The 71811-nt window shown below is 45.3% G+C and overlaps 1 protein-coding gene across 50 annotated transcripts; it reads left to right on the top strand.

The window, feature by feature from the left end:
* The first annotated feature begins 34444 nt into the window (after positions 1-34444).
* LOC103542089 (ral guanine nucleotide dissociation stimulator-like) lies at positions 34445-66141 on the top strand. Of its 50 annotated transcripts, none has more exons than XM_070597418.1 (19): positions 34445-34793; positions 36222-36292; positions 36714-37205; positions 48033-48124; positions 48324-48444; positions 55303-55390; positions 56239-56370; positions 57082-57193; positions 57758-57949; positions 59533-59623; positions 59739-59794; positions 60863-61078; positions 61445-61549; positions 62058-62159; positions 63552-63626; positions 64058-64132; positions 64715-64747; positions 65438-65522; positions 65847-66141. In XM_070597418.1, the coding sequence occupies exons 9-19, from the start codon at positions 57827-57829 to the stop codon at positions 65864-65866; spliced, it is 981 nt and encodes a 326-aa protein (XP_070453519.1). In that variant the 5' UTR covers positions 34445-34793; positions 36222-36292; positions 36714-37205; positions 48033-48124; positions 48324-48444; positions 55303-55390; positions 56239-56370; positions 57082-57193; positions 57758-57826; the 3' UTR covers positions 65867-66141. The 50 variants fall into 50 exon arrangements, 38 of the variants coding, with proteins under 38 accessions (XP_070453519.1, XP_070453511.1, XP_070453479.1 ...); XM_070597410.1 differs by having other exon boundaries at positions 62058-62164; positions 64058-64096; XM_070597401.1 differs by lacking the exon at positions 48033-48124 and adding an exon at positions 58840-58909 and having other exon boundaries at positions 34631-34793; positions 56261-56370; positions 57762-57949; positions 62058-62164; positions 64058-64096.
* The last annotated feature ends 5670 nt before the right edge of the window (positions 66142-71811 follow it).

The raw sequence follows: 71811 nt of genomic DNA, 5'->3' as shown, positions 1-71811 counted from the left end.
ATGGATGATATAAAAAAAACAATCAGAAATGAAGAACATAATACTGGAAATGAGAAATTCATTAGAGGGACTCAATAGCAGAGTAGAGGATGCAGAAGAACGGATCAGCAAGCTAGACGAAAGACTAGAGGAAATCACCCAAGCAGAACAGAAAAGAGAAAAAAGAATTAGACAAAATGAGAAGAGTCTAAGGGAACTCTGGGACAATATCAGGCATGCTAACATGCGGATTACAGGTGTCCCAAAAGGAGAAGAGAGAGAGACAAAGGGGGAGAAAATTTGTTTGAAGAAATAATAGATGAAAATTTTCCTAACCTGAGGAAGGAAACAGACATCCAAGTTCAGGAAGCACAGAGAGCTCCAAACAAGATAAGCCCAAAGAGGCCCCCACAAAGACATATTATAATTAAAATGTTCAAAATTAAAGACAAAGAGAGAATCTTAAAAGCAGCAAGAGAAAGGTCACAAGTGACATACAAAGGGAAGCCCATCAGGCTATCAGCGGACTTCTCAGCTGAGACCCTACAGGCAAGAAGAGAATGGCACGACGTATTTAAAGGGCTAAAAGGAAAAAACCTACAGCCAAGAATACTCTATCCATCAAGGATGTCATTCAGAATGGAAGGAGAGATAAAGAGCTTCCCAGACAAGCAAAAATTAAAGGAGTTCGTCACCATGAAACCAGTTCTGCAAGAAATGCTGAAGTGACTTATGTAAGTGGGAAAGGAATGACCACAAACAGAAATTTAAAAAAATTATCAAAAAAACAAAACGACAACAACAAAAAAACAGTCAATAAAATCGCTTGTAAAGGTAAAAATAAGGTAAGGTAGCAGATCAACTACCTGTAAAGATAATACAAAGGTTAAAAGACAAATGTATTAAAATCACCTATTTCAATGATAAGAGGGTAATGGATAGACACACACTAAATAAGAGACTATATATGATTTGAAAAACATAAAACATGGGAGGAGGGAAGTGAAAAAGTAGAGCTTTTAGAAAGAGGTCAAGCTAAAGAGTCTATCAACTCAATATAGACTGTTATATACACAGAATATTAAATAGGATCCTCATGGTAATTACAAATCAGAAACCTATAACAAGCAAGAAAAAAAGTAAGACAAAAGAAATCAAACATATTACTAAAGATAGCCATCAAACCACAAGGGAAGAGAGCAAGAGAAAAGGAAAACAACAGAGAAGAACTACTAAAACACCCAGAAAAAAAAGTGACAAAATGGCAATGAATACATATTTATCAATAGCTACTTTAAATATCAATGGACTAAATGCTCCAATCAAATGTCATAGGGTAGCCAATTGGATAAAATAACAAGAACCATGTATATGCTGCATACAAGAGACACACTTCAGACCTAAAGACACTCAGCAACTGAAAGTGAAAGGATGGAAAAAGATATTCCATGCAAATGGCAAAGAAGAGAAAGCGGGGGTAGCAATACTTATATCAGACAAAATAGACTTTAAAACAAAAACTATAATAAGAGACAAAGACGGGCACTACATAATGATAAAGGGAACAATCCAACAAGAAAATATAACAGTTGTAAATATCTATGCACCCAACATAGGAGCACCTAAATATATAAAGCAATTATTAACAGACATAAAAGGAGAAATAGACAGTAACACAATAATAGTAGGGGACTTTAACACTCCACTTACACCAATGGATAGATCATCCAAACAGAAGATCAATAAGGAAACACTGGCTTTAAAGGACACATTAGACCAGATGGACTTAGTAGATATATACAGAACATTCCATCCAAAACCCACAAAATACAAATTCTTTTCAAATGCCCATGGAACATTCTCCAGGACTGATCACACATTAGGCCACAAAACAAGTCTCAATAAATTTAAGAAGATCGAAATAATACTAGGCATCTTTTCTGACCACAAAGGTATGAAACTAGAAATCAACTACAGGAAGAAAACCAAAAAAGCCACAAAAATGTGGAGATTAAACTAAATGCTACTGAACAACGATTGGGTCAATGAATAAATCAAAGGAGAAATCAAAAAATTCCTGGAGACAAATCAAAATGAAAACACGACATGCCAAAATCTGTGGGATACAGCAAAAGCGGTTCTAAGAGGGAAGTTTATAGCAATTCAGGCCTATCTCAACAAAGAAGAAAAATCCCAAATAGACAATCTAAAAGCGCATCTAAAGGTACTGGAAAAAAGAACAACAAACAAAGCCCAAAATCAGCAGAAGGAAGGAAATAATAAAAATCAGAGCAGAAATAAATGAAATAGAGCCTAAAAAAACAATAGAAAAAATTAATGAAACCAAGAGCTGATTCTTTGAAAAGACAAACAAAATCGACAAACCCTTAGGTAGACACACCAAGAAAAAAAGAGAGAAGGCTCAAATAAATAAAATCAGAAAGGAAATAGCAGAGATTACAATGGACACCTCAGAAATACAAAAGATAATAAGAGAATATTACGAAAATCTATACGCCAACAAATTGGATAATCTAGAAGAAACGGATAAGTTCTTAGAAATATACAATCTTCCAAAACTGGACCCAGAAGAAGTACAGAATTTGAATAGACCAATCACCAGTACAGAAATTGAAACAGCAATCAAAAACTTCCCAAAAAATAAAAGTCCGGGACCAGATGACTTCCCTGGTGAATTCTACCAAACACCAAAGAAGACTTAATACCTATCCTTCTCAAACTCTTCCAAAAAATTGAAGAGGAGGGGAGGCTCCCTAACTCATTCTGCAAAGCCAACATTATCCTGATACCAAAAGCAGACAAGGACAACACAAAAACAGAAAATTACAGGCCAATATCACTGATGAACATTGATTCAAAAATCCTCAACAAAATACTAGCAAATCGAATACATCAATGCATTAAAAAGATCATACATCATGATCAAGTGGGTTTCATTCCAGGGATGCAGGGATGATTCAACATCTGCAAATCTATCAACGTGATACACCACATTAACAAAATGAAGAATAAAAATCACATGATCATCTCAATAGACGCAGAGAAAGCATTTGACAAGATAAAGCATCCATTTATGATAAAAACTCAAAATAAAATGGGTATAGAAGGAAAATACCTCAACATAATAAAGGCCATATATGACAAACCCACAGCAAATATCATGCTCAATGGAGAAAAACTGAAAGCTATACCTCTAAGAACAGAAACCAGACAAGGATGCCCATTGTCACCACTCTTATTTAACATATTATTGGAAGTCCTAGCCAAAGCAATCAAGCAAGAAAAAGAAATAAAAAGGATACATATTGGAAAAGAAGAAGTGAAACTGTCACTCTTTGCAGATGACATGATTTTATATCTAGAAAACCCTAAAGAATCCACTAAAAAACTTTTAGAAACAATAAAGGAATATAGTCAAGTCACAGGATACAAAATCAATGTACAAAAATCGGTTGCATTTCTATGCACTAACAATGAAGTAGCAGAAAGAGAAATTAAGAATACAATCCCATTTACAACTGCAGCAAAAAGAATAAAATACCTAGGAATAAACTTAACCAAAGAGGTGAAAAATCTGTACACCAAAAACTATAAAACATTGTTGAAAGAAATCAAAGAAGACACAAAGAAATGGAAAGATATTCTGTGCTCTTGGATTGGAAGAATTAACACTGCTAAAATGTCCATACTTCCTAAAGCAATCTATAGATTCAACACAATCCCTATCGAAAAGTTCCAACAACATTTTTCACAGAAATAGAACAAAGAATCCTAAAATTTATATGGAACAACAAAAGACACCAGATAGCCAAAGGATTCCTGAGGAAAAAGAACAAAGCTGGAAGCATCACACTCCCTGACTTCAAAATATACTACGAAGTCATAGTAACCAAAACAGTATGGTACTGGCACAGAAACAGACACACGGATCAGTGGAACAGAATCAAGAGCCCAGAAGTAAACCCACACATTTATGGACAGCTAGTATTCGACAAGGGAGCCAAGAGCATACGATGGAGAAAGGAGAGTCTCGTCAATAAATGGTGTTGAGAAAAGTGGACAGCCACGTGCCAAAGAATGAAAGTAGACCATTACCTTACACCATGCACAAAAATCAACTCAAAATGGATTAAAGACTTGAATGTAAGACCCGAATCCATGAAACTTCTAGAAGAAAACATAGGCAGTACACTCTTTGACATCGGTCTTAGCAGCATATTTTCAAGTACCATGTCTGACGGGCTAGGGAATCAAAAGAAAAAATGAACAAAAGGGACTACATCAAACTAAAAAGCTTCTGCACAGCAAAGGAAACCATCAAAAAAATGAGAAGACAACCTAACAATTGGGAGAAGATATTTGCAAACCATATATCAGAAAGGGGTTAATATCCAAAATATGCAAAGAACTCATACAGCTCAACAACAAAAAAACCAACAATCCAATTGAAAAATGGGCAAAGGATCTGACAGAGATTTCTCCAAAGAAGATATACAGATGGCCAACAGGCATATGAAAAGATGCTCAGCATCATTAGCTATGAGGGAATCGCAAATCAAAACTACAATGAGGTATCACCTCACTCTGGTCAGAATGGCTATAATTAACAAGACAGGAAACAAATGTTGGAGAGGATGTGGAGAGAAGAGAACACTTGTTCACTGCTGGTGGGAGTGCAAAATGGTGCAGCCACTATGGAAATCATTATGGAGTATCCTCAGAAAATTAAGAATTGATCTACCACATGATCCAGCTATCCCACTGCTGGGTATTTATCCAGAGAACTTGAAAATGCAAATGCATAAAGATACTTGCACCCCTATGTTCATTGCAGCGTTATACACAATAGCCAAGACTTGGAAGCAACCTAGGTGCCCATCAAGGGACGAATGGATAAAGAAGATATGGTATTTATACATGATGGAATAATATTCACCCATAAGAAATTATGAAATCCAGCCATTTGTGACAACATGGATGGACCTTGAGGGTATTGTGCTGAGTGAAATAAGTCAGAGGGAGAAAATAAAATTCCATATGATCTCACTCATAAGTAGAAGACAAAAACAATGACAAACAAACACATAGCATTGGAGATTGGATTGGTGATTACCATAGGGGAAGCAGGGAGGAGGGAGGGCAAAAGAAGTGATTAAGCTCACATGTGAGGAGATGGACTATAATTAGTATTTGAGTGGTGAACATTATGTAGTCTACACAGAATTTGAAATATATTATGATGTACATCAGAAATAAATAAATAAATAAATAAAGCAAATGGTCCATTAAAAAAAAATGGGCAGAGGATCTGAATAGACGTTTTTCCTAGGAAGACATACAGTTGGCCAATAGGTACATGAAAAGATTCACAACATCATTAATCATCAGGGAAATGAAAATCAAAATCACAATGAGACATTACCTCATTGCCTATTAGAATAGCTATTATCAAAAGACAAGAAATAATAAGTGTTGGCAAGGATGTAGAGAAATGGCAAACCTTGTGTACTGTTGGTGAGAATACAAATTGGTGCAGCAACAATGGAAAACATCAAAAAATTAAATATAGAACTATCATATGGTCCAGCAATTATACTTCTGAGTATTTATTCAAAGAAAACAAAAACACTAACTCGAAAAGATACATGCACCCCATGTTCATTGTAGCTTTATTTACAATAGCCAAGATATGAAAACAATGTAAGCACTCATTGACAGATGAATGGATAAAGAAATGTGGTGAATATACACATAATGGAATACTATTCAGCCATAAAAAATAATAAAATATTTCCATTTGCAACAACATGGATGGACACTGATGGTATTATTCTTAGTAAAGTAAGTCAGACAAAGACAAATATTGTGTGATATCACTTATGTGTGGAATATAAAACAAAACTAAACTAAATAAAAACCAACTCATAGATACAGAAAACAGAATGTTGGTTGCCAGAGGCAGGGCATGAGAAGTGGGTGAAATGGATGAAAGAGGTCAAAAGGTACACATTTCCAGTTATAAAATAAATAAGTCATGGGGACATAATGTACAGCATGGTGACTATAGTTAATAATACTGTATTGCATATTTAAAAGTTGCTAAGAGAGTACATCTTAAAAGTCCTCATCACAAGAAAAAAATATTTGTAAGTATGTATGTGATGGATGTTAATTAGACTTATTGTGTTGATCTTTTTGCAATGTATATAAATATTGAACCGTTATGTTGTACATCTAAAACTATTATAATGCTGTATGTTAATTATATCTCAATAGAAAAATAAAATAAAAAATAATTTAAAAAAAATACTAGTTTTCAAATAATGTCACCAAACAAGCTTTGGAGTGGATGTGGAGAGATTAGGACCCTAATGTATTGCTGGTGGGATGGTAAAACGGTGCAGCCATTTTGGAAAACAATTTAACGTTTCTTAAATTCAAAGATATTTACCAAATGACCTAGTAATTATACTTCCAAATAGCTATCTAACAAAAATTAAGACATTTACCCATACAAAGACTTTGATTCAAATGTTCATAGCAGGATTATTCATAACAGTAAAAAATTGGACACAACCCAAATGTCCATCAATTATTGAATGGGTAACCAAAACGCGGTATATCCTTACAATGGAATACTACTTAGCGATAAAAAGGAATGAAGTGTTAATACATGGTACAGCATCGATGAATCTTGTAAACCTTATGCTAAGTGAAAGAATAAAGTCAAAAAACGACAAATACTATATGATTCCACTTATAGGAAATATCTAGAATAGGCAAATCCATAGATACAGAAAGCGGCTTAGTGTACGAGGGTGGTGGGGATGCAGAGCAACTGCTAATGTGCATGAGGTTTCTTTCTGAGGTGATGAAAATGCTCTAAAATTAGACCACGATGATGGTTGCACCATTCTGTAAATATACTACAAACCGTTGAATTATGCACTTTAACTGGATGAACTGTGTGACATATAATTTATAATTCAATAAATATTTTAAAAATATGCTGTGTAAGTGTAGATGAAATCTTTCCTGAACAAAAATTGAGGTTCACCTACCAGGCTATCAATTCAGTCGGCAAGCTTCCCCTCTCCTTCCCCATCAGACCTGAATGCAAATGTAAACAATGAGAGACTTGTCCATATCTCCTTCACCCTAGCATTCTCTGCACCCTGAAAATTAACGAGACTGAGATATGATATGCAGTCTATAGGTTCTGATTCCACTGCTGTGACATATAGTGGATCTCAGATCAACTTACGTATTCATGTATGGGTCTATCAGTCAGAAGGCAATCCTTGATTTTACTAGAGGAGGTGGTAGCCACTTTCTGAGGACTCAGGGGTATGTAAAGTCTTCACACTCCTTCCTGTTCTCTCCCAAAATTCCTTCGTTTCTTTTGGTTAGGCATTGATTCTACTAGTTCCTGTCAAATGTGTACTAACAAAGTGTTTTGAGGATTGGATTTTGATTAACTTGGAGGGAAGATTCCGGTGGCTTGCCACAGGACCATGTTCGTTATCAACATCGCTAAAGACACAGACTCCTTATTCAATTTGTTGATTACTCAAGGATAGGAGGCACAGAAAATATATTAGATAATAGAGTTAAGTTTAAAAAGTATCTCAATAAGCTGGAACAAAGTGCTGAAACAAAAAAATAAAATTGAATAAGAGTAGATAGAAAAGTTCAATGAATCCATTTCACACGAACAGAATGAAGGAGAACTAGCATCACATTCACTAATTTAAAAGAAGCCTGTGAGTTTTACACACCAATAATTTCCATATGAATTGGATATATAGTTTATTTATAACAAGAATATTATGGTCATGGCAGCAGTAACAGAAGAACAGAAGAATTCAGATGACATTGGGAGTACTACACCCACTTCTGAATGTAATATTTTAAGGGGTGTATTATGGAGTAGTCATACAACAATCTTCAATAAATAATTGAGCTGTCATTTCAGAGAATGCTTGGTACTGGGAATACAAGAAAACAAGGTCTTTGTCCTTCTAAAGCTTAGAAGCTATCAGGGAAGGCAGGTCTGAGTCGTCACTACCAGCATGGTGAGTCTTACAGAGGGAGAGGGCAGAGCTCATGAGACCAGGTAGGGTGGACCAAGCCTAGACATCCTTTCAGAGGCAGGTAACCTGGGTGGTGAAGGGTCTGGAAACAATAAAGCACAGAGAGGTGTAGGGATGGATAATCTAGATAAGAGAGAATTGATGGGGTGTGGTTGAAATGTAGTTATGGGGATGAAGAATCAGCCTTATATTTGTTGTTCCAGAGGAAAGAATTAGGACAAATAGGGAGAAATTGCAAGCAGGCAGACTATCTGTGTGAATATTTGGGAGAATATATGACAACAGAATAGGTGGCTTCATTAAGTAGGCAGCTTGCCAACACAAAAAGTATTTAATCTGATGACCTTTGTGTTGGACTAGATCAGAAGTTGGAAATCAATTTTTGTAAAGGGCTAGAGAGTAAACATTTTAGGCTTTGTGGTCCACACAGTCTCATTGCCACTACTCAACTCTGCCATTGTATCAAGAAGAAAGCCACAGATAACAAATAAATAAATGAACAGGGATGCATTCCAATAATACTGCATTTAGGTGCCTTGAAATTTGAATTTCATATAATTTTCACAGGTCATGAAATGTAATAATATTCTTTTGATTTTTTTCCCCAACAATTCTTAGCTTACGGTTTATAAAAATATAGACAGTGGGCCAGATTTAGCCCATAGGATGTAGTTTGACAATCTGTGGACAAGATGATGTTGGAGTTTGCTTGCAGTTCTGTGGCTTCGTGTTGGGGTAAAATCTGAGGGACATGATGTGTCCTTTTGAAATCATCACCTGTTTGCCAATAATTAAAACTATAGGTGGTGTTAATTGAGATTGAAGCATAGAGAATGTTTCACAGCAACAAGCGCTGAACTGGGATTTGAGCCCAGGCAGCCTAGCCCCAGAACCATTTTTCTGATATTCTTTTAGTTAATCCATGGAACAAACCTAGAAGGTGGGCACTCTGGTTGTGCTAGGCTGGAAGTGAGGAAACTGGTGCAGAGACGTTAAGTGATCTGCCCACACTCATGAGAGGGCAAGTGCTGGGAGCAGAGTCCAATCTGACCTGGAGGCCACACTTCACCACACCCTCTGCCTGCTGTCAAGTCAGTGTAGCAGATAGGGTGAACATTGTGCAGCACATTGACTGGCAAGTCTGGGAAATGGTTGTGGGCAGAGTATCCTGTCAAATGAAGGACCATATTAATATTCACCAGTCTCACCCAAGGGTGTTGAGCAAATTAATGCCAATAAAATGCTTGAGGTCTTCAGAGGGGAACAAAAAAGTCAAGAACAAATACAATGGGGTAGTTGATTTGTATTTATTGTTGCATTTATTAAATTGTCACTTTTCTGGTCTTTGGGAGGCTTTCCGAATAAACAACAGTTTAATAGTTCAATAGTATAATAATAGTTCAATATATAAACAATAGCTTAATAGTTAATAGTAAATAATAGTTCTCAGAACTATTCATATCATCCTGAAAAACCAAGTCTAAATTCCAGGAGATGACGGTCACTGAGACTGAGAAGGTTTAGAAAGGCAAAGAATTACAACCTTTGAAATCTCTTTCCTTGCTCTATCAACTTATAATTCTGTTGTAGGAATTAGAGGACCAATTTAACCATCTCTGTTGCTTTATTTCTAAGTATTTGGAGCACAAACTCCCTGCATTTAGGAGTTCTTTTGCATTAAGGTAGGCTTCGGTCCCTTAGCAGGTACCATGTTGTAGAAAGGAGAGGACCGGACAGATGAAACAGGAGAGCTGGTTGGACTGAGGCCCCAGCCCAGAATTTAAGTAGTACACTGATTTTTGGTCCACTCTTCCAGGAGGCCTTCCCTGATTTCCAGGCTTAGTTGGATGTCTCTCCTCTGCACCTCCAAAGCACCAAACCCACCCTTATTATACTACATACGCCCTTTTGAAATTGTTGATTTTCTCATCTGGTAAACTGGACATTCCTTGAGGACAAGACTTTTTTTCACAGTCTTGTATGCCACTACTACAAAGCTGGGCAGACTGTGGGCTCCCAATAAACACTAAATAACAATAAATAATAAACTGTCCTTGGTTTGCTCATCAAGAAAACAAGAGAACAGATCAGACGTCTCTTCTGGCCTTGAGATTTGGAGAAAGATCACTCTTGTAGTTCCCAAGTAGACTGTCATACAGGTGGTTATTCTCTGGCTTGGGGGGAAAAAAGGAGAAAGTCCCAAAGGAGAAAGAAATTTACATGACTAGATCCCTCTCTTCTTATAAAATGGGCATTCTTTTCTCAACTCAGCATCCAGAGGAATCCATTTTCAAACAACAAAGCTCTTATCTCATTCCTGCTCATAACCCTCCAGTTGATTCCCCATCTTGCCCAGAGTAAAAGCCACAATATTCCTCATGACCTAGAGACACTGTACCAGCTGGCTTTTTCTCCACTCACCTCTCTGACCTCTATCTCTGGCTCATTCCAGTCCCGCCACACAAGTCCTCTTACCATGCCTCTAATTTACCATGTCACTTCCATCCTCAAGGTCTGTACTCTTGTAGTTCCCTGCTCCTGGAAATTTTCCCCTAGATATCCTGATGGATTGCTCTCTCACCTTCCTTCACATCTGCTCAAAGTCAAGTTCACAGGCAAACCTATTCTAACCACCTTACGGATAATTCACAGTCTCTCTTTCAGCATTCCCTGTCCCCTCTGCTGATTTATTTTTCTCCATAGTGCTTGCTACCTTTCATTATACCATAGAAGTACTTTTATTTTATAGGCTCTTGGCGTTGAAGCATTTGTCTGTCTTGATCACTGCTGTGCCCCAGCACCTAGCAGATTGCCAGGCATGCAGCGTGGGGCTCAATGAATGTTTGTTGGATAAATGAACACAACTAAGGCAGCACAATGAGATGGGAATGAGGCTCAGCTGCTGAGCCTCAAGCCTCGCGGCTGCTCCTGGATGGCCTTTGGGCTGTTGCTCTCATTTCATGTTCATGGCCTCTTCCAGAGCCCACATTTGCTCTGCTCTTCCAGGGCTCTTTCCCTTTTCAACCTCTGTCAACTGGTTATTCCTTTCCATAACAGTGGGAGCTCCATCTGAAGGAAAATTAAGCAGGAAGTAAAATAAAAGAAAGGGAAAATACCTTAGTAATGTCCTAATAGAAGGCAAATCTATTACCAATGGGGGAGGTGTGTGGTTGACCATTGACTTTACGCCCTGATGTGAAAAAAGGAGGTAAACATCAACTTTTCAATCCCAGATTCACAAAATCTATAGGTGAGCCAATGACAGGTAGAAAAGCAACTTTACAAATAAAACTTGAATAAGTAAGTTCAGCACCATCTCTTAGGCATAACTAGTGTTCATGGAGGCTGTCCAAACCTTAAAGTCCTTATGTCCAATGATATAACTCATCATAATAAGAAGAAAGAGGCAACAGGGTGAATAAAAAGATCCAGGCTTTGAATATAGGTGCTTGTATTTCTTCAGATGATGAAACAAAATCATAATATCTACCTTATGAATTTACTTTGGAATGAAATGTAATATTGTAAGAGTAGGATATTGTATATATGATTATCCAGTCCATAGTGGGTGTTCTATGGATGTCAGAAATATCACCACCAGCATTATAATAATCATTATTGTTATTATTATTATTTGGAATAATTGATCTACCTAGGAGGCAGTAAAGACAGAAAAGTATCATCAGGCTGAGAGACATAGGGAAGGGAGTGTTCTATAGATTAAAAGATGAATGTGAGCCAAAGACCCCAGGGTTTCCCACCCTCAACACAATTGATGTTTGAGGCTGCGCAATTCTTAGCTGTGAGGGCTGTCCTGTGCACTGTAGGATGTTTAGCAGCATCTGCGGATCTACCTGCTAGATGCCAACAGCACCACTACTTGTGATGCCCAAAAGTGTCTCCAGACATTGCCAAAGGTCCCTTGGGGGGCAAAGTTGCCCAGTGGTGAGAACTGCTGATACCTGACCAGGATATATAAGACAGAATATGGGAAAGAACAGATTTCACTTAAACTCAGCATCCATAAAGGGCAGTATATTGTTTTAGTTTAGAGCAGTGTCAGCAAACCATAGTCCTTGGGCAAAATCAGCCTATCACTTGTTTTTGTGAATAAATTTTTGTGGAAACATTAGCCATTATCATCATTTATGTATTGTCTATGGCTGTTTTCACACTACAGCGGCAGAATTGAGTAGTTTTGACAGAGACTGTGTGGTCCGTAAAAACAAAAATAGCTATTATCTAACCATCTCAAGGAACAGTCTGCCAACTGTTGGTTTACAGCATAGAATCTGGAACCAGACTGCCTGTTTTTAAATTCTGGTTCTGCTGCTTGTCACCAACATAATTTGTGACAAGGTCTTGGAACTCCTGGTACCTCAGCTTCCTCATCTCTCAAAGAGGCTAATGACAATGGTGCCAAACTCATAGAGTCGTTGTGAGGGTTGAATGAGTAAAGACACATGATGTGCTCACAACAGCCCCTGAAATGTCGTAAGCACAATATATGTATCTCATTAAAATATTCTTCCAGAAGAGGCAAAGAAAACATGATAATCTTATCTTTCAAGGGACTGATTTATGTATCTATAAAATCTGCCCAGAAAAGAATACAATTTCTTATGTCCAATAAACTCATTAGTTTCTCTCCTTAAATCTTCTCTCATTAATATATGACGTGCTAATTTCAAAGACAGAAGCAGAGAGTAAAGAATAACATGCCTTTGAAAATATGAGTTTCAGTATCCAGTGGAAAACCCAAGAGGAAAAATAAAAACTATAGCAAAATTGACATGTGCTTTATGTATTTTTCTAGCCCTTGCAGATCAAGAAATGTTGTGTTTCCTTTTTTTTGCTGTCTCTTTCCTTGTCTTACTTTTAAACTCCTTTAAAGGAAGAACTTTCGGGTAATAACATACACTTACGTGGGCCTGGATGTGCATGTATATCCCTATCACAAATCCTGCACGCTGACTAGACTTGGAGCCTCACTGTACAGGAGCAAAGGAAGTTCTTACCTGCCCTCTAGCTGTTTCTGTTTCTCCAATTACTATCTATTCCCCAAGAATCAGCATAGGCACTGTTTATTTCCTGTGACCCTTGTTATATTCTGCAGAGTACCTCTTCAAATTCCAGTAGTGACCAGAGGACTTCACCTCTCAACAAGGCACTTCCTCCCACGCTCACTGTAGCTGTTACTCAGCTGATGCTCACGTAGCTGCCTGGTTTCCCAACCAAATTTTAAATGACTTGTGGCAAGGACCTTAACTGATGTGTATCTCCTGTTGCACAATATTCAGTGAGAGAGTTCCTAGTAGACACAAACACACTAAGTAAAAATGATATTGGGTGACATAATGCATATATTTGATAAAGGACTCAAATCTAGCATATATTATAACCTAAACAAACCAATGAAAAAGTAATCCAATAGATAAATGGGTAAAAGATTTGAACACTGGCTCCACAAAGAGTTTATCCAAATGGCTAACAAACATACTCAGCCACATTAGTTATCAGGTAAATGCAAATTAAAACCTGATGTTGATATTATCACACACTCAGCAGAATGGTTAAAATAAAGAAAATAGCACAAGTACAGTAACTCTCACAAATGACTGATAGGACCACAACTTGTTACAGTAGGTTTGGAAAACCATTTGGCAGTTACCTACAAAAGCTCTGTATAAACACACCCTATGACTCAGCAATTCCACTTTTCTGTTTATTCTCCACAGAAATGCACACATACGTTAATTAAAAGGCAGATACTAGAATATTCATGGTAACTCCATTTAATAGCCAAAAGCTGGAAATCAAATAAATGTTAACCGACAGTAGAATGAATAAAGTCGCATCTATATTCTTCTAGTAAAATATGGCACGGCAATGACAGTGTGCAATACGTTCATCAATGTGGATAAATTTCACAGATATAATTTTGAAAATGGGTACAATGGACAGACAGAAAAGGGTGCTTAGTGTGCCTACCATTCACATGCAGTATGAGATCTTCTGAAACAAGCCTGTGCTGTCGGAAGTTAAGCAAGCAGCGATTCCTGGAGAAGGGGCTGTGAGGCGTCTTCTAGGGGAAGACTGCTGATGTTCTGTGTTTTTATCTAAGTGTTGATTCCACGGGTGTGTTGAATTTGTGAAAAATCATCCAAAAGTGCAATTACAATGTCTCATTTTCTATATGTAGACTATTCTCTAATGTAAAGTTAAAATTATTTTGATTGATTTAAATAGGAGTAAATTAGCAATATTCTTCTTTACTTCCAGGTAGTGTTTTCTGTTTTGTACATAGTATTTAGGTAACAAAATTCACCATTTCCTGGAGAGAGCAACCTATAATGTAAGTACAGTTGTTCTGTTCACACTGTCACAAAAACCCTTCCAAACTCCAGCACCAGTTCACCACCTCCGGCCTTTTGCTGAGCATACTGGAGTGTGCCATTCTTTACACAGAGTTCAGCACTTGAGAACTGGAAAGAACTTTATTTTACAGGCAATAAAACTGAGTCATTGGTAAGTTGCTGATCTGAGATCATGCAGTCAATTTACAGTTGAGGCAGGAATGTGGTTCCAGAACTCCTGCCTCCCAGCTGCACTCCTGCCTCCTCTCTTTGGTAGGAATTAGCAAAGGTCCCATGGGATAGGTCCACAGTTTATCCCTCCTGGGGCAGCTGATCATCCTTGGAGCACAAAAAAACATGTCATGACCTCCCTATCTTGCTCCAACTTTGAAAGAAAGATGCTCACATCACCCTCTTTCCTCAGACATCTAAACTCTCTTATTTCTCCAGAGCCTTAAAGAGAATGCTTCTTAGTCTCTGATAGATTAGTTAATAAACATTAATATCCTCAACATATATTCATTCTAGAGACATAAGCATTTTAATAGAAAAATCTCAGTATTTTTCAAGATATGTTCTCTCAAGATGTGTTATTAGTTATTACAGAAAAAAAATTTCCGTAGTTGGATATATTTGGGAAATGATGAATAAAGCAACGCTAAACATGTTCCTTAATTGCAGGCCTGTTTTGTGCCAGTTTCAGCTTATCAGTGATGATGCTCTTGGCTAGGAATGCCTGAGGCACTCACCTGAGCCTGGACTAGTGGCAAGCCCCCACAGACACTTCCTTGAGAGGAGCCAATGTTGTGACTGGAGTGGCCTGGGTGGTTCTCATTAAAATTGCAGCCCACACTTCAGCAACAACATCGGGGAACTTTGATAAAACAAGGGTTATTACTCCGAGATCCTGGAGGAGACATGGAAGACCAGGGGCCACACAGTGAGGCTGCAGATAGAGAGAGCTCATAGACCTGGCATTCTGCCTTCACTGTGGTCTGAGGGAGCGGTGCCAAGGGTTCTGAGGGTTCACTTTTTATTGCTGGATTTAAAACACAACAGCTGGAATTAAAGTGTAGGAAAGGAAACGTAGGGTCACTCAAGCAGTCAGTTATCTAGGTAGCCCAGGACTTTCTGCAAGGGGCTCTTCATGGGTAGGGCCTGGCTCTTCATTGAGTAGTGTAGCTGGCAATACGTTTGTTTGAGATGGATGTCTTTGAAGTGGATGCTTCGGGAATCAAAAGCTTACTGTCAGGCTTTTATGTTACAATCAAAAAAGCTAGTTGTCAAGCACCTAGACTACAAGGACATTTAAATCATTTGATATGCTGAAAAAGTTTGTGCATCCTAAGAGGAAGATAAAGTTTGCTGCATCCCCATAATGTATTTAACAACAGAATCATTTTTACCACTTCTTGTATGTCTATATGTGTACGTGAATCTCACCAAATACATCCCAAAAACATGTTATGAAATGTTCCTTTAACCCAAATAATTTTAAAAAGAGAATTTTATGTAATGGATAAATAATTGGGCATATTTTCAGGGGCAAATGTGTTTTTGAGAATTGCTTCTCAAATTATATGCAGAAGATTTCTATTCTACTTAAGATGAGTCTGCTTTAAAGAGGGTTATAAAGTTAAAAGTAAACACATTAAGAGCTCATAAACTTTACAATGTGCATATCAAGTATCCCGTAGAATACCAGCTCCTCAGCTCATCTGCTGAGCAAGCCATCCTAACATCGCCTACATGCTGAACATCCTTCTGTATCATTGACGAGCTGGAAACTTTATTTGGGATGATGCTTGCATTTTAGGACTATGGCTCACAGTTTTTAATTTCATGGATCAGTAAACATTCAAGAAAAATTAAAGCAAACAACATAGGGTTTTCAAAGTTTTTATTTAGCCAAGTAAGGATATTCCAACTATAATATCAATTATATGCTGTATCTGTCATTTTATAAAAGAAAAGACATTTTGACCACAAAAGAAGATATAGAATTGAAATACAAAAATAATAAATGTTTATTGCAACAAGTCAAATAATACAAAGAGGTATATATAGAAAAGCATTCCCTTCACCAGCCGCTCTCCGTATTTTACCAGTTAACCACCTTTGTCTATGCACCTAAGAATAGACAGACATATACACATGTTTATAAGATCTGCCTATTTATTTTCCAACAAAATGGATCAAGCTATTCTCATGTTTCCAACGTTTCCTCCTCCCAAGCCTCATTTAAAGTACTCTGGAGACTTTTCTACGTCCTACCAAATATTGCTGTTTTGCAATTACATTTAGACTCTGACATTTTATTTTCTAAACAATTTATACATTTTTTATACTTTTCCTCTCTTCCTGGGAAGTGTATGGGAGTGACTGTCCCCAGTGAATGTATCTAGTGTTCAATAATATTTTCTTTTTAATGCTGTCAATCTGATGGGGAAATTTAGCAATACTACTACAAATATGATATTAGGTCACTTTTATCATATAAGCTTACTTTACGCAATACACTTCTAAGCACTTTATATGTGTTCTTTGACCCAGTTCTCACAATAATTGCACAAGGTAGATATCATCATGTTCCTACGTTGGAGAGAGGAAAGCCATGGGTGAAGGGACTTGCACCAGGTTGTACAGATCCTATGTGTTGGTGCATGACACAGACAATTCTTAAACATACTTGTTGCTTTCATTTGCATTTCCCTACTATTGAGACCAAATAATATTCAATGTTTCTGGTTAATATTTATGTCCTTCTGTGAATAGGCAATTTAGTTTTGTCTTCTTTACAATGTCAAATAGTAGCAGTTATTCCTATAGTAGGATTATTAAATTTTTAACACTTTTACTGCAAATATGGTGACTTGTTAAATGAATGAATGAATTATTTATTTACTTATTTATTCATTTTTAAGATTTTATTTTTCCTTTTTCTCCCCAAAGCCCCCCAGTATATAATTGTGTACTTTTAGATGTGGGCCCTTCTAGTTGTGGCATGTGGGATGCCACCTCATCATGGCTTCATGAGTGGTGCCACGTCTGTGCCCAGGATTCCAACCGGCGAAACCCTGGGCCGCCAAAGCCAGCACGGGAACTTAACCACTCGGCCATGGGGCTGGCCCCTTAAATGAATTATTTAATTGTCCTTTTTTTCTTATTTTGCTATGGATGAGTATACAATTTGTGATGGACTTCAGTGGTCCAAAAACTGAGTTTGGGAACCACAACTGTAAGTTACATGGAGGAGAGCAAAGAAGAATATGATCAAGACACTGAAAAGTTGTGATGAGCTCACTTGCCAAAAGGACTATAAATGAGGAAAAGGGCAGTGAAATATTTAGCAGAAGTGAAGAAGACAGAAGAATTTAGAAGAATGTCACTCCTTCACTTCCATTTAACCTGGAAAGAACTTGTTTTCAATGAAAATTTTACAAACATACATCAATCATAACCCAAATATATGTATATATATGCACCTTTATGTGTGCACAATAACTGGAAAATAGGTCAGTATGCTAACAGTATGGATAGTGCAAGTATGGCTGATTTTAAGTATGTTTTTTATATGTAACAGTATAAGCTAGGCTTATAATAAGGCTCAAAAGTCAGGCAGAAAAAATTACTATTAATAGAAAGAAGGAAAATAGTGAAAAACTAGTTTAAAAAAGAAAATGTGCTTTGTAAATTGACATTTGGGAAAAAGTATAAATTAGATAGCAACAAAAGAAATATTACTTAAAATAATAAGTGGGATATGGACTTTTTGATAATACTGTCACCTCAAGTAACCCATAATCAATCTATAAATCAAAATTGGGGTGAGTTTATTATGAGCCAGCTCTGAGGACTATAGCCTGGGGGGCGTTTTCCTTATCCAAAGAAGGAAGCACATCAAAGAAGTGGGGTCTACAGAGTGGCTATATGCTATCTTGGAACAAAGATCATACATCACATATGACAGGAATATCTCTTTTACTACTTTTATCATGAGATGCTCAGCTGGCACAGCAGGTCAGTGGTCACAAGGTGAGAAAAGCAGGTCAGTGGTCACAAGATGAACATAGCAGGCTGGTAATTAATCCTTAGTTTCTAGGAAGAGATGCTTATCCTTAAGGAAATGCTGATCTGGGTGGGAGGTACATCTCTGTCTTTAAGGGCATCATTCTTGTCTTTGGGACATGGTAAATGTTTAAAGCAGATGTACAATACATGCTCAACAAGTTAGGTACTTTTGGGAAAACAAGGTCAGGCCAAATTAGTTTTGAAAAAAATGGCTTCCTCACATCTCCCAATATATCCTATTGCTTTTCATTTATTTATCAATACTTAATGCTATAAACTCTTGGAACCATAATGCCACTTCTAAAAATTTGTTCTAAGGAAATTACTCCAAAACAAAGGAAAAATACTATATGGATAAAAATACTTAAGGTAATAACATGCATAATGGCAGGAAATACGAAACAACTCAAATATATAACAACATGTTTCCTAGATGGAATTCTGGGAAGACTACGTAGCTAATGCAAAGATGCTGTTTACGTATTGTTCTGAATGTGCTCAACACGCCGGCAACAAGAGCAAAATGTGTGTGTATGAAAATGATTGGAAGATCTTTAAATATAATGATATCCATAAATGACAGTAGTTATATCAGAATAATGGGCTTTAAGATGTTTTCTCCTCTAAAATTTTGTTTGAAAATAATTTTTTAAATGTTAAAATATTAGAGAGAATAGCCATAATGTATCTATGCAACCCTAGACATTATTTTAAAAATTCATCCAGGGTGATTATTCATATATAGTCTGATCAATTAATTCTTTGCAGTATTCAAAAGATACCCAGAGAGTCTATAAAATATGAACACCTCAAACATTTAAACTATGTTGTTATTTTTAAAAATTGAAATACAGAACTTTTGTGCAATGATTATCACATGGCAGATCCGCAAGAAGACTGTTTAATTGAACTCTTTGAAATTTACTGGGTAAAATTTACTACCTGGTGGTATATTTACCATTAAGGCCATTAGTAAATACCATTTTCTGAGTTAACTATTAATTGAGATTAGTATCCCATGATTTCTTTTATCCTCAGAATGGAGTTTTAAATAGAAACTATGAGCAACTTATCCTACTCAAATCCATGTGCCATTGAGTCCTCCACCCACAAGGGATCTCACACAAGTCATTGGTCTTTCTGAAGCCTCCACTTGATGTGGCTTCTCTCTTCTGGCAGTTTTCTGTGCCATAAGAATATTCTTTTGAGTATCTATTATACCATTCTGCTTTGGCCCACAGTGGAGAGGCCAGACATTTCAAAATCCATTGTTTATTTGTTTTTCTGATATGTTAAAAAATTGTACATTATTTTAGATATGGATGACCAAAATGTTTATCTCTCTTTTGACTATAAAAATAAGACTCTTAATACTAACACCATTGATTCCTGATTGCTCTTTCAGAGCACCAAATTTATCTGAATATTTCATCTATTTACTCCTTGTGAAATAAGCCTTTTACAAGAAGGATGCCTCAGAACGCACACACACACACACACACACACAAGCATACATATAAAACCACATATAAATATGATTAGGTGTCCTAAAGAAACAATAATAATAAACAAAGAATGATTCTTATATCAGTTAAACTGTCATTTAAATAATTCACTTTAATTTCAATTAAATTTAAATTTAATTTTAATTTCATTAAAATTTTAACAATTAATTGATTTTCTATAGAAAATTATTTGTCCTTGATTCCTGGAAGGAGAAGCTACAAGTATTATGAATTGGCTACATCAGGTAATTTGAAAAGTATAGCTCACCAACTGTCTGAATAATGTCACAGTGAGAGGAAAGAACACTTATGGCCATTTCTTCTTTGCATTATACTTTTCATAGGAACAGAGAAATTCATCTCCTACACAGTAGTGAATATTGATGAAATTTTCAAAGGTAGGAGCTATCACTACTTGTGATATTAGGAAATTTCAAACACAATAAAAAATGAGAAGCACACTCCTAGAAGAATCCGCAGTTACATATTTTTCCCTCTCCATTAGAATATAAAATTATACTAGAAGAATTAAATAGAAGAAACTGATATACTAAAAGCAGAAGCCCAAGTGTTTTCAGGTGAAGGAAAGGTTTGGGGCAGCTTTGCTGGTCCTTCTCAGTCTATTACTAGATCTATGAGCTTCCCTCCTCTCTGTTAATTACTTGGAGTATATAAGATAATGGTCAAACTCATGGCTGAGAAAGAAGTTTGGGAAAAGAGAAATCACAAGTAACGATAAGTTCACCACTCATAAAACCATGACCTGAAGACTCTCTGATGAAGACTACTCTGCTTAAATTAAAATTGTAAGTAAATAGGGGCTGGACTGGTGGTGCAGTGGTTAAGTTCACACACTCTGCATCAGCAGCCCAGGATTTGCCAGTTCAGATCCCGGGTGCAGACCTATGCACCGCTTATCAAGCCATGCTGTGGCAGGCGTCCCACATATAGAGTAGAGGAAGATGGGCATGGATGTTAGCTCAGGGCCAATCTTCCACAGCAAAAACAAACGAAAGAAAGAAAGAAAGGAAAGCAAAAAGAGGAGGACTGGTGGCAGATGTTAGGTCAGAACTAATCTTCCTCAAAGAAAATAAATAAAAAATAAAAAAACACTGTAAGTAAATATATTTTCTATCTTCTTACAGTGTACCTTCAGGGAAAATCATAGTTGAAAAAAGAAAGATATCGTTAGCCTAGAGGGAAAGAAAACTCTTGTCAGTATTAACCTCAACCCAGTTACAACACACAGGTTGTATCTACAAGCAAGATAAAACTAAGTGTAACAAGGGAAAGCTGATTCTCATTCTCTTAAAATTCTTAAGGATTTAAATGTCACTCTGCAAATACTCAGCTGTGTGACCTAGGAAAGTCACTTTGCCTCTCTGCGCCTCAGCTTCCCCATATGTAAAATGCAGATAACAATGAAACCTCAGGGAGTTTTTAGTTAGGAATGAGTTAATCTGCATAAAGCTCTAGAACAGTGTCTGGCACATAGAAAGTGCTTAATGGATGTTAGCTATTTCTGAGAAACCAGACACCCAGATTTTTATGTGGAATATTTAGCTTTTAAAGCACTGACAGCAAATTAAAAAGAAAAAACACCGTGTGGACTAAAAACCCCGAACACACAGGTAGGCTGAACTTGCCCGTGGGTGCCAGTCTGCAGCTTCTGGTCTGGATGGCACTGGGCTCCTCCTGCCCTCTCAACAAGCAGGATTCTCTGATTTCCCCTGGTTTTCTTGGGAATGAGTCAGGCTCCCCTGATTCGAGTCTGGCAAGCTGCAGCACAAATCATGTTCTCTCCCTCCACACCCCCACGGGGTGGCCCATGGTGCTGGGCACGACCTTCTGAGACATCTGCCCCTTCTGGACTCTAACAGGGCAAAACCAGTGGGGCCAACTATGGGGTCGTATAAGGCTGGGTTTCCGTGCTGAGGGCTGCTGGGGACTAAAGGGGGCAGTTGTGAGAGGAAGTGTTTGCATGACACCCTCTGTGGGGGGGGCATGCAAGGGATTGACGGTGGAGAGGTGGCCTCAGGGGTCTTACTGAGGCTGCCCAGTGCAGTGAGGAGAGCTCTCAGCTGTGAGTCTCATGGCCTGGGCTCCTGTCCTGCTTCTATCTGCTCCTTCCTCTCGTGGAGCCTCAGTTTTCTCATCTATACAATGGGGCTGAGCCTCCCCCACTTCACAGGGACAAGCAGAGAAATGGCCTGACAAGGTACTGTTCAGGGGTGAGGAGCCGTGGGTTCTGTCTTTAGAGCTGAGTTTGGTGGGGGAGGGGATGGCATGCCCTGGGGGCTGTGGAACAGTAGGTGGACACTCCTGACACTGGGACGTGCCAGCAGGCCTTCTCAAGAGGCTGAGACAGTTGTGCCAGCCCAGAGGAATGGTGCAGACCTTCTTAATTTTCTTGATGTCACTGTCTTCGTCGTTGGGGGTGACAGTCTGTGTGGACTGGATGCACTCATTGTCCTTGAGCAGGCATGGGATCTGCAACAGAGACACAGGTCAGCTGCTGAGAGGGCTACCAGCTGGAAGAAGCCTCACCCTCTGGCCAGCCAACAGGCATGGCATGGTGAGCGAGCACCCTGCCACTTCCTCCCTGAGGGCCAGTGGAAGAGCAGCTCACGTCCCGTGCTCTGTGAGGTCATTGAGCCATCCAGCTACGAGTGAGTATTGGACTGGGAACTCGTCCACCTGGGTTTTGGGCAATTGGGCTCTGACTCCAGGTGACCTTGGTCAAAGTCCTTCCACTCTGGGCTTTCTGGACAGCAGGTATCCTACCTGTAATCCGGGAGCTTTGGTTAAATCTATGATTCTCCTCCCTACTCCCCAAAGCATCAGTCCCTTTATTTCTGAATTTTTATTGTAAAATATATGTAACGTTAAATTTACCATTTTAACACATTTTAAGTGTACACTTTAGTGGCATTGAGTACATTCACATGGTTGTGCCACCATCACCACCAACCACCATGCATCTCCAGAACTTTCTCATCTTCCCAAATGGAAACTCTGTCCCCATTAAACAATAACACCCAACTCTCTCCCTCCCCAGCCCCTGACAACCACCCTTTTCCTGTCTGTCTCTGTGAATCTGACTACTCTAGCTACCTTATCTAAGCAGAATCATACAGGATTTCTCCTTTTGTGACTGGCTTACTTCACTGGCATAATCATCCAGGCTGCAGCATGTGTCAGAATTTCCTTCCTTTTTCAGGCTGAGTTATATTCTACTGTATGTATATATCGTATTTTGCTATCTGTCCATCAATGGACAATGGACTTGGGCAGTCCCTTTATTTTTTCAAACAAAACCATGCTGGAACTCCAGTACGTAAACAGACAAAAGCAGGTGGCTGGGGCAAAGTCCAAACCTTTCAGAAAGGCTGGTCCATCCAACAGCCTGTGTCCGGGGCCTGGGGACCGAAGGAGCCACAGCTGGGTGTCATTAGGGCTTTCGCGGATACTCTGGTTCTCCTCCTGGGACGTGGCAGGGCTGTACTTCCCAGTCCCCTGAAGTCGGGCATGGTCACGTGACTTGCTTTGTCCAAAGAAATGTGAGGAGAGGTGTCACATGTCATTTGCCGAGTTCCCTCCCCTACCATGGGACTGGCGAATTTCCTGATGGTGGGAGCCCCGTCAGCCTGTGTCCCTGACTCTGAGTGAGAACACTGTGGAGCAGAAGCCACAAGGGACGCACAGTGTGAGTGAGAAAGCAATTTTTGTTGTTTTAAGCCGCTAAGATTTGGGGGTATTTGTAACTGCAGTGTAACCTAGCTCGTCCTGACAGATACATACAGTGACCACCAGGGGGCAAAGAGCAGTAAAGACTGTCCTGACAGATACATACAGTGACCACCAGGGGGCAAAGAGCAGTAAAGACTGAGTAAAGACAGCTGCTGTGGGAAGCAAGGCAATGTCAGGAGAGCAGAATTTGGAAGCCAGATGTGGCCAGGAGAATGGAAGCCCTTGGAAATCCTCAGGAATATGTGGAATGCAGCCTGAGGCATTTTATTTGGCTATCAGAAGAAAGATGGACCACGAGAGCTTGAGGCCATCCAGGCGACACAGTGGTGCCGGAACATGCTATCAGGCCTGTCTCCTGAGCAGGGAAAGAGTAAGTTGTGGGGCAGGCACAGGCCAAGGATGTGCAGCCAGGAGATCCAAGGTTGAGCCTGGACTCCAGCAGTGGAAGTGACCTTGGAGTGACCTTGGATCAGTCCTTTCCTCTTCTATGGACCTCAGCGTCTTTAGATCCCTCCTAGCCCTGACATTCTAAGACCCTCTGTCTTTGTCAGGGAGGTCACTCATCATTTACTCGGCTCTTCAGTGCCTCCCACCTACCGGGTAGCCTACTTCCTGGGAAATGGGCTGTGTTTCACCTTCCTGGAGCCCATGCAGAGCGAACAGGTGCCCTCTGCCCTGCAGGATGTGTATGTGTGGGGGAGAGAGAGAGAGAAAGAGACCACAGCCAGAAAGCTTTACCAAGCTGATCCTTCTCTCAAAGTTGTCTTTAAAAAGATTCATTTGGTGGGGCTGGCCAGGTGGCACAGCGGTTAAGTGCGCACATTCGGCTTCTCAGGGGCCCGGGGTTCGCTGGTTCAGATCTCAGGTGTGGATGTGGCACCACGTGGCAAGCTGTGCTGTGGTAGGCATCCCACCTATAAAGCAGAGGAAGATAGGCACTGATGTTAGCTCAGGGCCAGGCTTCCTCAGCAAAAAGAGAAGGATTGGCAGTAGATGTTAGCTCAGGGCTAATCCTCCTTGGGGGGAAAAACCATTTGGGGGGCCAGCCCAGTGACGCAGCAGTTAAGTTCACACATTCTGCTTTGGCAGCCTGGGGTTCACAGGTTCGGATCCCGGGTGCGGACCTACACACCACTTGTCAAGCCATGCTGTGGCAGACATAAAGTAGAGGAAGATGGCCACAGATGTTAGCTCAGGGCCAGTCTTCCTCACCAAAAAGAGGAGGATTAGTGGCAGATGTTAGCTCAGGGCTAATCTTCCTCAAAAAAAAAAATAAAAAATTGTTCACCCTGGAGAGTAATGCACTCATTTGGAATCACTGGGGCCTCTGCTACCACTCTGACATTGACACACACACACATACACTTTCACTCACAAATGACCAGCTCTGTGCTCCCCAGCACCTGAGGGGGCTCTGCTCTTTGCACCCATCCCTTCTCTGGCCTACCAACCCCTGAAGCCTTTTAAGGCCACATGCAACATGAGCCCATACCCTCTTAGGCCATAAAATGACTCATTTTCGACCTGGGTTCACACTACAAGCTCCGTTATAGCACCGATTGTACTCTACGACAATCAGACCCTCCAGTTTGAAACTTCCATGTCTTTACTGCCTACCACAGAGCCTGATGTCCATCCATTCATCAAGCCCTTACTGAGTACCTATTATGTGCGAGGCAGAAGGGAGAGAGTGATAAAGGACAGCCCTGCCTTCAAGAAGTTCCCAGCAGGCCGGGTTGGGAGAGACACCCAGGGAGCAGGATCGGACATGCCATGTGGAGGGAAAGCCGTGGGAGCAGGGGGCAGGGAGCACACTCTGGGATGAGAGTCCCCAGGAGGAGGCATTTGAGCTTGGTAGATTCCACAGGCAGGGAAGTGGGAGGGTCACAGGGGCATTCCAAACAGAAGCCCCAGCATGCTCAAAGGCCAAGAGTGCACATCTCATGGCCATGGGGCTCTGGCTGGAGCTCCTAGTGGGAGGCGAACAGGAGCCTGGGTAAGAGGATGAGGTAGTGGTCAACTGATCTTAGGCAGTTAGTGAATGGGTGAGTCAATGAATGAATGACACCCGGACACCCTTGATCATGAAGCCACTAACATGGAACTGGGGCCAGGCCTCTTCCCTGGTCCCTAACAGGGGCTCAGCTTGGTTTCAGGGATGTGTACAGGGCTAGGATAGATCCCAGAATGAACCAGATGGTTTAGACACAGGACAAACCCCCATCCCGGGAGCCACGTGGGAAGACGCTACAAGTAGAGTGGGAAGACTGGCAAGCAGACACACAGACCTGGCTTCCAGTCCTGGCTCTGCCACCTCCCAGCTGTGTGAGCTTGGGCAGGTGACTTGAGCAATCTGAACCTGCTTCCATGAGGATGGTTATGTGGCCTGACTAAGGAAGTTTATCTGAAGGTACCTGGTGTGGGGCCAGAGGACATGTGTGGAATCTGAAATTTTTGTTGAACCTCAAGTTCCAAGTTGACATGACCAGTAGTTCAGAGCTTGGCAACGGCACCACAAGGTGGAACTGGCAACTTCACATCTTTGAACACTCCAGGCACAGCTGGCTTCCAGGGTGTGTGATGGGCCCTACGCTCAGAAGGCCTCATGCTCAGGGCTTCGTTCTGCAGTTCCATCTTGAAGTTCTCAATCATTTCTTGCTGAATCTCTGTTTCCTAAGTGATATCTGATGGAACAATGGAGCACACCCCAGGGGCTTGGACCCCCAGCTCACACACGTTCCTCCCTCCTGCTGCCTCCCCTGGATGGGTTCTCAGCTGCTCCCTCCCCACACACTGGCACCCCACGACTCATGATCTCCTCTACCCTCTGTCTGGGTGCAAATGGATGAGTCAGCCAGGAAGATTCACATCCCACTGTAAGTCACCCTCCACCCTCTGCAGGGGCCTGGGTGTGGGTGCAGAGAAGGTGGGTCCAGTGCACACCCCGTGGTGTCTCAGAGCAGGTGAGGAGACAGTGCCAGAGCACTAGGTGGGTGACTTGGCAGGGGACTCGTGCCCACCCCTCATCTAAGTACTGAGTGTATCATGGCACGGAGGTTAGAGGAGGCTGAAGGTTGAAGATGGGGGTCGCCTGTCTGCCATGGGTGGGTGGTGGGCTGTGGTAAGGGGAGATCGACTTCCCCGATTGCCCCCAGGCCTTGCATTTTCTCCTTGCTTCAGGCCCTACAAATTATGTAGCCAACCCTGGTAGTAAGAATCTATGTTTCCATTTTCCTCTTCTCAGCCCAGAGTGCCTGGTCCTTGTGTGACGTGGCCAGATGGTTCTGAGCACTGTGGAGAGGTGAGGGGGTGAGGGGCACTCCGATCATTCCGTGGTCAGGTGGACAGCTGCTGAGGGGCGTCTAAGGGACTGAGAGCCTGCGCCTCCCAAGTTTTAACGTAAATGGAATCACCTGGGAAGTTGGGAAAGTGCAGATTCTCATTTCAGAGGTCTAGGTGGGGCCTGAGATTCTGCTTTTCTAACATGCTTTTGCTTCATGGACCACACTTTGAGTAGTGAAGTTCTAGAAGGCTTAACCTAGCAACAGCATGGCCTCCTGACCGATGCCCAGTGAGCCCCTGTAGGAGCTCTCATGACAGGCAGAGGGAGGGGATGCTGGGAGCTGAGCCAGAAGCCCACACTCTAATGACCTACCAGGGATCCTGTGGCGCTGGAGTGTTAGCTGATAATGTGGGAACAGTCAATGTGGTCATGAGTATAACTAAAACCTTGCCCATAAATATTCTCACTGAATCCTCAAAACCTTGTCAGACAAGTATAAAGGGCCTGTTTTATAGATGAAGGAATGGAGGCACAGAGATTGGGGGACGTACTCCAGGTTGTAACTGTTAAGCAGCAGAGGTAGGATTTGAACTCAGATCTGACTACAGGAACTTCCCACTCTGCCGGCATCACTAAATTTAAGTTTGGAGGCTGGCATAGCTGTGGCCGGAAGCTGGTCCCCCCCTGCCCGTCAGGTGACCCCCTGATCCTGCAGGAGCCTGAGGTGTGAGGTGCCAGCCCTGGGTCCCGGGTACCCAGCCAGCCTCCTCTGCACCCCTGGCCGGTAGTCACTCTGCCTTCAGCCGCTCAATATCAATCTCCCCATCCTTGATCTGCTGCTACAGCTGCTTGGCCACTGTCTTCTCCAGCTCCACAATCTGCAGCAGGTGCAGATACTTCTGCATCAGTGCTTTGTGCTCCCTGGCCAGGGTCTGGTAGCTGTGGACAGACATGGGGGGTAAGACACTGCCTCCTTGTCCCCCAGAGATCCAACCAGAAGTGGAGCTCCCCCACTGACCTCTAGTTCCTCTAACTGGTCCTGTTCTCTCCCCTCCCCACCCTCATCCCCCACCCCCCCACCCCCCCCACCCCCCCCACCCCCACCCCCGCCCCAGGCCTTTGCAGAGGTTGACTCGCTTGTTAGGGGCTAATGCAGCTGGTGACTTTAAGTTGAAGCCAGTGCTCATTTACCATTTTGAAAATCCTAGAGCCCTTAAGAATTAGAATTAAATTTACTCTGCCTGTGCTCTATAAATGCAACAAAGCCTAAATGACAGCACATCTGTTTACAACATGGTTTACTGAATATTTTAAGCCCACTGTTGAGACCTACTGCTCAGAAAAAAAGATTCCTTTCAAAATATTACTGCTCACTGGCAAGTGCTGTGGTTCCCATGTTGAGAATGAGGATAGTGTGCATCACCTCCCCCCATACCCGCCCCCACCAGACACAGAGGGTAGGGAAAGTCTTATGACTCACATAATAGAGGACTCCGGGGAGGGCAGGGCCAGCATCTCAAGCAGCTCTGAAATGACTTGGGAGAGCAAGGAAAGGATTCTGGCTTGGGGTTTTATTGTGGTTGGGGGTTTTAAAGAAAAAATATTCAATGACACTTGACAAAGATGTAAGGCATATTTTATTCAAGACCATTGCAATAGGTAGAGACCACTTGATGGGATTTACAGTGGAGGAGAAATGAGATTGGGCTCAACTCTGAATGCAGCATGGGCAAGTGAGAATTCACAGCCAGACAGCATGGTGGCGGTCAGGGGACGGAAAATTACTAAGAGAAATATCAAGTGTTTGGGGGGTTCTGGCTAATCTGACCTAACAGGATTCTTCCTAAAGACAGATCTGAGTGATCAGACATCACTTGAGGGATGGTGGAGGAGGAGGAGCCCGAGCAGATCTCCAGGGGCATCAGAATGGGGATGGCAAGTTCCGGATAAACTAGTTAGCAAGGTTCTTGCTAAAACCGGAGTTTACAAGGAATTACACAGACAGGCCTAGCAGAGGGTTCAGGACCCTGACTAAAGTTTGGTCAAAGCAAAAAATCTTTGCCAGGGGTGGGGCCAGGGCAAGAGTTCTGCACACAGACAGGGGCTTGTGTGGTTGGATGCGAAGCCAATGCCAGAACAGGGAGCCTCCGGACTTCCTCCTCAGCAGGTCCGGGTATGGACACGAGGGACAAGGGGGAGGGAGGCGTAAGCTGTCAACACACACCAAAAAGCGAGGGGTCTGACTGCTCCTTACAAGGACAAATGTGGGTAAGAAAAATATGCATTTGCAATGGATGTCTTTATATAAAGAAACACCAACAGGAAGCTCAAGAATGATCAAAACTGTGTATTGAGGGTGGCTAGAGTAACCGTGCTGGAGGGGACCCGGAAATGTTGGCAGTGAGTCTTCTGAAGTTAGGCTTTTCTATCTCACAGACTTATTTAAAATAAACAGAAAATTTTATATACATCATGTGTATATATAAACTATTTAATAGTTTTTCTTTAATTTTAACTTTTGTACATAGGAAACCATTCTAACATGTAATTCCTTTACCACACTAACAGTTACAAAAGAGTAAATCATACAAAAGGAAAATTTCAAATCTCTTGCTAACTAAAAGGACAAGTTGCATCCTAGTTTGTCCTTCCACTATATCTCACACAGCAGGTATTTTCAGGAATGAGTAACATATTATAATCCAATAGGGGTTTGGGGTTAGCTTCTTAAATGTAGTAGGATTTTCAAGACTTAGATAAACTTGGATTAGTTTTCTCCACATCAATTAAAATAAAAATTCCATTGTTCTTTTAAATTTTAATTTTCTCTAGGGACATGCACAAACACTGACGTAAAAATGAAAAATGTACCTGAAAACTTAAACACATTCATCTCACATCTTGAGATTCTGTTGCCTCAAAGGAACAAAAATTCTATTTAGTTCCACAGTTTTCTTGCCTAACTGACATTATATCTCTCCATCAATTTACAATTTTAAGCCCAAGAAACTCAAAATGCTATTTCTCACACAGGGAATAAAATGACAAAGTGCTAAGGGAAACTGGAGCCACAGGGCTGCACTGTCCACTCGATACACGAATCCAAAGGAAAGAAACACAAACACTGGAGTCAGCACAGATACGCAGCCTGCTTCCCACAGGACCGCAGGAAGAGCTCATTCAGAGAGTCAGACACATCCTGGACTCTCCCGGTGCAGAAAGAAGACCCGGAGTGGGTCAGTCAGTCCCTGGTGCAGGAGGCCTGGGGGACAGCTGAGCAGCCACAGGAAGGAACTCTGGGAGCTCACACGCGGTCCTCTGCCGGAGGAGTAAGAGAAGGGCTCCCCCCTCACCAGTGAGGAAGCTCTCAGCAGGATTCAGGTGAAGGCTGTAACCCAAATGAACCCCAAATGCATAAACCCTAACCCAGACACAGAACTGGCCTTCGCCGACTTTCTCAATGTGCACAAATTGCACTCTGAGGGCACCTACACTGAGATGCAAAACCGCAACCAATGTCTACACACAGGCCCAGGGGAAGCACAGGGACCACCTCAGAGAGGGCAGCAGCCCGCCCCTGTGCCTGTGCCTCCCCGCTTCCCAGGGCTCTGCAGCTTCTCTCAGCGTAAAGGCTCGTTCTATGCCGGTGTGAGCAGGGAGGACACCGACAGGCGGAGGCTCCCCAGGAAGCACGAGTGGGCCTTGAAGCCCTTCCCTGTGCAGGCTCCAGGGCGCATTACCTTAGAGACCCCGACCCCAGGCCTCTGCTCCCAATCACACGGCTTTGGACCACAGCGATCTTGTAAGTGACACAACCCAGCGTTTGAACAATCCAGCAAATTCACACAAACCACGGTTTACGTGGAAAGGAGGGAAGAAAATTGTAAAGCATTTTTCCAGTTCAATAAGAAAATCCACATATATTTATTACTTTCAGAATATAATGATATTAGTTAATTATGATTTCCATGGCAAGAAATTGTTTTACAATTAATCGTACTTAACACTTCTGTTAGAGTCTAAGCCCTGGAATTCCATTTGCAAACACCCATCCCAGAGAAAAGCACAGACCTCAGAATATCATTACACATGCGCGGGGGAGAGCAGGAAAACAAGGATTTTTAACACATTCAATGTAATACTAGAATATTCTCTTTTTCCTACCTCTTTGGAAATATTTTATACTGTCTTTCAAGCTCTATTGATTGCGTAAATTTTTATTTTTTAAAAAGCTGAGGTTCAACTAAGTGAGTAAATCTTTTCAAGGTGACAAAGCCAGGGAGGGGCGGTGCCAACAGGGTGGAACATTCAAGAAGGTTTGCAGAGAGGAACCTCCACCCAGAGGACTTCCCGTGGGATGTCTGCGCCCAGGAAGAGCCAGGGAGGGGGGCACAGGGATTTCATACAACGTATTGCAGGTGCTCATTGTCTGCTTTCCTTAGACAAAAAGTAAATCTCACAGCCAACTTAGAGAAACCAAACTCCCAACAGCTCCCCACCAAGCAGGACCTCCGCAAGTCTTCCCCAGCTGAGTTTCTGAGCTCAGGCCAGAGACTCAGCACTGTCTCCCACCCCTCCCTCCCAACCCCACCCCTCACCACCTCCAATTCGTACCCAGTCCTCCTGTCTCGACCTTCAAACACACCCAGAATTCAACCTCCTCTCCGCACCCTGACCTAAGCTTCCGAGGCCTCTGGCCCGGCGTATTACAGCAGCCTCCTAACTGGGCTCCTGGCCTCTGCCCTAGCTCCTCTGCAGTATATTCTCAACAGAGCAGCCAGAGCGAGTCTGCTAAACATATGTCTGGTCATGTTACTCCTCCTCTCAAAACCTTCCAAAGGGTCACCGTCTCATTCAGAACACATAAATGCCCAAGTCCTCACTATGACCAACAAGGCCCCACGATTGGGCCTAAGTCACCACTCTGCCTTCAGCTCCTGCTGCCGTCACGCCAACCCACTGTACCCTGGCCACATTGCACTTCTTGCCGCTCCCAAAGCAGGCTGCTTGCCTTCCTCCTGCACTGCTTTTGGGCCTTGTTCAAAACTTACCTCTGCGGTGAGGCTTTTCCTGGCCACAATTCCAGCCCCCTCAGCTGGGCCCACATCACTCTCCACAGGAGCCACACCACTGGTGTCACATCTAGAAGGTCAGCCAGGGCAGACCTTCTTTGTCTGTTTTGTTCACTTCTCTAGCCCTAGCGTCTAGAACAACGTCTCTTTACCTCCTCCTTTTTGTCTGTTTTGTTCACTTCTCTAGCCCTAGCGTCTAGAACAACGTCTCTTTATCTCCTCCTTTTTGTCTGTTTTGTTCACTTCTCTAGCCGTAGCGTCTAGAACAACGCCCGACAAAACCTTGCGCTCAATAAGAAATGTACTTTAATGAATGGATGACTATAAAAACAACCAGGAACTGCCCAACACTCCGGCAACGAAGGCCAAATCTATAAGAACTCCAGGGATCAGGGGAGGCTGGTCCATTAGTCATCCCTAAAAGGACGTATAGCATCACGTCAGAAAGAAAACTCCCCACCACGTCCTGCAAATACCATAGATTTTTTTATCAGCATCGACAGAGGCCTTCAAATACAAACACTTTTTCTACTTTAAAGCAGCCTTCAGCATCCCATTACAGATCATCACGTGGCTACACCTAACTTTAACATGATGACTTTCACATCTAAGGTAATACGACCGATATTAAACCATGTCTTCTACCTTAATCAACTCTCTTCTATGAATAGTCGTAGGCATGAGAGCAGGAATAACTTAAAAAGAAATGGATAATAATTTTATTCCTTCCCCCACCCAGTGTACCCAGCAAACAGTACAACACTGACTGATACTTTTCCTGTTTTCCTTCGCAAAAAATACATCTGCTTAAAATGGGAGTCAGGGCTGCTGTTTCCTCCAGCCATGTAACACATTTAAGTGACGAGACGCCACAAATCATTGAAATATTGGCCATACATGTCTACCTTACAGTTCCCAAAGTGAGACTCCAGTGAACTTATGTTACAGCTGCCCCGAAAAGAAAAAGGAAGCAAAAACAAGGTCATCCAGGATGACAGGCGGAATTAAAGCAGATGAAAGCCTTGCGTTACAGACGCGGGGATAGTGAAAGGCAAGTCACTCCTTACCAGAATGAAAGAACTAAAACTGCTCTGGAAGAAAGAGCCCGGGTACAAAGGCTTTCAGGGCTACTTGCACAGATCCAAAACATCTTGCCAGAAAAATATCAAGGAACTGTCCCCTTTGGAGCAGAAGCAAGACAGGACTGGCCAAGGCACCAACACCTGCCCCCCTCCCCTCCACACACTTTGTATTAGGACCCCAAGAAATTAAGACACGACGAGATGGATTCAGTTTCCATTTTCAGTCACAGAAAAAGGAGCTGGAACGATCTACTGGTCCCTGAAATAATAACAATAAAAACACGCGTGCACTGTGAGTGTTGGAGTACGCTTCTCCTCTCCACCCAGAATGTAACTTCCTAAGAGACGGAGCGCTTCCACCCAGCGGGGCAGGAAACAGCGGTTTCCGGGCCCGCCGCCCCCGGCGCCCCTCGCCCGTCGCAGCGGCCTCGGGCGTGTCGGGCCGGCCGCCGAGCGCCGCGCGCGGACTGGAAGAGCGCCGGGCGCGCAGACGCGGGACCGACACAAGCGCGCTGGCCTCCCCACGGACGCCGCCCGCTGCCCTGCTGGAGACTCCGCTCCGCCCCGCGCCCACGCCACGGCAGGCGACGCGCGGGGACGCAGGGCCCAGGCGAGCGCACGCTCCGGGGCGACCCCAAGCCCCTGCCAGCCGTCACCCGCGTCCACGTTCCCGCTCCGCCCGCGACTGAGCGCAGCGTCGCGCGGAAGGTTCATCCTACCGAGCAAACGCGGGCGGGGCCGGAAGTGCGAGCAGAAGTGCGTCGGCCGCCATCTTGGCGCACGGCGGGGCCCAGCGCGGAGGGCCGGGACTGGTCTCGGCTACCCGTCCTGCGTCGTTCCCTCCGAGGACGGCGGCAGCGACCTGTCTGGGCAGCGGAAGCAGACGCGGTTGGGCGCCCGGACTCGGGACAGGGCGCGTCAGCCCGCCTTGTGCCCGGCCCGCGGGCGCGGCCATCTTGCCGTGCGGCCGGGCTCGGCGCTCCTTGCTGCGCGACGCCGGGCGCGCTGAGGACAGAGGGATCGGCTCCCGCGTCCTGTAGCCGTGTCGCCGCGAGCCCTACTCTAGGGCGGCCGCGAACCGCTCCCAACGGCCGGGCCGCGCGGAGGAGCCGCCGTGTTCTGCCACGGGTAACCGCCGCCCGGTCAGCCCCCGCGTGGGGCCTCGCGGCCGCTCCAGCGGCACAGCCGGCGCCCGGCGGGAGGGGCAGGGTCCGCGCCGCCGGCTCTGGGGCGGGCGCCTCGGGCCACCGCGGCAACGCCCGGCCGCCGGCCCCGGCTTACGACCCGCCCCGCCTTCTCACCCCCGACCCGCGGCCCCATCTCTGCGTTGGGTCGGGTTGGGGCCGACGACGTCCAGGAACAGGTCATTCTGGGGACGCTCTTCCCTGCCTCAGTTGTCCTCTTGCGTTTCACTTGCTGTGACGTTTTGGTTCTTTCGATGGCGGGGAGCCTGCCTCGAGCTCTGGCATCAGCGGTGAGGCTGAGCGAATGCAGCTTTTTCCTCCTGGATGGCCTCGCCCCACAGGCGCTCTTTGTAGAGGGGTCCCGGCAGTCCGGGGAAAGGCGGCTCTGCGCCCGCAGGTGAGTCCCGGCGCCGCGTGTGAGAGGTCCCGGGGGGAGCGGGCGCCCTCCTCCCGGGGCCGCCCCCGCGGGCTGCGGGACGGGGCTCCCTGGCCGCTTCTTCGGGGGGCTCCCGCCCCGCATGAGGGCTGTGTCTTCCCCGCGGCCTGGCTCCCTTCGTGAGGGCTCCTGGAATTGAGCTGTTTGAGCGAGTCCTTCTCGGCGGCCTTGCCCGCCTCCTGGACGCCCCAGAACGGTGAACGGAAGAGACTGCTGGCAGGTCCTTCTCCTTCGTGCTGCAGGCTGTGATCGCAGTGAAAGTCCTGAATGGCGCTTGTTACCCGTACTCTTATGGGAAGCTTACAGGGATTTGTTCTAAGTCTTAAGTTGCTTAAGCTCTCGAGGAGCTAGTAATATGAGCTTATTCCAGGCGTCAGCCACCGAGCTTTCTTGACAGTTCCCTTCAGAGCCTGTGTCCCCAAAGTTTTGTTACTGCTTTTGAGAATGAAGCACAGCGCTGCCAAGAAAGCTGCTCTTGGTATGCGTCATGGCCAACGCGCTGTGTGTGTTAGGGGGGTTGGCTCTTTGGGTAACGTGTTCACAGCATTTTGAGTTTGGAAATCACGTTGCTTAGAACTTCCTGAAGAGGTAGGATCCACCCTGGGCCTGGTCCACAGCAGCCTCAAGGTGCTAGGTGCCCTCGGGTGGAGCAGAAAGCCCTCGGGGAGTCCGCCGCACCCTCCCCGCGAGCACAGTTGGGTGTATGTAGAGATTTTACCTTAATGAGAAGAAGGAATCATTAAGTATCTTGGTCAGTATCTTCTCCGGGCCAGTTGCTTTTTTAAAGCGAGCAGTTTTCCTCCTGGTAGTGCAGAAACACAGAACAGCTTCTGAATCTCACTTCGTCTTGGAGGTGGTCTTGCATCCTCAGCTGTGTGAGCCACAGCTGGGGCCAGCACCCTGCTGACTGTCTGGGATGCTCTGCTGGCTGACATCTGGCCTGGCTTCGCAGTAGGGGCCCAACCCTCCCCATTTTAGCACCCAAAGTCCTGCCCTGCATCCCAGGCACAGCAGGAGGATTGATCAGCCGTGAGCTTCTAGGAACTATTCCTGCGGCTTCCTGGAACCTTTCCTGTTGTCTTGATGCCATCCTGCGCTATGTGCCTGAGCATCTGTACCCCTCAGGGCATTTACCACAGCCTGGGAGGAGTTCCCCACCTTCCTTCCTTCCTCTGCACTACAGACTGTAAGCTCCTTGAGGTAGACAGGGGGTCTTTCATCTTTCTGTTCCAGTAATAACTTGCAAGTTAAGGTGTTCCTTAAATCTGTACTAAATATTTAAATGGAGAAAGTTGCTACAGGTGTAGGTGTTCGCAAAAACACTTGTTTTGCTTTTATAGTTGATCCTTTAATTCTTTTGTTCTAACTACTTTGTCATTTATCCTGCAGGCTCCCCGTAAAGGACTGAAAACACCTGATCCGGTGGTTAAAAGCTGTTCACGGGGATAACTGGACCCCCAGTAAGTATTCTTTCCTCTGTAGTGAACATTTCCCCACGGGGGCCCTGAGAGAACATGGGAGTGAAGCAGACGGGAAAGTCGCTGCCAGTTCATTGCCGTCCTTGAGTGAAAACCTGAGGGCCAAGCCAGAGTCCCGCAGGTTGAAGGGAGCCGCTCTGCAGGGTGAGACTGCACCCAGGGCCTCCCAGGAAGCCGCCGGTCAGGAGTGGGTGCAGCAATCTCTGGAAGGAACTCTAGGAGACATTGTGGCCGCCACAATGTCAGGTAGCCAGGCAGAAATAAACACGTCTGCTGTAGATGCTGGTGGTGAGACTTGACTTCCCCCACCGGGGGCTTGCTAGATAAGAGTGGCATTTCTGTGGGGGACTTCAGCCCCCAGGATTGGGGCGTGCAGATTTATCGGCTCACTTCTTTCTTACAGGTTCTTCTCCAAGCACACTCGAGGGAGGCCATCTGTCCCCACAGCGCTTGTCGAGCGAAGGAGGCTGTAGAGAGACATGGAGCCCACCCGTCTGGGGCCTGACAAGGGCTTGGCCCAGAGCCCCCAAGTTCTCATTCACAGCAATGCCTCAGAAGCCCTCCCAGAGCTCCTCTGCCCCTCCAACAGTTGTCACCCCAAAGCCAGCTGTGGAAGCTGTGCAGAGTGAGCACAGTGACACCAGCCCCATGTCCCTCAACGGGGTCATCCTGTCAGCGTTGGGGGCCTGAGGTCTCCTCGACCTGCTGCTTCTCCTGGCAGAACAAAAGCGGGGGTGCTGCCTGCGGGAGCAGGTGGAGAAGAAGAACGGCGAGCTGTTCTACCATGTGGCAGAGGGGCGGTGCCCTGACAGCCAAGTGCACATGCTGCAGAAGCTGGACGAGCTGAGGAGAGTGGGCTTCCCCTTCTTGAGCAGGCTGCTGTCCCCCAGCTGAGGTCAGTACTGGGCCCTCAGGCTCCCCCACTGCCTGCTCATCATTCGGGGGTGAGGGGTGTCCTGCTCCACAGCGGATGGCCCCTGAGCACTTGTGTGTGCAGCATGCCCCCTGCCACATCAGGAGAAGGCTCTGCCAGTAGCTGTCCCTTGTGGACAGGGAGCCCAGGTTGGAAAGCTTACTCTGCTCGCTCCAGGGTGCTCGAGAGGTATCTGTGGCTGTAGGTTTTCAGCCGGTGGGAAAGGAGCCAGTTCGGCAGCTGGGAAAGCCGGAACTGCTCAGTGGTCGGTGCCTGGATGGTTGGTTTTCCACCTGCACGGGGGAAGTCAGCTTTTAATGCATCCCTCACACAAACGTAAATCCCAAGTCAAAATCTAAATGTAAAATAAAATCAACATTGTAAACTATTAGAAAAGTTATAGGAGACTCTTATTAGAGTCATGGGGAGGTTCTTTCCATTCATGCTTTAATGCATGTCCTTGAACTGAAGTCATTTTGAACATTTTAATAATTTCTTTAAAATTTTAAACATCTGTTTGAGTAGAATACATTCTCTTTTGTAAAACTAAAACATTATTATAGGAACATATAAGCCAAGAAGTGGTGAAAATTTCCATTTCTCACCTGCCTCGCAACTTTCATTTCTTGTTGTTAGTAAAATTTGGTATGTAATCTCCTAGACTGTTTTTGTGCTTTACATAAGTATTTCTCTCCCCATATGAGTAAGTTGAATATATTTTTTCTGTGTTTGTTGGCTAGGTTTTTGCTTTTCCCTTTCTTTTACGGTTTAGTACTTGTAAACATTGGTTTCTTGATGTTTTTTCCATACTGAAGATAGTATCTTTTACTATACAGGGAAAACATTTTCCTACTACATTGATCATTTAGTCTGCATCAATGTGTGTCCTCCGGGATGTAAGTAACACTTCAGGTGGGAAACGGCTCTTGTGTGAAAGACGGTTCGGGACCTCCTTGACCCCCACGGCAACAACCATTAGTGCAACCCAAAACAAGAAACAAAACCCATGCTGCGTGTTTCCAAATGCATCCTAGTCCTGGTCAGGGTTATCTACTCTGTTCTCCTGTCACGTCAAAGCTATTTCTATAGTTTCTCATTCCTGATGGTACTGTTTGGTGCCATTGTCTTAATCAGACTGCCCAAGGTTTGTCACTGTCACAGGTCTTTCCAAACAACCAGCCCATGGCTCCATTGATCAGGTCAACACCATTGTTTCTGCCTCATGAATCTTCACTTCTTTCCACTGTCTTTGGTTTTATTGTGTCGTTGTTCTGGCTACTGGAGGGAAGTGCTCAGCTTCTTCGTGTACAGTTGATATTTCCTAGTACCTGTGGTGGAGGCTGTGTCCCTTCTCTGTCCCTTTGTCCTCACACATAGATTTGCCTCATGTTGCTCTCGTTGCTGTTCATTTCTAAAGAGTGTGTCCTTTCAGTCTGGATTCTCTCTTTAACGCAAGGTATTTAGAAGGTTGTGGACAGTTTTTCAAGTGGATAGACTGGGGGAGGGGAGCCAGTTTGTTTGTAATTCTTGTTTAATTTTATTTCCTTAAGGTCCAGTAATATGGTCACTTGTAGACATCTGCATTTTGGGTTCTTTAGAGATTTCATCGTGGCTTAGCACACAGTCCATTGTGGTGGTTTGAGAAGAGTGCGTCCTCTCCACTAGTTGCTTACATTGTTCTCCCTCAGCTGCAGCTGGATCTAGCTTTTTGTGTTCATCAGCAGATCTCTTTCCTAACTTGCTGTATCACCTGACTGGATTTCTAGAAGAGGGAAGGTCAGTCTTCCTGTGATTCTGGAGCTGCCTGTGCCTTCTTGTCTGTCCAGTTTTGCTTTATGTTTCAAGACCATGTTGTTAGGTGCATAAGTGTTCCTGACTGTTATCAACACAGAAAACCCCTTTTTGTCCCTTTAGAAGTCATCTTTATCTCATTTTCAATCTTTTCGTATCCCTTTATTTAATAGGTATATTTTAACTCAGTCTGAGAGCCTTCATCTTTTAATAGAGTGATTTAACCCATTTACGATTGTGATTATTGATAAGTTGAAATTTGGGCCTGCCGTTTTATTTAATTTTTAATTTTATAGGCTTTCGCATTGTTTCTGTTTCTATTCTTCTTGTGAATATCTTTCAGCTTTTAAGAACAACCGTTTCCGCCTTTCTTTCTGTAAATGCTTAGAGTTAATCAGTTCCTGTTTCCTACACTCCCAGCTCCTCACCTTCCACTCCCCAGCTCAAGACTGTTCTTAGTTCTATAATGTTATTTTCCCCATCAAGCAACTGTGATTGGATATAAGTATACAGTTTATGGGTTCCTTTATTCACTGCTATTTATTGTATCCAGATTTCTCCTCCTTTTTGGAAATACGTAATACTTTCTTTGGAACTCATACAACTGTAAAATGTTGAGAGGAATCGAGTTTGAGATACTCCTTAGATGCTGATGCTGGGGAGCTGGTACCTGCCTCTTAAAGCTGCATCTGTGTGTTTGCAGTGTCCGAGTGAGATCAGAGGTGTTTAAAACCGTGGAATTGAGTGAGGTTTCCTGGAGAAACTGTGTATCTGTAGAAGAGCCCAGGCCCAGCCTAGGAGCAGGCGGTGTTTGTAGAGGTGCAGCTGAAGACGGTCCAGGAAAGGAGACTGAAATGATAGAGCATGGAGTCCTGGGAGCCAGGAGGGGAAAGGGGTATGGCAGCAAGAAGGGGTTCTCAGCTGGGTCAGATAACAGCTCTGGGCAGAATGGAGAAGAGATGGCTGGACTCGGCCACATGAGATCACTGGTGACTGCAGTCTTCTTGGAGTGGTGAGAATGGAGCTGGGTCTGGAGTGGGTGAAGGAGAGCAGTGGAGGGCAGTAGGGGCAAGGCACTTTGCTTAAGAGGTTTGGCCATGAAGGGGAGTCAGGAAAGTGGACAGTAGCCAAAAGGGAGCCTGGGTCCGAGGGAGAGTTTTGTTTGTAAGGTGGAGAAGAGCTATCAGGTGTCTGTGCTCCAGTTGGGACTGGATGGAGAGGAGGAGCTTTGAGGGCCAGGGAGGAGCAAGCTGGGCCCTGAGGAGATGCGGGGCTGGGCTCTGCCGCCCAGGATGGGGCAGAGAGCAAGGGGACAGATGCTTCGCTGGTGTAAATGGCGCCTCTGCTCCTTGTTCCTGGAGTGTGAGGGGCTGGGAGTGGAGGAGGGATGCAGGAGGCATTAGGTGAGCGGCAGGGGGAGGGTGGGAGGAAGAGAGGGCACCCTGGCTTGGTCTCCAATGCCCACCCAGAGCCCTCCAGGGATCCCAGGTCACCAGCTGCTGTCTCTCTTTGATGTCTTCCTCAAAATGTCTGCTCTCTTGGTGATTCCCAGGGCTGTTATGAATTTGTTCATCAAAGAAGGAATCTTTGGGTCTATTTTTAGGGATTTTTATGTCAAAGGGGACATAAAACGTATATTATTCAGTCCATCATCTTTTGTTTTTGGATGGATTCCCTGTAACAGAGCAGCTGGACCGGGGGCCTGATGGTCCCAGGATTCAGGAGGTTTGCTCTGCGGAAAGCTGGAGCTCAGTGGCATTCTCACAGGACACGGTGCTCCGTTTCTGAGCCCACTCTAACTGTAGGTGTCTCGACATTGTAAAACCTGGGACAATTCTCTCAGGGCCTATTGTTGGCATTTCTGTGACCAGTGAGGGCCAGCATTTTTCCAGGTTCACTATCTGTCACTTGCCTACTGTGCCGTTGCCCGCCTTGCTCCCTGAGCTCTGAACCTTCCCAAGGAGATGAGGACATTCACGCTCTATCTGGTGTGATTGCACCTTCCCTCAGTGTGCCCCTTGAGTACTTGCTGCAAAAATATCTGTTTTCTTCACATTCCTTGATTCCTTGTACGTATAATCAAGATTTAATCTGGAGTTTTAAAAGCGTTTTATTGTGGACAACTTTGAACATACATAAATTAAACAGAAAAATGTAATAGACCCTCATGTCCCTATCCCATCGCTTCAACATTTATCAGTATTCTGATACTCTTGTTTCATCCATATTTCTATCCACTGCCTACCTTCCATTGATTATTTTTTAATTAACAGATTTTTTTTTAGGAAAGTTCTAGATAGAGAAATTCAAATAGTGCAGAGCATTTCTCCCTCCTCCCCCACATTTTCCCCTGTTGTTAATATCTTGCATGACCACTGGTTAGTGTGGTTCATTCCTTACAAGTGATCAACTGACATTGACACAGTGTTAGTAACTAAGTCCATAGATTACGTTAAGGTTCACTGTCTTGTACTTGGATTTTGACAAATGCATGATCTCCTGTATCCACCCTGACATTACCCTACAGAGGAGTTGGATTACCTTAAAAAGCCCTGTGCTCTGCTTCTTCATCCCTTGCCTCCCAACCCCTGGCAACCACTGATCTTTATACTGTTTCTATGGTTTTGCCTTTTCTAGAGTGTCATATAATTGGAATATGTGAAATCTATGGAATAGAGTATGTAGCTTTTTCCAGTTGGCTTCTTAGCAATATGTATTTAAGGGTCTTCTATGTATTTTTGTGGCTTGATAGCTCATTTCTTTTTTTTTTTATATTGAATTAAAATCCATATAACAAAAAATATAAATGTACCATCTTAACCATTTTTAAGTGAACACTTCAGTGACATTAAATACATTCATGTTGTTGGGCTCCATCACCACCATTCAGCCCTATAACTGTTGTAAATCTGAAACTCTATGCCTATTAAACAAGAACTCTCCCTTCTCCCCTCTGCCCTTGGCAGCCACCATTCCACTTTCCATCTCTATGATTTTGATTCCTCTAAGTTGCTCATGTAAGTGGAATCACACAGTGTTTATCTTTTTGTGACTGGCTTATTTCACTTAGCATAATGTCCTCATGGTTCATCCATGTTGTAGCATATTGCAGAATTGGCTTCCTTTTCAGGGCTGAATAATATTCCATTGTATGTATATGCTACATTTTGTGTATCCATTCATGTATCAGTGGACACTTGGATTGTTCCCACCTTTTAGCTATTGGGAACGATGCTGCTATGAACATGGGTGTACAAATATCTCTTTGAGATCCTGCTTTCAGTTCTTTTGGGTATATACCCAGAAGTGGAATTGCTGAGTCATATGGTAGTTCTGTGTTCAATTTTTTTGGGAACTTTCATACTGTTTTCCATAGCAGCTGTACCATTTTACATTCTTATCAACAGTGTACAAGGATTTCAATTTCTCAACATCCTTGCCAACATTCACGTTCTCTTTTTCTGATATGAGCCGTCTTTAATGGGTGTGAGGTGGTATCTCATTGTAATTTTGATTTGCCTTTCCCCAGTGATTAGTGGTGTTGAGCATCTTTTCATGTGCTTATAGGCCATTTCTAAGTCTTTGGAGAAATGTCTCTTCAAGTCCTTTGCCTGTTTTTGAATTGGCTTCTTTCCTTGTTTACTTTTAGGAGTTCTCTGTATATTCTGGATATCAGTCTCTTGTCAGAAATATGATTTGCAAATATTTTCTTTTCTTTGACTCTGTGGGTTGCCTTTTTACTTTATGGATAGTGCCTTTTAGTGTACCAATTTTTTAAATATTCGTTAAGTCTAATTTGTCTATTTGTTTTTCTTTTGTTACCTGTGCCTTTGGTGTCGTATCCAAGAAATCATTGCCAAGTCCTCTGTTGGGAAGATTTTGTCCTATGTTTTCTTCTAAGAGTTTTATTGTTTTCGGTCTTACATGTAGGTCCTTGATCCATTTTGAGCTAGTTTTTGTGTATGGTGTTACATGAGGGTCCAATTTGATTCTTTTGCGTGTTGATATCCAGTTTTCCCAGCACTATTTGGTGAAAAGACTGTCCTTTGTTCCTTGAATGGTCTTGACGCCTTTGTCAAAAATCATTTGACCATGTATGTGAGGGTTTATTTCTGGGCTTTCTCTTCTATCTCTGCCATTGGTCTCTATGTCTGTCCTTATGTCAATACCACACTGTGTTGATTACTGTAGGTTTGTAGTAAGTTATGAAATCAGGAAGTGTGAGTCCTTCAGTTTTGTTGTTCTTTTTCAGAATTGTTTTGGCTGTTTTGAGTCTTTTGAGATTCCATATGAATTTTAGGATGGGTTTTTCCTATTTCTACAAAAGCATCGTTAGAACTTTGATAGGGATTCCATTGAATCTGTAGATTGCTTAAGGAAGAATGGACATTTTAATTATGTTAATTCTTGCAGTCCATGAGCACAGAATATCTTTCCATTTCTTTGTGTCTTCTTCAAAGTTGTCTTAATTGTTTTAAGTCTTGTTTTGTGACCTAACATATGATCTATTCTGGAAAATATTCTCTGTGCCCTTGAGAAGAATGTGGATTCTGCTGCTGTTCACTGAAAGGTTCTGTATATGTCTGATAGATCCATTTAGTATTTAATGTTGTTCATGTCCGCTGTTTCCTATTTTTCTGTCTGGATATTCTATCGATTGTTGAAAATGGCTTATGGAAGTTTCCTGCTATTTGTAACTTACATAATTGATAAGGATCTAATATTGAGAATATATAAAGATCTCTTAGAACTCAATAATACAAAACAAAGAAGTCAATGAAAATGGGCAAACAGTTGGAATAGACATTTCTCCAGGAGATACATAGATGGCCAATAAGCACAAGATAGATGCTCAGTGTCATTAATTATTAGGGAAATGCAAATTCAAACTACAATGTGATACTATTTCACACTCGACATGAAGGCCATATTCAACATAATGGAAAAATCCCAAGTGTTGGTAAAGATGTGGAACAAGGGAAACCGTCATCAGTTACTAGTGGGAATGTAAAATGATGCAGCCACTGCAGAAAATAGCTTGGCATTTCTTAAAATCTTAAACCTAGAATTACCTTTGACCTGGGTAGTCCATGTTAGGTATGTGCAAAAGAGCATTGGAAACATATGTTCAAAGAAAAACTCAGTCATGGACATTCAAAGCAACATTATTCACCATGGTCCAAAAGTGGAACAGAACCAAATTTCTATAAAATTATGACTGCATAAACCAAATGTGGCATATTCATAGTATAGGATATTATACAGCCATAAAAAGGAATAAAGTACTACTACATACTAGGCCACGGATGAACCTTAAAAAACGTCTGCTAGACGACATGATCTTATACATAGAAAACCCCAAAGAATCCACAGAAAAACTATTAGAAATAATCAACAACTACAGCAAAGTAGCAGGGTATAAAATTAACGTGCATAAATCAGTAGCATTTCTATACACTAACAATAAACTAACAGAAAAAGAACTCAAGAACTCTATCCCATTCACAATCGCAACGAAAAGAATAAAATACCTTGGGATAAACTTAACCAAGGAAGTGAAGGATCTATACAATGAAAACTACAGGACTTTCTTGAAAGAAATAGGCGATGACATAAAGAGATGGAAAAACATTCCTTGTACATGGATTGGAAGAATAAACATAGTTAAAATGTCCATACTACCTAAAGCAATATACAGATTCAATGCTATCCCAATCAGAATCCCAAGAACATTCTTCACAGAAATTGAACAAACAATCCTAAAATTCATGTGGGGGAACAAAAGACCGCGAATTGCTAAAGCAATCCTGAGCAAGAAAAACAAAGCCGGCGGAATCACAATCCCTGATTTCAAAACATACTACAAAGCTACAGTGATCAAAACAGCATGGTACTGGTACAAAAACAGGTCCACAGATCAATGGAACAGAATTGAAAGCCCAGAGATAAAACCACACATCTGTGGACAGCTAATCTTCGACAAAGGAGCAGAGGGCCTACAATGGAGAAAAGAAAGTCTCTTCAACAAATGGTGCTGGGAAAACTGGACAGCCACATGCAAAAGATTGAAAATTGACCATTCTTTTTCACCACACACCAAAATAAACTCAAAATGGATCAAAGACCTAAAGATTAGGCCTGAGACAATAAGTCTTTTGGAAGAGAATATAGGCAGTACACTCTTTGACATCAGTTTCAAAAGAATCTTTTCGGACACTGTAACTCCTCAGTTGAGGGAAACAAGAGAAAGAATAAACAAATGGGACTTCATCAGACTAAAGAGCTTCTTCAAGGCAAGGGAAAACAGAATTGAAACAAAAAAACAGCTCACTAATTGGGAAAAAATATTTACAAGCCACTTATCCGACAAAGGGTTAATCTCCATAATATACAAAGAACTCACACTGCTTAACAACAAAAAAACAAACAACCCCATCAAAAAATGGGCAGAGGACTTGAACAGACATTTCTCTAAAGAAGATATGAATATGGCCAATAGACACATGAAAAGATGTTCATCATCGCTAATCATCAGGGAAATGCAAATCAAAACTACACTAAGATATCACCTTACCCCCGTTAGATTGGCAAAAACATCCAAAACCAAGAACGACAAATGTTGGAGAGGTTGTGGAGAAAGAGGAACCCTCATACACTGTTGGTGGGAATGCAAACTGGTACAGCCACTATGGAAAACAGTATGGAGATTTCTCAAAAAGTTAAAAATAGAAATACCCTATGACCCAGCCATCCCATTACTGGGTATCTATCCTAAGAACCTGATAACAGATATCTCAAGAGTCCGTTGCACCCCTATGTTCATCGCAGCATTATTTACAATAGCCAAGACGTGGAACCAGCCTACATGCCCAGAAACTGATGACTGGATAAAGAAGATGTGGTATATATACACAATGGAATACTACTCAGCCATAAAACAAGACGAAATTGGCCCATTCACAACAACGTGGATGGACCTCGAGGGCATTATGTTAAGCGAAATAAGTCAGTCAGAGAAAGACGATCTCTATATGACTCCACTCATAGGTGGAAATTAGTATATTGAGAAGGAGATCTGATCGGTGGTTACCAGGGAAAAGGGGTGGTGGGGGGAGGGTACGAAGGGGGAAGTGGTGTACCCACAACATGACTAACAAAAATGTACAACTGAAATCTCACAAGCTTGTAATCTATCATAACATTAATAAAAAAAAATATTAAAAAAAAAACAAAAAACGTCTGCTATTTGAAGCCATCCATGAAGGCCACAGATGGTATGATGCCATTTGAATGAAATGTCCAGAATAGGCGAATCCATAGAGAGAGAAAACAGGTGAGTTGTTTCCATTGGCTTCGGTTAGGAAAAAATAGAGTGTGACTGAGTGTAGATTTCTTTTGGAGATGTTGAAAATGTTCTGGAATTATATAGTAGTGATAGCCACATAACATTATCATTGTACCAAAAGCCACTGAATTGTATACATTAAAATACTTAAAACAATGTATTTTATGTTAAGCAGGTTTTCTTCCATAAAAATTTTGAAAATTTTAAATCTATTAGGTTATTAATTAACCTTATTTAATTTAATAGAGTGATTAATGGAGTTATTAGGGATAGGGCACATTGTAGCCAAGAGAGCAAACATCTGATTAGGGATATAGTAACAAATCCTGTAATTATACCAGCAGCAGTCTAAAATCCAATTGGTAGCCGTTGTCCCTGACTTGGAGAGACCAGCCATGAAAATAGTTTCAGTGATCCTGGGGGCCTTGTGCATCTGTTCAAAGATTTGGGTAATATTATGCAATATTTTAAGCTCTTGTGCTATCTGGTGGCAGCAGGTTTGAACTTTTGATTGTTGATGTACGTGCACCCAGTGGTCCTTGGGAGGGCACAACACCCTCCTTCCTTGGCCAGTATAGATAGTCCAGGGCCAGGCCGTTTCCTAAAACCATTTAGGCACGAGACTCATGAGATTTGCACAAGGGCTAGGATAGGGTCTTACACAGTTGTTGTCCACATTGGGTTAAGGTTGTCGATACTTCTTGGTTGGCCTCATTTACCTGATTTTGTGTGGGTAGGGCCACTGTACCTGTGCCCAGTCCAGTCAATCCCAGTAGAACTGAAACACCCAATACTAAAGGACTGGCAGTATCTCTGGGTGGGTGATAACCAGTCAGGGCAGGAAACTCAGGGCACCTGCAACCTGAGGGCTATACCTCTAGAAGCAGGCCAAGAGAGACAATGATGCATTGCAGAATATAGCCTGGGGAAAGCTACTAAGAGGGCTCGGGAAGAGAGGACCGCTCTGGGTGAGAGCCTTGTGATATCAGGCCACAGTAAAAGCCAAAAGTAGATGTTCTTAGTGTAAAATATTCGTTAGAGCTCTTGGAGGTAAAACCAGTAATTTGTGCCCATTCACTGGCTACCTGTGCCAGATGATTCCAGGTGGTACAATTAAAGATAGGTGGGCCAGGAGCTTTTGTGCATGGGCACAAAATCACCAGGGTGGCTCAAAGCCTACCCCAAAATGACCCCTCAAAAGACAGTTGGGAGAGAAATGAGTGGAGAGTTTGAAGGAAGCTTGGGGCAAAGATGTAATGTTTGATGGAGTTGGCTATAGTTGAGTCTATCAGCAGGGTAAGCACTTAAGCTGGGGGGCAGGTGATTGGGGGGCAAGGGACAGGCCCTGCAACTTCTGAGTCTCACTGCATGGGCAGCCCCCTCAGACCATTGGACGTAAATGGTGGTGGTGGTGGTGAAGCAGCTTGCTGTCACTGTGGAAAGTAGAGGGGAGGTGTGGTCGAAGAAGTCATGGTAGTGTCGGGAGTAGTTGTGTTGTGGGATTACGGTGTTGAAGGGGAAGAACTGGAGGCAGGTACAGTGGATATGCGAACTGGGGAAAGCAGGGGACCAGCAGAAGTCTCGTGTGTTAAGACAGCAGGCCCAAATGGAGCCACTTAGGCTAAGCTCAACATCAACAAACCGAGGCTTAATTAAACTTTTGGCCCTCCCAGGAATGGAATCTTAACACCAGTCCATCGGGAATCGCCTGATGAGCACTGGGTAGTCATCTGCCTGAGAGACCCCTGCCATCCCCTAAAGGAAGGTAACCAACCTTGCAGTAACCAGCCTGCTTTCTTGTCTAGTGTAACTTCCTTGTTCCTGCTCCCTTCTGCCTATAAAGGTCTTAGATTTTACAGCCCCTCAGAGCTCCTTTCTCCCTGCTAGATTGGATTGGATTGGATTGTTGAATAAAGCCAATAACATGTTTAAAATTGACTCAGTTGAATTTTGTTTTGTAACAGTTTGGTGGCAGCAGTGGGGTCCAAAGGAGGCATCTGATGGTTTCAGGGATGAGAAACAAGGCATTGGTACCCACAAAACCTTTGAGTCCTCCATCTTGTTCGCTGTTTCCGAGGACCATGGGTAAGTTCCTCTTGGATCTGAGAGGCGCTGTTTTTGTGTTGAGCTCCCGATCTAACTGGCTTCCCAGTCCAGGGTTAATGGGTCGGTCTAGACTGACAGGATGCTGTAACAAGAGCATGAGTCTTAACCCTCGTTAGTCTGCAGTGCCAGATAAAGGCTTAGTGGCTCAGCTTGAGCTGGCAGATGGTTCTACCAGGAGCCTGAGTCTCTGGCCCTTGGTTAGTCTACAGTCCCCATGTGTTAGGATCTGCTGGTTCAGTCTGTAGTTCTTGGCAGTGGAGAGGAGTGGGAGAAATGTGTGCTCCCTCCACACCCAGTCCTTGAAAACTTCCCACGTGCATTTTACATGTGTTCCCCTCTGTTGACTATCGATGAGTTCTAAGGAAATGGTGAAGGCACCACGTGGAGGAATGGTGGGTTTCTGCATGACTGCATGTAAGATTGCTGCCCCCTCAACCTGAACACCCAGCCAGCACTACTAGAAATGAAAGATGTCCCATCACCATGGATTGGAAGACTCCTTATTGTGAAGGTGTCAGCATTATCCAAAGACATCAACAAATGCAGTGCAGTCCTTATGAAAATCCCAAGGACAGTTTGCGCTGAAATAAAAAAAAACCATCTTAAAATTCTTATGGAGTCTCAAGTAAGCCAGGTACCCAAAACAGTCTTGAAAGGAGGTACTAAGTTGGAGGACTCATTCTTCTGATTTAAAACGTACTACAAATCTACAGTATTAAAACAGCATTATAATAACATAAAGACAGACATATGGACCAATGAAACAGAATTGAGAGCCCAGAAATAAACCCTCAAGTGATGTTTGACAAGGGTGCCAAGATTATTCAGTGGGGAAAAGACAGTCTTTTCAACAAGTTGTGCTGGAAAAGTAAATATCTACATACAAAGAATCAGTTTGGGCCTTTACCTAACACCATATACAAAACTTAATTCCCAGTGGATCAAAGACTTAAATGTAAGGGCTAAAATATAATACTCTTAGAAGAAAACATAAGACAAAACTTTGCAAAGTAGGGTTTGGCAGTGATTTCACGGATATGAAACCTAAGGAGCAGGTAATAAATTAAGAAAATACACTGGACTTTATGTACAATAAAAACTTTTGTGTCTCTAAAGGTATTACCAGTAGAGTAAAACACAGTCTACAGAGTGGGAGACCATATTTGCAAACCATGTATCTGACAAGGCCTTAATATTAAGAATAGACAGAGAACTCCTAAACTCAACAACAGAAAACAAACAGCCCAAGTCAAAAATGAACAAAATACCTGAATAGACATTTCCTCAAAGAAGATATGCAAATGACCAGTAAGCATATGAAAATATGCTCAACATCACTAATCGTTAGGGAAATGCAAGTCAAACACAGTGAGATACCACCTCACATTCATTAGGAATGGCATCTATCAAAAAGAGAAAAGAAAACACGTTGGCAAAGATGTGGAGAAATTGGAATCCTTGTGCACTGTGGTGGGAATATAAAATGGTTTAGTTGCTATGGAAATCAGTATGTCAGTTCCTCAAAAAAATTAAAAATAGAATTACCATAGGACCCAGCAATTCTGCTTCTGGGTATATACCCCCCAAAGAATGGAAAGCATGTTCTCAAAGACATATCTACATACCCATGTTCATGGCATCCTTATTCATAACAGGTAAAACATGGAAGCAACCCAAGTGTCTGTCCAGGGAAGAGTAGATAAGCCAAATGTGGTATATATGTACAATGGTATATTATTCATCCTTAAAAAGGAACGACATTCTGAGACATGGTACACCATGGATGAACCTTCAGAATATTATGCTAACTAAAATAAGCCACAAAATATAACCTTGTGTGATTGCACTTAAATGAGGTACCTGAAATAGCCAGATTCAGAGAGACAGAAAGTAGAATGGTGTTTGCCAGGGGTTAGGAGGAGGTGGGAATGGGAGGTTACTGATGAATGGGTATAGAGTTTCAGTTTTGCAAGATGAAAAGTGTTTTGAAGGTGGATTGTGGTGATGGTTGCACAGCCGTATTGTGTTTAATACCCTTAAAATGCACTTAATGAACTTAATGTTCTTAATGACACATAAACGCAAAAATGGTAAAGATGGTAAATCTTATGTTATGTGTATTTTACCTCAATAAAGATATATTTTACTCAGAAAGGCCAAATGCAAAGAAATGAGCAGGGGACACTTTAGTCTTGCAATGTGTACTCTTTTTGACCCTGATATTTTGTCCCAGCCGTTTTACCTGAGACAACTTTGATCAGGCCAAATGTTTTAATTCTGTGCCTAATAAAACCTTGAAATCAGAATTATACAAAACATGTAAAAGTTTGTGTTGAAATGTTTTTTGGTTTTTTTGCTGAGGAAGATTGGCCCTGAGTTAACATCTGTTGTCAGTCTTCCTCTTTTTCTGCTTGGGGAAGATTAGCCCTGAGCTAACATCTGTGTAAATCTCCCTCTATATTTTTGTATGTGGATCGCCACCACAACGTGACTGACGAGTGGTGTGGGTCTGTGCCCAGGATCCAAACACACACGCAAACCCAGGCTGCCAAAGCAGAGCACACCAAACTTAACCACTCTACCACAGGGCCAGTCCTGAAATGTATTTTTCAGAGCAAACTTAATAGGACTTTTAAAAATTATTTTAATCTTATTTTTTGTGTTAGTTTCAGGTGTACAACGTAATGATTTGATATTTTTATATATTGTAAAATGATCACCACAAAAATCCCAGTTCACAGCTATCTTCATACGTAGTTACAAATGTTTTTTCTTGCGATGAGAACTTTTAAGATTGATTCTCTTATCAACTTTGCAGTATGCAATACAGTATGAATTCCTTGATCGATTTCTTTAAAATATAGCCCTGTAAAGCAATTCTAATATATGCACTTTTATTTTTAATTCACTGAAATTATTTTTTATCAGGATCAATTATTTTTTTTTTTACATTTTTTTTTAAAGATTTTATTTTTTTCCTTTTTCTCCCCAAAGCCCCCCAGTACATAGTTTTATATTCTTCGTTGTGGGTCCTTCTAGTTGTGGCATGTGGGATGCTGCCTCAGCATGGTTTGATGAGCAGTGCCATGTCCACGCCCAGGATTCGAACCAACGAAACACTGGGCCGCCTGCAGCGGAGCGCGCGAACTTAACCACTCGGCCACGGGGCCAGCCCCAGGATCAATTATTTTTCATGCAAGTGGCTGGATTTTTTTATCCACATCACAATGTACTGACTACAAATTCTACTATTTTAAATTTTGTTAAAGGTGTCGTTATTTCTATCAAGTCAACTTTCCCAACTCAATATACATATCAAAATGCTTTCAGATGTATTTCTTGTTCCATTGATATTTAGGCAATGATAAATTTCACCATGTGCCATTTTGGCCATTATCACTTTCATGTGGATTAACTTAGCTGGTGATATTCACCTTGTAGCTTCTAAGTCTTTGGGGAGTATAATGGGGGGGAGGTTAGAGCGTTGCACTTATTTCATTTGCGGAGATTCCATTTTGACTCAGCTCTTAAGGAACATGCTGTTTCCTAAGAGGTCCTACAACCTCAGACCCAGACAACTCCATTTATGAAATAGAAAGGATTTGCTCAGATCTGCTTCCCAGGCACAGGCAGCTGGCGCCTGCACAGTGCTTCTGATCACTCTGCTGGGAACAGAAGGCAGGGACCCCATTCATATTTACTAGTTGGGAAGCAAGCCTTTCTGTTCTGTGTGTGAGTGAATGAACTACCTGAAGAGAGGGCCTGTGGTAGATGAACAGATGCCATTTGTGTGACAGTGACCTCCTCTCGTCCTCTTCAGCTAGAAGGGTAGTGTAGGAGGGAGCACTGGTCGTTTCTACTGTTTCCCTCTCCCTTCCCCTTTAGAACAGAGAACCGGCTTTCCTTCAGACAGCTGTTGAACAAACACATGAGCTGTCCTCGGGCCAGCACTTGGCCCCTTTTGTTTGCAAGAATTGGACCTGAGGCCTGGTGGACTGGCAGGTTGTCCCCCAGTGTTTGTGTGGTAGGGAGCATTATGTCTCTGCTCACCAGAGCAGCAGCCTACACTGACACCTCATCCAGTGTGGATGCGGCCTAACAACCTGCCCTGGCTGAGCACAAGCTTGGGCTGTTGCACATCTTACTCCTCACTGTACAGTTGGGAAACTGGTCTGGGCCCACAGGAGGTGGTCAGAGTCCAGAAGTTGAGAGAGAGCTCCAGCTTTCTTGACTGAGGCTCTGCCCCTTCCCTACAGGTTCCCTTTGGAATGGGAAGCCTTCAGATCCTAGAGGATTCCTGCCCGCTCTTCTCCATGTGGGGCCATTTTCCTTTCCACATTTTCACATGTGCACAGGCACACCCACTCACTGACTTCTCATGGGGACCGTGGAGGGGCAGTCAAGAAAGCAGGCACCAGGGAAGTGACAAGAGGGAGGTTGGAGGCAGCTCTCCCATGGGGTAGTAGCATCCGTTCTAGCTACATAGCCGGGGAAGAGGGATCCCTAGCATTCCTAGATCTCTATGGGTTCCAGAGCCATCCCAGGCCTGGCCTGGTGAGGATAGGACTGGAGTCCTGCAGCCCACCTCTGTGGGCACCAGGAAGTGTGATGAGGCCGCCCTCCCCTTGTGTAGACCTTGGGTACAGGAGAGAAGCCCTCAGTGAGTGTCCTCCTGTATAAAGTGGAGTACACCCAGCAGGTGACTCCGAGGGTTCCATGCCTCACAGCATGTCTGTTGGTCTGGGTTCTCCATCGATGACCCACTGTGCTCTGAGAGCCTGAGAATATGCTTTCCACCCCCTAGAGATCCTTTAGAACCGAAGAGGCTTGGGGGCTTGAGTGGATGAGTACTTGGGATAAGGCAGAAGATGCCAGAGCACTGGACACGAAGTCCAGAGTCCAGGGAGGAGACTAGTCCTTGTTGGACCCTCGGGGTCCTCATTAGGAGGTAGGGAGTCATCATTGTCCTGGCTGAGGTTAGGATTCTTCAAGAGTGAAGAGGGTGCCCTGGTGGGGGACAGAAGGAAGGGGGAAAAGGTAGGCTCCCGAGATTCCTCCTGCTCCCTGGAAGCCTACAGGTCCTGCTCCTTTACCCCTGGGACACTGGAGAGCCTCTGCCTTGAGGACACCCAAAGAAAGGTTCCTTTCTGCTTGGCAGAGTTCCTGCCTGGGCTGCTGTGCTAGTGGTGGCCACCAGGGGGCAGGCAGCCTCTTGCGTCACTGTCGCCCAGTGAGTTCTTGCTTACATCTTTTTTCAGTTGTCCAAGAAAAAAATTTTATTTGGTGATGGATGTTCACTAAACTTACTGTGGTAATCATTATATAGTATATGTATATCAAGTCATTATGCCATATACCTGAAATTTCCACGGTGCTCTCTGAGCTTTGCTTGTGCTCCTAGAGCAGCGAAGAGTCATGTTGCGGTCTTTCTGGCTGCTCCCCTGCCTCAGAAACAACTTGCACTTCTGATTACTAGTGTTCATCTCCACGATCAAAGTGGGTCAGAAGCAGGAGGAGGGGTGCAAGATCTCCCTATTGCTTCAGCCTCTGTGTGCCAAGCACATCACCTGTGCCAGGCACCCAGGTGGCCTCAGTGGCTGAAAATGACCAAGTGGTCCCTGCCTGCCAGGAGCTTACAGTCTGGAACAGAGATGGGCAACAGCCAAGACATAAGAAAGAAAAGGACAGATGCTGTAGTAAACACAGCAGGGGCCTTGCAGGAGGGCTGGGGGTCAACTGGGCAGAATGGTCTGAAAGGCCTCACTGGGGTGATATTTGCTGGGACAGGAATGAAAAGAGGGAGCCACCCCCACACCAATCTGGAGCATTGTGTCAGGGAGAAGGCGCCACTGGTGCAGAGACTCACTGGCAAAAGTGAGTTTGGCCAGAGGAGGTTAGACAGGTGATGATGTGGCTGGAGGGAACCTGGGAGGAGAGAACGGGAGATGAGGTGAAAGGTAGGGCCAGGGCCTGGGGCCTGGTAGACTGTGTTAGTTATCTTTTCCCCCTCTGACTTCATTGCCCCTAAACTTTGTGTTTTAACACTATAAATGTTTACTATCTCACAATTTTTGTGGACCAGCAGTTAGGCATGGTTTATCTGGGTGCTTCTACCTCAGTGAGTTTCCCAGGCCTCAGCTGAGGCTGGACTCAGGGAGGGTTTGCTCCAAGTTCACTCTCAGCTTTCTGGATTCAGTTTGGACTGAGAACCTAAGTTCCTTTCTGTCTGTTGGCCTGGGCTCTCCCGTCTCTCCTCTATGGGCCTCCACCCTGGGTAGCCCCAAACACTGGTGCTTGATTCCCAGTTCCTGGGATATGACACAGAGAGAGATGGAACACGAGAGAGGGAGTAAGAGGGAAGTGACAGACCTTTTGTAATTAAAATTTGAATGAGACATCCCATCACTCTGGCTGTGTTCTGTTTAGAAGCTAGTTGGTTTCTAACCTAGTGGTTACACAGAGATGTGTATACAATGGGTGGGGGTTACTGGATGCCATCGTCAAGGCTTTCCACCCGGTAGGCCAAGATGAGGCTCTTGGGTCTCATTCTAAATATACAGGAAACAATTGAATCGTTTTATGCCACAGGATGACAATATCTGAATTTCCATTCATTTCAACCCCCTCATGACACTGACCTGAAAATGAGGCCAAGTTGGACGTGACTGTTCCAATATCACGTTGCTGGAACCCAGGCCTGCTTTGAGTGGTGTTCTGTGCTATATCATATCCTTTCTTGTAATTCTTACATCTCTCAGTTTGTGACTTAACACTCGTGGCACCAGGCCACAGGGGTTATAGAAGATATTATCTTATGTATATCGATGATATCCCTAGGAAGGAGATTCCAACCTGATCCCCATTGTGGAGGTTTGGAGACTGGGGAAGACCTGAGGCACAATGACTTTCCCAGGACACAGAACTGGTAAGGAAAAGGAGGTCTGCATTTATGTGTCTCCTCAAAGCTAGGACCCTGGTTAGATTTCTAGGGAGCCGTGGCTAGGGCTGTGCTGGCTCATTGGGTACCATTCAGGAGATGACCTGGGGGAGGAGGGTGAGCAACCCCAGGGGCCAGGACAGCTCTAGGCAAGTCCGATTGAAGGAAGGGGCCCAGGTAATGGAATCTTGAAAAATGACCTCACTTCCTTGGTCATAGACCTCAGCAGATGTTAGAGCTCTGGTAACCAGGCACCCACAGCCCCCTATCCAGCTCACTTGACCGGAGGCAGTCAACGGACAAAGGTGTTTTGTTCTTGTATCCTGACTTTCAGAGGATCTGGGTTCAGAAAAGCCCACAAAGGGAGGCTTTTGCATTGTAGACATGGCTCACTTATCCCCAACGCCTCTGGCCCTTTGGCAGGAGGCACCCAAAGGTAAGGTGGAGCAGCCCAGGAAAGGCTAGTGCAGGCAGGACACAACTATGATCCCACCTGATCAGCCCCACATCCCTTGCCCCTCATTGTGTGTGTGTGTCTGTGTGAGTGTGAAGGAAGAAGGCAGGGGATAGAGGCACGTCATTCCTGGGCAGGAGCTGGTTGTTAGGGTTGGAAGTCGGGTGGGTCTGTCATTCTCTTACCCCAGGTCATGAATGGCAGCATGAGAACATGAGCTCCTCCACTCCTGGTTACGGAGCCCTCGAGGTTTCATCTCCTTCCCTCCCTGACTAGAGTTCTTTGCAGATGCCTCTCTGTGCCTGAACTGAGGAACAGAATTTCTCTTTGGAGTTGGCCCCAGTGACAGTGTGCAGGCAGCCCCTAATTCCTCCTGGCCCAGCTCCTGGGCACTGTCTTTGCAGAACTCCACTCAGGAGAGTGTCAAGAAGCCAGCGGTGGGTTCAATTCCTCCAACTCGCTAGACAAGGGGCAGGTGCACCAGGCCACCAACACCCTCCACTGCTGGTCTGAGGTGAGAGCAGAAGCAGAGGATCTCCACAGTGAGGACCTCAAAATGTCTAGGGCAGGACCAGTACACAGACTCAAATGTGGGGACTCCCCTGGGCCATGTAGGGCTTTCCCACATGAGCGTCCCACAGGCCCGATCCCAAAGAAATCTAGACCCCCCCACACATGAGTCACCCGCCATGTGGTAGAGTAGAAATACACTCTGCATATTTGTTGGAATGGTGGGGAAGGAATTTTATGTTGTCTTTGCATTTTGCTACTCGATTATTTTAACATCCCTGCCCCGGGAATTCCGTGGAGCAGTCAGCTCCACTGTCCTTACAGACCTTCTCAGAGCCTTACAAATCATCACACCTGATAGGGTGGTTTGTACCAAAAATGGGGGTGGGAGTAAGGTATTGTGTACATTTCTCTGCAACTTGTCATCTCACAGAACCCATCAAATCACTGTAGGCCCACCAGGTCAGGAGCTGTGGCCTTACTCATCTTCAGAATATCCCATTAAAGAGGTCATTTGCCACAGCCATTCAGCCTTTTGATGCTGTTGGACCTTGACAGGATTCAATTCTGTTGTCATTTCAGCAGTGCTGCAGGGAATATGTTGAGTGTGTCCTCACAAACTGTTAGTTGGCTGGGTCTGCCATAACGTAGGACCACAGACTGGGTGGAAGGCCCTTGATACCTGCTGGCCTGGTACCAAGCTCTGTCTTTGTAGAGCTCCACCCAGGACATCCTCAAGGAGCTGGTGAAGGGGTTCAAATACTCTTATCTCCCTGGACAAGGAGCAGGTGCATCAGGCCCCCAACAACAGCCAGCACTGGTCTGGGGTAAGTATGGGCACGGGGAGGTCTCCACACTCAGGACCCCAAGATGACTGGGGTAGACCCAGAACCCAGACTGGATCTGGCGACGCCCCTAGGGCCTTCCCGGGAATGTGGTTTCCCCAGAGCCTTCCCTTCCACGTCAGGAGCAGACTAAGCCTCAGGTGGTTGAGAGGGAATGTATTGCAGCCCATGCTGTGTTCAGTTCTCGGTTCTGACCTGCGTGATCTTGAGTAGCCACTCAAATTAGTAACCATTTGTTTACCAGCGTCTACAGTGGGCAAGTTTGTTGATGACTCACTGGGATAATGCTCTTAACACAGGCCATTAACACAGGGAGGAGACATTGTTTCTCAGCTGACAGAATGCCTTGAAGGTGCCAGTTGTTTATTGTTCCTCCCCAGTTCAAATTACACTTTTAAAGCCTAGAATGTTTTCCTGCATGGGCACTTATGTTCCTCATCTTCCATCGGTTCCTGAGGCGATAGGACTTTCTGGTCTGAGCTCCAGGCCCTGATCCTCCTGGTGGCTCACGGCGATGCTGCCAACTGTATGTCCCTCTTTGTCCAGTCAGTGTGAAAAGGACTCAGCCCTGTCCCCTGATCAGGCCTACGTGATGCTGACCCCAAGGCAGGCACAATGGAGAACATGGCAGAGTCCCTGGGCCAGCCTCCCAGGGAGAAGCATCTGCACTGCTCCCTTCCTGTGCACCCACCAGGCCTTCGTCACCGCCCAGCAGGTGTTGGGCCAGCTGTCCCACAGGTGAGAGCTGCCCCCTCCACAGTGCACTGCTGAGTCTCCCACCTATTGGCTGTGTGTCTGGAGAATGTCAGCATACCTCTCTGAGCTTCACTTTACTCTTCTGAAAGTGGGGTGGTCAGAAGATGAACCTCACAAGGTTGTTGTAAGAAATCGTGGGATCAGCCACAGCAGATGCTTCCCTGGTGCCTGGCTCTGCAGAGGGGCTGCGGGGTGTCCTGGACATTCTCATGTTTACAATTCTCTGTCCCCCATGTCATAGGGTTATTCTAGGAAGTCGTGGGATAAGCCATGGCAGGTGCTTCCCTGGTTCCTAGCTCTGCAGAAAGGGCTGTGGGTTGTCTGGACATTCTCATGTTTGTCAGTTCTCTCTCCCCCTTGGAGAAGCTCTCTGCCTCACTCCAAACTGTCCTTTGGCTTTCCTGAGTTTGGAAAAGCACATGGAAAGTAACCAGTTTCCCCATTTGTAAAGGAGTTTTGAAATTCCATTCAACTGGTCTTGGGCCTTGTCCTTAGAGTAGTAGCCAAATTAAGGATCTCTGAGCCAGCAGAGAAGCCGCAGGCCTACTCAGATATCTGAGAAGGTTCTGGTTGAGTTCATCTTTTCAACAATCTCTATTAAACACCTACTCCATGCAGACACTTTCCTAGACACTAAGGTTATTCAGTGAATGGAGCAGACTCAATCCTTGGGCCTCAATTCCAGTCTGAGGGTGGGGCAGTCACACTAAACATAAGCAGTCATGTCCACAGTACATTAGATGTGACGCCTCCATGGCTTCTTCTAGATATGGTTGCATCTTGCCATATTCCGTCCAGGGTGACCAACCACAGGACCATCTAAGAATGTGAGTGGTCTTTTGGTGCAGAAAGAGGGCCTCTTGTCTCCACAGAAGAGCCTGGGAGACTCTGTGGGCTGTGGCTGGGGAGGGACTGACCGGCAGAACCCTGGATCTCACACAGGTTTTGATTCCCATGGGAGGGATGAGGTCTGGGGGCTTGCCCTCCGTGAGGACATGAGTCAAAGAGAGTTTTGGGTGGGGTCCCAGTCTCCCTGGAAGCAGAGAGGAGGTGGACTGAGTGGGCCTTGAGAGACCCATCCCTTCCATAGTCCCATGTCACTCTGTGCCCTCTCCACATCCACCTCTCCTAACCACCACCACCGGGGCCCTGGATAGTAGATGTGGTGAGCCGCCTGCTCACAGATCTGCCTCCAACCTCAGTTCTGATGCTCATGTGCATGGGCGATGGGGTAGGCTCTGGCCAGGCCCTCAGGATAAGAGTGTTGGGCAGCAAATGAAATGCACACAGGCTCTGTTAGACCTGGTCGATGACCAGGCCTTCCACTGCAAGGACAGCCACAGGGTGGTTGGGTGTGGGCTGGGCCATCCTCAGGGTCCTCCACCCAGAGAAGGATGCTGTGGGAGCACAGTGTGGAAGGAAAGGCCAGGCCTCTGACTTTGCTCCACACAACTCTCCCCAGTGCCCTCTCTTTCATCCTGGGCACCTAGCTAGAACAGTACCTGCAGAATTCCTGGCGGCCCCTGCACTGTCCCTTCTTCAAGCTAAAGGGGCTGTACGTGCAGGTCACCTTTACTGACTCAGACGTGGATTGCCATCACCCTCTTCTGTTGGTCCACTTGGAGCTTCCAGAGGCCACTGAGGCAGAGCCGCAGGGTAAGGGGGACTGCAAACTGTGGGTGGGGTTCACAGGCAGTGGGATCTTTCCTGTTTGGGGAAAGACATGTAAAGTCAGTTATGTGAGTGAACCCTTCTCTTTGTCCTGCTCCAGTGCCAGCTCCAGGTCTCCAGGCAACTGCAGAACCAGAACAGTGGCCAGTTGTGGAGGTAGAGCCAGCTCCAGCTCCATTGATTTGACCGCTTCTGGCACTGGAGCCAGCATCCCCTCCATCAGCAGTGTTGGGGCTGGAGCAGGGACCAGCATCACCTCGAGCAGGGGTGGCAGCTCCTGAGCTGGAGTCACCTAGACCACCAGTTCTACTGGGAATTCCATCCCCACCTCCAAAAATAGAGACAGAGCCAGCTCCAGCCCCAGAGCCTTCCTGCCCCAGGCCTGTGGCCAGTAAGAACCTGCCAAGTGAGGAGAAGCCTAACCTCGCAGCCTTCCCTCTCACGCTGGTGGCAGAGCAGTAGATCGTGATGGATGCTGTGAGCATCAGAGCTCTCAGGGCAGGGTGGGGCAGGCCTTCCCTCTGCCATCATGGCCCCAGATCTGGTCCAGACTCCTATGATCTGGGCCCAAATCCCAGCTCCACCCGTGACCAACTGTATGATGTGGGCAACTTTTAACCCTCAAGCCTTTGCTCTCCACCTGCAGACTGTAGAGGTGGACACTAACAGGACCTGCTGCACAGAGTGGCGTGCTGTCAATGAGGTAGAAGAGGTGGAAAGCTGGGTGGGTCCTGGCCCATTCTGTGGGGGAGGGGAACTCAATGTGTGCATCCAGGTCCCTGGGTGGCCCAACCATCTGCTCAAGAGGCTCAGCACTTATTAGACACCTGATGTGTACGTAACTACAAAGGAGACATACAAAGCCCCTGGCTGTAGCTGCCATGGGGGAATGTGCATCATGGGGAGTGGGACCAGCGGGCAATCAGGATGGTGGAAGATGCCCCCTTGAGATGAGCTGGGTTGAGCCACCGTCTGGAGCTTGGAGTTAGCCAGGATGGGCTGGGTGCAAATGCCCTCTGCCTTCCCTGCCAGTGTTGGGTCCTGGGTCATCCTGTGCTGGGTGCCCTCAGTGGACAGAGAATACTGTCCAGGGACTCCCACAGGGCTCAGGCCACATCTTCAGCTTCCTAGCTCCAGCTCTGAACATCCTGCCTGGGACTTTGGGGGCTGTAGACACAGAGCTGGGGTGTGGCAGGGCCAGGTGACACTCCCCCTGTTCCCCAGGAGCTCTTCAGGAAGGTGGTGCCCTCTCAGTGCCTGGGCTCCTCCTGGTGCAAGAGGATCAAGCCCGGGAATGAGCACCTGGCACCCACCATCCAGGCCACTGTTGACCATTTCCAGAGGGTGGTCAACTTCATCACAACCACCTGCCTCAGCGACCCGAGCAGAACAGCCCGGGACAGGGCCAGGTTGGTGGAGCACTGGATCCAGGTGGCACAGGTATGCACAGGCCCAGTGCAGTCCCTCTCTGGGGCCTTGGGAACTGCCTCTTCTTTATCAGTTCTCAGGATTGAAGTGTGTGGTCCAAGCCCTTGCACAGTCCCCAGGCCTTTCCTGCCAGGGGCACCCTGACCTGGACTCCAGGTCCCAGCCTTAGGATGCTCTCTTCCTGCCTGGCTCCTTCCCTGCGTTGAACTAAAGTCCTCCTCCCTGTGAGTGTTCCTCCTTGGGTCCTAAATGTGCCCTTCTGGGCCTCCCTGAGCACGTGTCTCATCCAGGAGGGGAGATTTAAATTGAAGGAGACTGAAGCCAGAGCAAGCGGGGCCCCAGAGCCCCACTGACAGCTCATTCTCCTCCCTTTCCCAGGAGTGCAACATCCTAATGAACTTCTCACTACACACTGTCATCTCTGCTCTGCAGAAAACCTCCATAAGTCGCCTGGAGAACACATGGGGCGAAGTTTCCCAGTGGGTAGGCCTCTCTCCCTAGGGGGATCAGGGTGGGTGAGGGACCTCCCATATGTCTGCCATTGCCCCCTCAGTCACCTGGGAACTCCCAGGAGGCAACAGACCCTGGGGACAGGGCTGGGCCTCGGGGGTGGGGGACCCTGTCTCTAAGCCTCCTGGGCTCCTTAGTGCACCAGCTCTGCTTCAGGAATCGGTTTCCTTAAATGACAGGTACTGGGTTGAGCTAAATTGGAGGTTTTCAAGTGATTATAGCAACAGAACTCTACACCCAGCTGAAACTCAAACTGGTCAAAACACAGCTGCTCAATAGAAATGGAACGGAGGCCCCAGGTGGCCCAGAGGAGAGCCCCTCCCCCGTCCCAAGGAGACCGAGTGCTCACAGGAGCCCACTGAGAACACTCATCCAGGCTGTTTGAATCTCTCTGGTTTTCAGAGAAAAGGGGTTTGAACTCTGACCCCGCCCCCTGCACATTATTCCTAAATTTATCCTTCCTTCTTTCCCTCCCCTCAAGGAGAGCTCCGAAAACTTCAAGAAACTGTGTAGAAAAGACAAGTCCTTGAGCAGAGAACTGATGACCAAGGCAGAGTGGAGGCTGGAGTCTGGAAAGAGGAGGGTGAGGTGGGAAGGGGGACTGGGCAGGGTGTCGTTTTGATAGCTTCTCACTTAAACTTTCTCTGAAAATTCCAGTCTGTCTTGTCCAGATTAACAAGGGGAGGGATCCTTTTGGTCCACGGGCAGGTGAGCTGAAGTTTGTGGGTCTCCGGCTTCCATGCAGGTCCATCCTGTTAGACATAGCTTCTTCCTGAGTGGTTGGCGTGGGTTTAGCCCTCAGCCTAAACCTGTCCTCAGGACGCCAGGCACTTGTTGCTCCCTCTGTCTTCACCTCATCTCCAAGGGGAGGGCACCCTGCCTGCCCCAGGGATGGGCATGGCAGGAGATTCCCACGGCCCAGCTGGACAAACAGGCTCCTCAGCCTTGGGTCCAAATGGCTGGACCAGAGACAGATCCGTGTGTATTCTGGGACTCCCCACTGGGTCCCTCAAGCAGTCACGGCCAGTCCATCGTAGGAGTCCCACCTGAGTGCCTAGTTGGCAATGACATATGTCCCAAGTGGCTTAGGAGAAGTGTCTGGGGACATCATGGATTCTCAGTGGATCCTTCCTGATTGGATGTCAGAGGCTTCATGTAAACGAGGGAGCAAAGCATCTTGTCACCCCCTTGCCTGTTGATCAGAGGTGGTACCTTGGGGTCCACATCCTGAGTGGACGAAGAGAGTTCTGTTCAGGGGAATGTCCTGAGGGGTTCCTTAGGGAAGCGAAGGCTTTGACATGGCCTCGGTTCCAGCCTGGGGGCCAGACATTCCAGGGGCCTGGGCTAGGTAGGAGCCACTCAACCAGGTTCTCAGGACACCCTGTCCCTCTCCATCCATGCCTCGACTGAGGATGCACCTCGACAGCTCAGGGCACAGGGCTCTGGTCAGTGGTGGGGCTGGGGGTTAGGTGAGGACATTGGAAGAGGGCCTCTGGCTGGGAGGGGCAAGCGGCCTCTCCTCTGTGGCCCCTGAGCAGCTCGCTGCCCCTGTTGGGCCTCTGTCTCCTCATTGGGAAGATGCAGGGATGATGGTCTTGTGGTGCAGGCCTCACAGGAGGGCGATGGGATAAAAGAGAGGAAAGGAGCATGCGGAGCTTTCTGCCCCGCTCCCCCTGGAGGGGTGAGGGGAGGGCAGTGATGACAGTCATGGCAGGAGTCCTCAGGAGACCCTGTGAGGGAGGGGGCGGACTCACCCTTTCCAGATGAGGAAACAGGCTCAGGGAGACCAGCCCACAGGCCCAAGCTCACACTCCAAGTGAGAGTTGGAGCTGGGCCTGTTCTAGAATCAGAACACCCTGGAGGATGGACTAGCCTTGGTGCCAGTTGACTTGGGTCAGATGTCCAAGATAGGAGGCCGGTGGAGCTGGGGAGAAGTGGGATGTGGCCTCACTGACCCTGTCCTCGACCCTGGCAGGAGCGGCCCTCCACATTTGCCATGCCAGAGATACACTCCCAGAGAGTCCAGGAGCAGCAGCAGCAGCAACAGTGGGTGAGGGTGCCTGGGGGGAGGAGCTCCAGGGTCAGAGGAGAGGGACTCTGCCCTCCCAGCTGGAGGCCTCAGACCCAGAGAGCAGGGCCCTGGCTCCTGCAGCCCTGCCTCCTGATGCCACAGTGCCTGAGTCCCAGTAGAAGGGACCAGAAGGAGGGCCTGGAAGAGCTGGTGCAGGATGGATTTGTGGTGGGGAGGGACAGGGACCACATTCCCTGTCACTTGCCGGAATCCAGCCCTGGGATCTAATGAGGAGGAGTGCGGTGTTCTTGGGATGTGAAGGGAGGGGAGTTGAGGGGAGGCTGCTAAGTGTCCTTGGCAGCTCAACGTGGGAGCTCTGGGGTGGGCCAGGAGGCTGAGGGGAGGACTTTTCAGGGGAGGGTCTGTGGGAGACTTGAGAGCAAGGGCTCATTCCCACCCCGATGTCACAGGGTGTCATCGCCTGTCTTGGCACTTTTCTCCATGACCTGGTAATGCTGCATCTGGCAATGGGTGCTTATCTTGAGGTGGGTGAGCCTGGGGACCAGGCAAGGGGACCAGGATCCTGAGGCTTGGGGCTCAGGAGCCCCAGAACTGAGCCCTGAGCTCCCAGCACCAGGCACATCTTCTCTCAGGAGAGCCTCCAGCCACCCCGGGAGCCAGGGCGTCAGGCCCATCTCAGGGATGGGTGAACAGAGGCTCCGTGTGAGACCCCATTCCATCCCCAAGGCTGATGAGGCAGCAAAGTCGCCTGAGCACACAGCTGCGAGAGGTTTATGAGCTGGACTCAGCCTCTCCCTCCCACGGTGCCCATGCAGGAACAGAGAAGTCGGGCCCCTCCAGTTGGGCAGCACATGAGTGGCTGAGCTGTCCCTTTTGCCTGAGGCCGCAGCCTCCAAGTCTGTCGTCCGAGACAGTTGGGCTACGAGGTCCCTCAGCCCCATGTCCTCCTCCTCTGGAGCCCAGAGCCCGGCCCAGGTCCAAGTCCTGCTTTCTCTGCATGCCCAGCCCCTCTGGGGACCAGGCGGTAGTGCAACGTGAGAAGGGGTGGGCATAGGGGCTGGTCATGCAGGGACTCTCTCTGATGGACTTGGCTGTCTGCCTTCCAGGGGAAGGAGATCAACCTTGAGAAAAGGACTGAGGTGAGCAGCTGGGGCACTTCCTGCAGGGGAGAGGAGGGAAATGGCAATCAGAGACCCTCAGGGCAGAACACTCCCTGGCCCCACCGCCTGCATCTTAGCCTGCATCTTACTTCGTGGGGAGAGTTTGATAACAGAGAAGTGGGAGACACATCCAATTGGCGGGTGGGTTGAGGGCGGATGGCATCAAGGAATACTTCCTGGAGGCAGGGCTGATTATCCCATTCTGAGAACAGGTGGAGCCTGGATGGAACTGGAAGGAAGGAGGGTTCCCAGGCCTGGTCCCCTGCCCCACTCCTCAGCCCCCGCAAGGCCGCTGCAGCATCCTCCCTTAGGCCCCGTCTGCATCCTCTCCTTCCGTCTGGTCGCAGGACTGCAGAGCCATGAGGGAGACCCTGCTGTTCCGGGTGGCTGCAAACAATTACAGGCTAGAGCCCGAGGAAAAATTTGGGGCCTAGTTCCAGGACAGGGAGCTGCTCAGTGATAATGAGAGCTGAGGCCAGCTGGAGTCAGGGAAGGACTCTCCCTGGTGGCCAGTCCAGAGAGCCTGTGCCCATGGCCCCGGTCAGCCCCAAGCCTTGTTGCGTGGTGAACTCTGGGACACCCAGACTCGAGCTGCTGGCAGGCAGTGGGGGTACACCTGAAGTGTGGCTCCTGGCTGGCTCATAGTCCCTCTCTGTCCTGTTGCTGCAGCCAGTCTTGCCGGCTGGAGCCCCCATCATGGTTGGCCAGCAGAATACTCAAGGCCGAGAAGAAAGAGTTATCATCAAGTTCAGGCGTGAGTGTCTGGGCTGATGGTGACTGAATACTAGCGGTTTAGTAAAGCTTCAGGCTAAGCGTGGTCTTGGGGAGTCAGACAGCTGGCGCTGGGATCCCAGCCCCACCACTGACCAGTCCTGTGACTGGGGAGATTCCCTTCAGCTTCCTGAGACTCAGTTTACTCCTCTGTGAAATAGGTGGTGGCAGATGCATGTGGCAGGGACGAATAGGATACTATTGGCTGACTGAACACAGGGCCTGGAGCGCAGAGTGTGGTAGGGGTGGGGAGGGGGGCCATGATTCTGGGGGAGGCACCTCAAGATAACCTGACTCTTCTGTTCAGCCGCCAGGCCCCAACAGTGAGCCCTGTACCATTGGCAGATCACGGCCCCATCCTCAGCAGTGGGGACTCGGCTCGGGTGCTTGGCATGCACTGGGCCAGCTCCTGATGGGAAGGGGAGCATTGTAAGCTGATTCCTAGGGTCCCCTGAGGCCCAAGTGAGAGAGGACAACCCTGCCCCATCTGCCTGACATCTCTACCCCAGCACCTATTTACCTATTGAGAAGGGACAAGATTCATGTTTGTAAATAGTAAGTGTTACATATGAACATTATAATAAAATCCTGTCTCTTTCACAGCCTGGGAGTGGTGGTGTGGTTCTTTCACTTTCTGTGCTCATGTAAATCAGATACAGAATCTCACATTCCACCTTGAATTCAGAAACCTTGCAGAGTCATCAGCTTATTGTATGTGGGAGAAGGGAGAAGGGCCAGCCCGTCCCTGGCTAGTGAGGACACTCCCAAATCCCCCTCACTCAGAGGACAAGTTCATCTGAGTATCCTTCACCTGCTCCAGGAGCAGAGACAGCCCCCCAGATCTCCCGGACTTTAGAGGCAGAGCAACAGCCACTGAAATTGGGGTGTCTTTAAAAATAGCCTGAGCCAGGACCAGCTTGTGCCCCAGAACACTGGCTGCCTTTCTGCCCTCTGGAGGAAGAGGAAGCATTTTTTACTTGACCTGTTGAGTTTTCTTTTTACTAAATATTAGGAAATGGTAGTTTTCCAGTTCAATCTCTGAAATTGCATCAGCTCTAAGTGGGGAAAATACTGTAAAAAGCTCAAAATGTGCACATGGAGAGGATGAGGCTAGAGGAAGGTCCTGTGCAGATGGACTAAGGGCAGGCAGGACTCTCCCTCCTCAGGCCCCTCTAGAGGCTCCCTGTTCACCCTTGACCTAGACTTGATCCTCCTGAGATTCTGGTCTGTGACTCTGAATTCCTTTTCCTGCTTGTTTTCTATCTAAGGGGAAACATTTGTGATGCAGCTTTTAGGGCCATAGCCAGGTCTCCCTCCATAAACCTGGTGCTTCCTGTGAACTAGGATTTTCAGCATCCCTGCACTTCTCATACAGTTCTTAGGGCAGAAATTCACTAGATGCCCCCAGCCTTTCTGTCATGTATATCACAGCTACTCCTCCCAGGCTGGGCCTGATTGATCCCAGGTGAGCTCTGGTTTGCCAGGATAACAGACTATCATCCTAACCGGGAATGACCCCACAGTCACCCTTGCTGCCCAAGGTGACTTCTGGGCCCATGTTGTAGTGAGGTCCATGGTCTCAGATAATCACCAGTTTAAACACGCTGGTGTGTTTTTACTGACTTTTCCTAAAGTGGCACCTGGGCCTGAGCCCATAAAGCATGTAGCCCCTGGAGTGGCCGTGTTGTTTTACACAGACTTGTGCTATGGTTCTGTCGTGGGGATGTGAGCCTTTCCTGTTGGGAGCTTTGAAAGATGAGACATAAGAAGGGTATGAGTTGGGGGTCTTGCAGGAGATGCCACCATTCTGGTGATCCATGGATGTGCGTGGACGCAGCCTTACCAAGTAAAATACTGAAATGGTTCCCGTCTGGGTGGTTAATAGACACTCCTCTGAGCTCAACCCCAAAACCTACCCCATAACCAGGAGCTAAAGTGTTACCACCCAGCCTTTGGAACCTTGTCCCTTGGAAACACCCTGAAAGACAAGGGCCAGATGAGTTGTTTGGCACTTGAGAGTTATCTCCCCCTTCGTGGTGGCTGCAAGTGTCACTCAGACACAGAGAAGGCTGGACTCTGCCAGGGAGGCCTTCTCAGGACAACCGGAAGCTGAGGGTAAATCCTGATTCCCAGCAGCCCAGGCCCTTCTTGACATGGCACAGCCATCCAGGAAGGAGACTTGCCAAAGGAAGATTGAGAAGGCTGTATCTTCCCTCCAAGCAGAAAGAGAAGTGGTAGGTCCCAGGGCTAGTCCAGGGCCGGGATGAAGGCGCGGGTGTTTGAAGAATGTCTCCTGCAATACTGTGATGCTCCTGAGAGCTGGCACAGCAGGCAGCAACATTTGATAAGTCTGGTGGGTACAGCTGTGGCAGAGGAGGGACAGTTTAGTGCATTTTTGAGCTTCCAGTGACCAAAAGTGCAGATAACCACCCAGAAGAGATCCATGTTTTCAGTGAAGGTCACAGATGAATGTTTTGTTTTCTATACTCCCCAAAATTAGTTTTCTTGTAGTTGCTATGTTTCCTTGTCTTTGAACTTTTCATTTTGTGCTTGTCTTCATTTTATTAAATTATTCAGCTTTTCTGGACTGCTTTTGAATGATTATTTTGATCCCTTCTTCTACAGCACACCAAGGACATTCCATTTTATCTTGTATTCTCCACACTTTGGTCCACGTTAGAGCCAATCAACTGATCAGACTGTTAGAGCTCCTTGTGCCCCCTCAAGACACCACATTGAATAGAGAACTTCTGCTAGTGGGGCCAAATCAGTTCATTCCACCGAATCAATTGTGTGTTCCTTCCTCCATTATCCCAACTGTCTAATAGCCCACTTCTTCACAGTTGTCCTAGGTTTCTGTTGTGTGAACTGGGAAAAGGATGCAGTAATTTTGAAGTGTTGCACAGCTCTCCATGGGGCCCCTTTTATACCTCATACTTTGGGACCTGCTGAGCATCAAGTTCACCTCGATTGAGTCTTGGTCTAGAAGCCATAAGGCTGGTGAGTGTAGGTCCTGAGGAGGATCAGCAGTGTCCTTCCAGGAAATGACCTCAGGGGAGACCGTGACAGGGGCTCCAGGAAAAGCAGTCAACCTCCTCAGACAGGAGGAGGACGAGGGCTGCTTCTGTCAGTGAGGCTGAGTCTGTGCAACGTGGGAGTTAAATGTTCCAGCTTAGTCAAGAACTGTTTGTACATCCCCACTTCAATTTTCAGGACTCCATTCCTTCTAAACCAATGCCATCACTTTCACTGCTGTGTGGATGGAAATTCAGTTTGTGTTGTAATTCAGCCATTTGCAGGAAGATACTGGGTTAGGTTTTCAGAAATCTCAGCTCTGAAGCTGCAGGAAATAAGAGTTTATTTCTGAGAAGATATAGAAACTTCAGGTCAGTTATGGTGGTTGAGCTGAGCTGGGAATTTGACACCCTGTGCTCACCTTATTCTTTTCTCATTTAATCAAGTGCAATTAGGAGCAGTTAGCTAATTTCATTACATTTGTTAATTTGTCAAGAATGAACTAAAGTGTCAGGCACATAGTCACTGACTATGTTACCTTTTATAAGTATTTGGTTAGGAATAGCCAATGGTGGTATTTTGTGTATCTCTGTTGCCTCATCCTCCCATCAACTTTCAGTGCCCTCTTTAACACTGGAAATAGGGTTGCTGGTCACTGAATCTTCAAAATTCTGTTCCTCGAGAACCATCTTTGGTACCAAAATCTGTATAAGAGTTCTCGAGAGAAAAGGAACATATATATTTATAGCATGAACATATACATTTGTGTATACATACATACAGTCCTGTCTCACCTAACAACGGGCATGTGTTCTGGGAAATGTGTCATTAGGTGATTTTGTTATGTGAACATTGTAGGGAAGGAAGACATTTCCTCTACCGGCCCTGGGTTCTGCCTGGAGAATGAATTAAATTCACATGAGACAGAATAACAGGAGAAAATTAAACAGAGCTTTATAACATGTATACATGGGAAAGGCTCAGGTAACCTGAGCAACTCACCAAAATGGCTGAAACTGCCACCTTAAATATCATCCCCAGCTAAAGACAAAGGAAGATGTTGGGGTTGGGGGGAGTCAGTTATAGGAGGTTACCAGACAAGTACAGTAAACAAGAGTAAGATTATTATGCAGATTTAAGTCATTGCTTTCCACACTGATTTATCAAGAGTTTCTAGAGATAAGGTCATCCCCCCTTCTTCCTGGTACAGAGAGGGAGACATCTTTACAGATGGAGATTTCCTTTACCATGTAAATGTCTCTTAACAAAGGGTAAGTAAATTCTGCTTTTCAAAGTTTCTTTCCTGTCTGCAGTTTTTAAAAGTAACCAGCCCCAAATAATCCTCATGCCAAAGAGACATATCTTGGGGTGGCCAATTCCAGTCCCCCACAACATCATAGAGTGCACTTACACAAACCTAGATGGTATAGCCTACTATACACCTAGGCTCCATGGTAATAATCTTATGGGACCACCATCGTATATGCAGTCCATTGTTGATGGAAACATCATTATGTAGTGCATGACTATGTGTATGTGTGTGTATGTATATGTACACACACACAGAAACATATGAAGTGATTTATTCATGGAATTATTATTCTGATTGTGGGAGCTGGCAAGTTTGAAGTGTAGGGAAGGCCAGCAGACTAGAAACTCAGCAGGATTTTAACCTGCAATCTGAGGCATAATTTCTTTATCAGGAAACCTCAATTTTTCCTCTTAGGGGTTTGAACTGAGTATCTGAGACCCACTCATATTTTCAAGGGTAGCATCCTCCAAAGTCAGCTGATTTTAGATGTGATTAAACAACTGGGTACTATAACCTAGCAAAATTGGCACAGAAGACTAATCATCACAAGTTGTAAGGGTTCTTTATATTCTGAATATTCCACTCTTAGCAGATAAGTGATTTGAAAACATTTTCTCCCATTTTGAGGTATAGTGGAAACCCTAGCAGTTGTTTTCTTTCATTTTTTTGTAATGCAAGTGCCTGACTTAAACTTTGATTACAGAGGCATCTGTTTCAAAGAGGCATCCACTTCAAAGATGGCTATCCCCAATAAACACATAGTAAGACACAGGACCAGATAAAGAGCCAGGCCTCTTTACCCCCCAGTGAGGCTCCTTTGTTTTAGAGAAGCCAGTTGATTTAGATAACTGGCCATTTGGGCCACTTGCTTCTTCTTTCTTTCTTTTTCTCTCTTTTCATTCTCTATATTACCATTGTTGACAAAAATAATCCATAACCAATCTATAAATGAAAATTTGGGTGAGTGTATTCTGAGCCAAAATGTGAGGACCTTGGCCCAGGGCCTTTCTTCCCAAAGCAAGAAAGGGCCCCAAAGGAGTGGGATGTACAGAGTGGTTATATGCCCCCAAAGAGGATATTTCACATATGATTGAAATGTCCTTTTTGCAATAGTCACAAGACTGTTCTGTCGGCACAGTAATTGATGGACAAAGCAGGTAGTAGGTCTGCTGTCTGGGTGGACACAGCAGGGTGGCAGGTCTGTTGTCTCTAGCTGGGTGGTCACAGGTGAGCACAGCAATCAGTTCCTAGCCTAGGGAGAGATGCTTATCCTTAAGGAAATGCCAATGGGGGGGCGGGGAGTTTCACCTTTATCTCAAGGACATTTGTTCCTGTCTTTGGGACATAGCAAATGTTTAAGCAGATATATAGTGCATGCTCAATGGTCATGTCAGGCCCTTTTGGAAAAAACAAAGTCAGGCCAAATTAGGCTTACACCAAATGGCTTCCTCATATACTCCAATATATCCTATTGCTTGCAGTTTCTACCTGTCACCATTCATGTTTAAATTTCTCAATAAAGAGTGAGCCCTGAAACCCTAGGGCCCCACCCTCACCCCAAGTAAAAGCAGAACCCCAGGCCCAAGTTCTCTTTTTCTGTCTCTACCTGCAACCTGGCTGTGTGGCCCAAGGCCTGTGAGTAATAAACCTTTATTTTTTCAGTTTCTTGATGGTAATTGATGAAGGGCATCTTTAATTCCTAATAAGAAACACAAGGGCCGTTCCAACCTCAGCCCTGGTTATTGATAGGCTAAGACCAGCACAAAACAGCTCATTGCCAAGTTTTAGGAGTTCTGTACATACTCTGAGTACAAGTTCCTTATCAGAGATAGGATTTGCCAATCTTTTTTCACAGGTTGTGACTTTTGTTTTCATTCTCTCTATAATGTCTTTCAAAGAAAAGAAGTTTTTCATATTGATAAATTCCAATTTACTAATTCCTTCT

This window comes from Equus przewalskii, chromosome 27, assembly GCF_037783145.1.
Source record: "Equus przewalskii isolate Varuska chromosome 27, EquPr2, whole genome shotgun sequence".
Classification (NCBI taxonomy): Eukaryota; Metazoa; Chordata; class Mammalia; order Perissodactyla; family Equidae; genus Equus; species Equus przewalskii.
This window is presented reverse-complemented; position numbering and strand designations above follow the sequence as displayed.

Excerpts from the sequence above, each read along its gene's own strand:
- LOC103542089 (XM_070597378.1), top strand. The coding sequence starts at position 55,366 with ATGACTTTCCCAGGACACAGAACTG. Across the intron at positions 58,910-59,532 it reads GAACCCTGGATCTCACACAG|GTCACCTTTACTGACTCAGA; the intron begins GTTTTGATTCCC and ends CTGTACGTGCAG. Across the intron at positions 65,523-65,846 it reads AGTTATCATCAAGTTCAGGC|CCGCCAGGCCCCAACAGTGA; the intron begins GTGAGTGTCTGG and ends TCTTCTGTTCAG.